The sequence below is a fragment of the Capsicum annuum genome, chromosome 8 (assembly GCF_002878395.1).
Source record: "Capsicum annuum cultivar UCD-10X-F1 chromosome 8, UCD10Xv1.1, whole genome shotgun sequence".
Classification (NCBI taxonomy): domain Eukaryota; kingdom Viridiplantae; phylum Streptophyta; class Magnoliopsida; order Solanales; family Solanaceae; genus Capsicum; species Capsicum annuum.
The window spans coordinates 39,160,630-39,221,044 of NC_061118.1; the positions used below are offsets into that span (position 1 = coordinate 39,160,630).

Consider the following 60,415-nt stretch of genomic DNA (forward strand, 5'->3'; position numbering starts at 1 on the left):
AACTTACTCATCTTGGACCTACTGTCCGCTACCATGTGATAAACATATCTAGCTGAATGAGTGAACTTGAGAGAATAATCCCTCACACTCATGCTGCCTTGCCTTAAATTAATAAATTCTAACACCTTGGCCTCCCTCAATTCTAATGGAAAGAATCTGTCCAGGAAAATCGTGGCAAACTCTTCCCATTCTATAGGCCCTGCATCAACACCTCTATCAACTTTTCACTACTTAAACTAAGTATGGGCTACATCTTGCAATTTATATGCAGCCAACTCGGCACTCTGACTATACGTCACCCCTATAGTATCCGTTACCTTCTGAACCATATCTAAGAATTCCTGTGGATCCTCTTCAGACTTAAATCCCGTGAAAGAAGAAGGATTCATCCGGGTGAAGTCCCGAATTCTAGTTGCAGCAGTATTGGCCACTGGGTTAGCCGAAACAGCAGCTGGTTACTCATTTTGTGCTGCTACAGAGGTTGCTAGAGTAGTGAATGCAACCCTGAATTCTGCGTGTGAGACATGCTCGTCCAGAGGATCTGCCTGGACGGGCTGAGGGGCTGGTAGAGTTCCTGTTCTTCTTCTATTCTTCTTGGGAGACATGTTTTGTAAACGGAAGGAGGAAATGGATTAGATTGAGAGTTTAACTTGAGCTCACATCCAATCGGATGACATGAATACTGAAAGAAGGGAAATTTTTCCTAAACGTCTTGTAGCCTCTCGTCCATAAGTGTGGCGCACTACACACCCATGCACAAGACTCTACTCGACGCGACTTTCAGACTTCCTAGGACACTTTAAAATCTTAGGATCTGATACCAAGTTTGTAATGGCCCGAGACTACTCCCTAGTAGTTACACGGTGCTTACGGTCCCGAGGGACCACAAGCTAACCCATGAGCTGGTACCTGCCGTGAGCACTGAATAATATAATCATGAATACGAAAAAATAACTGAAATGCCATAAGGATTTAATAATGAAACGACTACTGACTTATGAATCTGATAAAAATACTGAAATCTGAATAGCTAACTGTAGTGTCTGAAAAGCCTCTAAACTGGATACTGTGAGTTGATGGTACAAGTCCCTAACTAACTCTAGTAAACTACTGAGATAAAGACATGAAGTAATATAATCTGTCCTCGGATGATGAGGACTCACCATTGCTACTGTACTACTGACAATCTAAGAATCTAGGTGCGATCCGGGAACTGAGCGTCAACACCTATGATATGAGACATCATAGCGCAAAAGAAAAGGTATGCGATCGGTATTTTGAATGTACCGGTATGTTAAATGAGGTAGGTTGATATGCATGGTCTCATGAATAGGAATAATAATACTCCCTTCGTTTAAAAAAGAATGACCTACTTTGACTTGGCATAAAGTTTAAGAAAATAAAGAAGACTTTTGAATCTCGTGACCTTAAATTAAAGTTGTGTCAAATGTACAAAAATGTCCTTTAATCTTGTGGTCCTAAATATGCCATGTGGAAAGTAGAAATTAAAGTATTGCCAAAAAAGGAAAGAGGTCATTTTTTTTAAACGGACTAAAAAGAAAAGCAGGTCATTCTTTTTGAAATGGAGGGAGTAATAATTAACTGGACATACATGTAAAGCATGGAGTACTGAATAAAGAGCATGAAATTTGTAGATACTGAAAATGCATGAAAATCTGTAGACACTGTGGATGCATGACCAATCATATAACATGAACTGAGTAAAATCTGTAAATTGAAATACTAAAATAACTAAAATCTATATGCTTTGGTCAAACAATACTAAGACTGAATAACTGAGTTGGCACTGTAACTGAAACTTTATCTGAGACTGTGGGAGATATCATCTAACAGACATTCCCCAATTTCAGCTAATCGGTGTCCAACTTGTAACCCCAGTTGGAAGGGTGTTAATACCATGCCACGGGTACTAACGATGACTGTGTGGATCCACTAAACTGATATAATGTCCAAAGGACTAAGGATGTCAAGCTTGAACTGACGAGTGACCCCTGCGAGATAGTCAAGCCTAATCTGACGGGTGACTACGCCGGCTACGTAGTTCTGGAGTATAGGGACTGCTACTAACGACTCTGCCTATCTGACGGGGAAGCCGCCATCCCTACACTCGCTCGGTGCTAAATCCTACTCCAAACTGAAAGACACTGAGATACTAGACTATTATGAGTTTAATGTCTGATATCTGACTATTCTGATAGTGCTCATAATATAATCTGAAGACTATTCTGTAATGTACAGAGACTAGACTAAATAAACAACTATGATTTTCAGGCATTCAATACCCCCAGGACTCAAGACAACAATACTGAAAAGACACTAAAACTTGAAGACCAAAACATGAAGGCTCTTGTAGGCATTTTATCAAACACTTGTAGTTCATGGTTTAAAACAATCATGGGAATGCCATGAAATTTGTAGGAATAGCATGAATTCAGCATAATAGCATTAATCACAGTTGAATTTAATAAATAATAATATTAAAACATGGAGGATTAAATAATAACAATAATTTCATGGTAATATGGTACAGAATCATAGTTTATTGAGATTCATGGGTGAAATCACAATTTAAAACATAATAACTCGAAAAGATCACAATTTTATAATTTAAAAGGGGTTGCTTGGACTCCATGGATGAAAAGGATCCATGGATGAACATTTAACATACCTGGGATGATGAATTTGGAAGGATTGATGGAGAGTTCTTGAGATTTGACCTTTATTCTTGAAGCCCAATTAGGTTATTAGGGACTTAATTTCGTGTTTGGGGCTGAATGGGACAAGGAAAAAGTACTTAAAAACCCTTGTAATAAAAACTCGCAACTGACTGAAAATCACGATTTTTTGGGCTGGCACGACGCGGCTCTATCGTGCTGTGTCACTGGAATCGGACAACTGGGAAACTAGCCCGTGGTGCGATGCGAGGAATTCGCGGTCCTTCACTGATTGGGACTTGAAAATTCACCGCGACGAGGTGGTATCGCGCTTTGACACTGGAAAAGGATAAATGTCAAGTTGACCTATGGCGCAACACGCCAAGATCGTGGACCCTCACTGGAATTAGCTAAATGGGAAACTGGCCTGCTCCACGATGCGGTGCTATCGCGCCGTGTCATTAGAATCGGACAACTGGGAAACTGGCTCGTGGCGCGACGCAGGGAATTCGCGGTCCTTCACTGATTGGGACCTCAAAGTTCATCGCGACGCAATGATGTCGTGCTTCGACACTGGAAAAGGACAAATGTCAAGTTGACCTATGGCGCGATGCACCGGATTGCGGACCCTTACTGAAATTTGCCAAATGGGAGACTGGCCTGCTCCGCGATGCGCTAAAGGTTAAAATGATGGGGTTTTGCTACTGAAACTTAAAATCACCATAACTTCTTACTCGGTTATCGGATTTAGGTAAATTTTATATCGTTGGAAAGTTAATTAATTTCCTACGCAATGGCAGGCTCTAAACTAAAAAATAATGAGTGTTTAAAAAAAATTATATATGAATACTCATGTATAGGGGCTTAGATTATACTAGGGAAATACGGGGTGTTACAATCTCGTGTTTGATTAGAGGTATTAGTTAGTTCCAGATTATTTATCCCACCATTTACATCATAGTAATATAAGTTATCCTGTACATATGGTGAGATAAAATAACCAATCCCATAATAAGGGGTTGTTTGGTTGGAATAAATTATCCCAGAATAATTAATTCTATAATTAACTATTCCGAAATTAATTATTCCACCATAAATATTGAATAATTTATACTATCACTATGATATAAATGACACAATAACAACAATAACATACCCAGTATATTCCCACCTATGATATAAATGACACAACAACAACAACATGCTCAGTGTATTCCCACATAGTAGGGTCTGGGGAGGATAAAGTGTACTTACTATGTCAGGTGAAGTAGAGAGACTGTTTCCTATGAACCCCCAGCTTAGTACCAATAGCATTATAACAAACACAAAACATAGATATATATAAACTAGTACAATATGCAAAAGAAACTAACACCGTTAGCCACAAAATAATACTACAGCCAAAAGATAATACTAAAACTATCTATCTGAAACCATAAAAATCACTTAGCACTACGAACAAGAAACTTCCAACACAAATAAAGAAGCTCCGTTGCTACTACCGACGCACTCTCACCCCCTAACCCTCTACCCTAATCTGTGTCCTCCGCAATAAATAATTTTAAAAATAACTAATACCTCAAACTAAATATTTAGTTAACAGTTACTAACCACATTGATGCCCTAATGTCTCAATTAAGTTGATTCTCCCCCTTCTATTCTGTTTTTCAAGGAGGGAAAAAAAACAAAAGCAAAAAACTCATCTCTTTCGTATCTCTTTGAGCCCTTGAATATGGTTGCTGCTGAAAGTGCCATTGAAGCTATTGTTGTTTTTCTTGATTGATGGAAATCGATTTTCTCACTGCACATATGCGTAATCCACCGATTTTTCGTGGTATTTTTTCGACTCTTTATCCATTGCCTAGAAACCGTTTGATAATATGCCGCAACGAACCTCAACACTGTAATGTTGCACGAGTACAAGCATGTAATGCGTCACTTCACTTTAACTCTTTATCATGTAATGCTGCACATGTAGTTGGACAAAACTGCCCTGAAAAAACCCCACAAATTCAAGATTCTGTTGGGTTTTCTGCTTTACAAGCAGTTGAAGAAAGCTCAAAATTTCAAGATTCTGTTGGAAAAAAACAAACTTTTCAAGATTCTGTTGGGTTTGCTGCTGCTCAAGTAGTTGAACAAAACCCAACTTTTCAGGATTCTGTTGGGTGTACAGTTGAAAAAAAAACTTTTTTTGAAGATTCTGTTGGGTTTGCTGATGTACAAGCAGGTGCTGTTGGGTGTAAAGTTGAAAGCAAACCAATTTTTCAAGATTCTGTTGGATTTGCAGCAGTACAAGCAGTTGGAAAAAGCCCAACTTATCAAGATTCTGTTGGGTCTAGGAGGTTGAGTAGTAAAGAGTTGAAATATGGTGCTAAGAAGAGTTTGGTTGATTTGGGTGAATTTCAAGATTCTGTTGGGTTTGCTGATTGCTCATCAGTTGAAAAAAGCCCAAACTTTCAAGATTCTGTTGGGTCTAGGAGGTTGTTTACTAAAGAGTTGAAATATGGTCGTAAGTGGTTAGTTGAAAAGGATGATGGTGGGTTTTTGATGAAGGGCAAGAAAAGGGAGATTAAATGGTATTCTGAAATGCTGAAAGATTATGCTGGTAAGTTATGTTTGAAGGAAGGTAAAGCTTTACATGGTGAGATGATTAGGTGTGGGGTAGAACCAGATTCTCATTTATGGGTTTCGTTGATTAATTTCTATTCGAAATGTGGGGATTTAGTTTTTGCGAGGAATGCGTTTGATTTGATTCCGACGAGAGATGTTGTGTCATGGACAGCATTGATAGCAGGTTTTATAGCTCAAGGGTATGGTAATAAAGGGGTTTGTTTATTTCGTGATATGAGGGGAGAAGGCATTAGGCCTAACGAGTTTACTTTGGCTACGGTTTTAAAGGGTTGTTCAATGTGTTTAGATTTGGAGTTTGGAAAACAACTACATGTTGAGGTTGTTAAAGGTGCAGCCTTTTCAGATGTTTATGTTGGTTCTGCTCTTGTTGATTTGTATGCTAAATGCTGTGAATTAGAATCTGCTGTTAAAGTTTTCTTTTCCATGCCGGAGCAGAATTCAGTATCGTGGAATGTTTTACTTAATGCGTATGTGCAGGCTGGTCAAGGAGAGGAGGCTTTGAGATTGTTTTCCAAGATGTCAGATTCAGAGCTGAGGTTTAGTAATTACACCTTATCTACTATTTTAAAGGGCTGTGCTAGTTCAGTTAATCTAAGAGCTGGTCAAGTTATCCACTCAATGTTGGTCAAAATTGGCTCCGAAGTTGATGATTTTACAAGCTGTGGTCTTGTAGATATGTATAATAAATGTGGTCTGCAAGATGATGCCTTGAAAGTGTTTTTAAGGACTAAAAATCCTGACACTGTGGCATGGACTGCAATGATCACTGGACTTGATCAGCATGGACAGAAGAGAGAAGCTATTCAGCTTTTTTGCTTGATGAGGCAGTCAGGTTTGAGGCCTAACCAATTTACATTAGCTAGTGTTGTTAGTGCAGCAGCTGATTCAGTAGATTTAAGTTGTTGCAAAAGTATCCATGCTTGTGTTTACAAATTTGGTTTTGACTCTGAAGAGTCTGTAAGTAATGCATTGATTGCAATGTACATGAAATTTGGGTCAGTTTTAGATGGGCATCGTATATTTTCTTCTATGAATAATAGGGATATAATTTCGTGGAACTCCCTTTTGTCTGGATTCCATAATAATGAAACTTCTTATGAAGGGCCTAAAATCTTCAGGCAATTGCTTGTAGAAGGTTTGAGGCCAAATATGTACACTCTGATCAGCAATCTGAGATCTTGTGCAAGCCTCTTAGATGCTAGTCTGGGGAAACAAGTGCATGCCCATGCAGTTAAAGCTAACCTTGGTGGCAATATATATGTCGGAACTTCTCTGGTTGATATGTATGCCAAGTGTGGGCAGTTGGATGATGCAGAAATGATCTTTTACAGACTGAGTGAAAAAGACGTCTTCACTTGGACAGTGGTCATTTCAGGTTATGTGCAGTCTGATCAAGGAGAAAAGGCTTTCCGATGCTTCAATCAGATGCAAAGGGAAGCAATTAAACCCAATGAGTTCACTCTTTCTAGCTGTCTAAGAGGTTGTTCTCGTGTAGCAAGCCTAGACAATGGGCAGCAGTTGCATTCCATGGCAATGAAGTCTGGGCAGTTCAGTGATATGTATGTAGCTAGTGCATTAATTGACATGTATGCCAAATGTGGATGTATCAAAGATGCTGAGTCTCTATTTCAGAACATGGCATCCAGTGATACAGTGCTGTGGAACACAATTATATATGCCTACTCCCAACATGGCCTAGATGAAAAAGCGTTGGAAACATTTGGAACAATGTTAAGTGAAGGCATTCTGCCTGATGGGATTACCTTTATTGCTGTCCTTTCTGCATGCAGCCATCTGGGCCTGGTCAAAGAAGGAAGGAGGCATTTTGACTCAATAAAAAATGGCTTTGGTATCACTCCTTCAATTGAACACTATGCTTGCATGGTTGATATCCTTGGCCGTGCAGGCAAATTTAATGAAATGGAACACTTCATTGAGGGTATGGAGCTTGCTCCTGATGCCTTGATATGGGAGACTGTTCTTGGAGTCTGCAAGACTCATGGAAATGTGGGATTGGCTGAGAAAGCTGCAACCGTACTTTTCAAAATTGATCCAAAAGCAGAGTCAAGTTATATATTGTTGTCCAATATATATGCAGCAAAAGGCAGGTGGGCTGATGTTTCGAAGGTTAGAGCACTAATGTCCAGGCATGGTGTCAAAAAGGAACCTGGTTGTAGCTGGCTTGAGATTGATAATCAAGTTCATGTCTTCTTATCTCAGGATGCTTCACATCCTAGGTTAAAGGATATCCATAAAAAGTTGGAGGAGCTGGCTTCGAGAATTACTGCTGCAGGATATATTCCAAACACAAACCATGTGCTTCATAATGTCTCAGACAAAGAAAAGATAGACAACCTTTCACATCATAGTGAAAGGCTAGCTCTAGCGTTTGCTCTCGTTAGCAGCAGTAAGAATAAAACTGTCAGGATCTTTAAAAATCTTAGCATCTGTGGAGATTGCCATGAGTTTATGAAGTTGGCGTCAATTGTAACAAACCGAGAAATAGTTATTCGTGATATTAAGCGCTTCCACCACTTCTCTCATGGAACGTGCTCATGTAAGGACTACTGGTGATTATTGACTGGCTGCCTCATCAGGCAAGACTATTCATGTTCCACAGCTGCAACCGATCAGTAGTGCTCAACTGAAGTTCTAAATGCAAGTCATGATATGTCAATATGATTGTATTACTCAGGTGGCAAGTAATGAGGTATTTACCAAGCTTTAGTAGCTCTTGCGCTATTATGCAGATTATAAATATAAGAGAGATCTTAGATCTATATTCATCTTTTCCGCTATGGGTTGTTGCGTTACTGTTACTTAGTCATCTTTTCTTTGTTATTATTACCTTCTTTGTTCAATTTTGTCTGAAAGCTAGGTTAGCTTTGACTTGATTTTTGGAGTTAATCACTAAGCTATGACGAAGTAAGCATTTAATTGTGAGAATTTCGATATTTGATAGTTCTTCTATAATATGTGGTTTCAGATACTCCTTTTTTGAGCCGAGAATCTATCATGTACAGCCTCCTTACCTCGCAAAGGCCCCTTACGTCTCCGTACATCATACCCTCTCAGTTTCGTAATGCAGGCTGGCCATTCCAATTCGTCGTAGGAAATTGAATTTTTCTTGTGTTTGTTGGCAGTATCAAACTGTTTTAGTTAAGTTGTTTCCATTTTTTTTTTCTTTCTTTTAACTTTTTAAGTGACCAAAGTTCCTTGATGCAGAAAAAACTTTGAAAAATTTTGTCTAGCATATCTTTACATTTGCTCGCTTGAGTTTCTGCTAAGGTTAATGTTTTCCTTGAAAGATCTTTCTGATTCAAACACAACTCTTTATATTACCTACAGGACTAATAACCGGATTGCTAAGTCACCTGAAGGGACTAATGTATCAAAAGGTCAACTTACTGCAGAAGGTGAAGAAAATGCGCAAGTAAATCAGAGGTGCGCTCATTTTTCCCTTTCTCCTGTTCCATGTTTGAGCTACTCTCCACTCACTTTGGTAGCTGCTGCGATATCGGATCATTTTCTGTCATCCACATTGTTTATTATACAAAATGCTCTAAATCTTTTTCCATCAGAAGGCTGAAAAAGAAGGCTAACTGATATTTCTATATCATGAAATTTGGAAAAGAACAACCCCTGTAGTGAACTCCCAACTAAATATTACACAATATTTGCCCAATCATGACTTTGAAATACTTCAAATTGACAATTCATAGATTAATGTTTTCCATTATCTTCAAACGATGAAAAGAGAGCTCCTTTCCCTTTTCTTACAGACTTACACACTTTCACCTCTTCTTAATCTGAAAGGAGCTCTCTTTTCATTGTTTTAATCTGAAATAGCTGAAAAGGACTTTGAATCATGGGAAAAAATCCACCCAATTCCCTTTTTTCCTGTATGGTTACTTGATGCCGTGGATGGGTATCCTATATCACCTTGTGTAATTTTTACAGAAATTAGGTCGAGTTTGATCACAAAAAAAGAAGATAAAAATAGAATGAGCTGTGATAAATAAACGAAGAATAGGTAGACCGTAGAAGTAAGGCCCAGGTGGTGAAGGGCCAACATAACCCAGTTCAGCGTATTAAAAATAGCAAAAGAGAAGCTGGCCGGACACCATGGTTATAAAAAAAAAAAAATGCAAAAGAGAAGCAGTTTATTAAAGGTTCCAAACTCAATGCTGGCAGCTAAACACAAATGTTAGGAATAAACAAATTGAGTTGTAGTAAACATGTATGCTTAAATAGTTTCAAACTATTCTAAGATAAGATTCAAATTATAGTTGCACCAATTATGGAATAGAAAGGCGCATTTATAAAGAATATGGAATAGGAAGCTAATTCTTCATGTTACATTTGGTTAAACTAGAAAAAGAAGAAAAAACTAACATTGAAAATAGAGTTTTATTGACTTAACAGAAACCTCCTAAGTCCTAAAAAAAGAAGTTTTCACTTGATAACCCGACTTCCTTTGCTCCACTGACCAAAGATAAAAAATCCATAAATATTGGTTAATACTTACAACAAGTGCAAAAGATGTTGCTCATTCTGTTCTGTCTGATAAATCTGCTTTGGTAATTGACTCTATGTTCCATTTCAAAAATTGACTCTATGTCTCCAAGGCAGAAATGCATAATTGAGTCTAGAAAATATATGATGTGGTTTGTGGTTTGTGCATCAAACCCCAGCTGTTTGTTAGAATATGCTTGGCTAGTTCATCAGATTTTCAGCTTCTTCTAATTTGCAAATAGAATATGAAACTTTCAGATTATTCTAATTGAGAATAAATTATAGCAATTTTGGACTGATGATGACCTAGTGAAACCAAATAAGTTGTTTCATGCATCACAAAATTCTTTCTCGTGAGAGATTCGGTTACATAAACTCTTTAGCAGATGACAGTATGACACATTGGTTGAATCATTGCACATATTCTTCCACTGACTGCGTTATAAAACTTCTTGAAATGTGCAGCCCATTCTTTGTCCTTTTCTTTTGCATGTTTCTCAAAATAAATCCATCATGGTATCTGTGTGACGTAACAGTTTCACATGTTTCTACAGCAGCATAGCCTCAACTCAGCGATTGGCTGAAAGTTCACTTCTTGATGCACGTGCTTCTGAAGTGAGTATCATTTCACTTATGTGGTAACTGTGTTATTCATTTACATGAATTATCATTTATGATTCTTGGGCTCACTTGTATTCTACATGCTCTCAGTCTACTGTTTTCTTTTTTATAGCAAATTAGATTGATGGTGAGCCCTATTGGTAATATGAATACCTTGTTCGGAAATCACCAACCAAAGTATTAAGTTTCCTCTTTAAGTTAAAAATCTAAATCATGAATGATGTTCTATGATTCTCATATTTCATGTTGTAATATGCAGGCTCACGAGCTGAATCTTTTCCGCGACTATGCTGCTTCAACGGCTGAAAGAGATGGTAAAAATTGTCTTTTAGTTAGTGAAGATCTTATTTTACTTTTCACATGCATGATTTTTTGGTGAAAATGAAAGTGTATTTTATTAATTGGAGGTACTTTTCCCTGTTGGGATGTAACTGTGGTATTTAAAATCATAAACTTGCTAAGTATGAAATAACTGTTTCTTTAGCTAAGTATTCTTCAGTAAAATCATAACAACTTCGAGGTGATTCAAACAATACGACATTGAATTTAAGGTGGAAAAGTTCATCTTATGTGCTGACTTTTGAGGTGTACTACTCCGTTTTATTTCATGTGAAGTTATTTGACTAGCCGGAGTTTGTGAAAGAAAGAAAAACATACTCTGGAAGTTGTGGTCTTATCCATGCCATGGTGTTTCTATGGCCATTAAATCATGTTAGCGAGGGTAAAATAAGAGGTTTAAAGTTGAATTGTTTTTAAAGATAGAAAAGGGTCATACTTCCGGAAACATACTAAAAAGAGAAGAGTGTCACGTGAAAGGAAACAAGGGTGGCTGAACAATCTATCTTTTTGGGGTCGTTTGTTTTTTTACATAGCTTTACCTTGTATTTATGCAAGACACGAGACTCGTGACACGCTTGTTATACGGAAACAACTGTAACCACCCCTTCCACAAGATTATGTTTTCTTGACTTGATAAAACAACATATACATACACACTGTCAAGTTCTACATTTGTTGAGGGAATGGGTTGTAATCTCCGTGTATAATGTTGGATAATCCTTCCTTCATGAGTTAACTTTTGGGGGGTTGAGTTAGTTTCAAATTCCATTTCTTAACATAATATCTATGTCACACCCTTCAATCTTTCTTGATGTTTCTCAATGTCGGGCCTCCGTGTTGTATTATCCACGCTCTAGTTGTCGGTCCTGGACGTGTGAGCGAGTGTTAAGTCTCACATTGGTTGAATGGATTGTGGTCACCTCATATATATGGTCTTGGACAATTCTCTCTCTCATGTACTATGCTGCAAATTTCAGGTGGCATCTTTCCAACTTCTTCCTCCCACAGAAGCTGTGTCCCTCCTTAGAAGGATCCGTGGAGGTTCTGCTGTTGTGGTGATTGCATTTCAAGGTGTGGCTAGGATTAGTATTTTGATATCAAAGAGTCAGAAGATCCAAATGTGGTTAGCAAATGAGAAACAACATAGTAATTACAGAACTTTTTTCTTAGAAGGAATATAAAGGATTGGGAAGTAGAATGAGTATGTCTTTTGCTGCTAAGCAACATAGCTTTAGCCTGCAACAATTCTGATTCTATTAGATGGAAGGGGCATCACAAAGGCCTATTCACAGTCGGAGGCGGAGGCTCTTACAGGAAGCTGGAATCAAGTAACAACAGATTTCTTTGGCCTCGAAAAAAAAAGTTGCTTAGTGAGGCACCTTTGAAGGTCTCACGCTTCTCTTGGATTGTTTCTACGGAGACTTCTCTCGCTCATTCCAACCTTCAAAAGAGGAAAGTTCTGGTGCCCCTTGTGCAAAGAGCACTTTGAAGATGTTGGCCGCCTCTTCTTGCATTCTAAAGTTTACGACTCAGCTGTGGAGCATGTTTTTGTCAATCTTACGTGTGTCCTGGTCCCTGCCAAAATCCACTATGCAAGAATCGCGGAAGACTTGGAATACCATCCTTCAAGCCATTTGGTGAACTGTTTGGCTTGGAAAAAAAACATGACAGAATCTTTAAAGGCCATAGGAGAAATTTACATAGCCTAGAACAAAGATGTCTTATTTTGCTAGATTTTTGGTGCAACCTGGTTATTGTACATGATGTTGATGCTGGCATTTTTACCTTCTTAGGCGTTGTTCTTTCGGATCCTTTCTGTTGTTTCCACCGCGACAGACATTGTTTAACTGGATTACAACAAATTTTCTGGACAGCTTTTATTGATGAAGAAGTATCAAGTTCATGCCCAACAGTGGCATGATTTGGATTGCCTAACTGCTGCTCTGTTGAACAATGTCTGACAAATTTTCACTACGATCTTGTGTACTATTCTCTATCCTGAGCCGGGGGTCTATCAGAAACAACCTCTCTACTTCTTCGGAGGTAGCGGTATGGACTGTGTACGTTTTACCTTCCCCAGACCTCACTTTGTGGGAATACACTGGGTTGGTCGTTGTTGTTGGGAATCCTGCCAAATTTTGACCTTCCTACTATCACTCGCCCGTCGCTTGAAGGGGTGCCTTGGAGCAACAATGAAGTTGTCTCCTCGTGACTTAATAGCTCACTGGTTCAAGTTGTGGAATCAGCTAGTCATGCTTGTGTCGGGACAGACTGTCTACATTACTTGAGTACATCCTCACTGGTTTGAGCTGCAGACAGTCTGTCTCGATTCAAGCATGCAATCTACATTACATGATTACATCCTTTGGGGTGAAGTTGTCTACGTGATCTATCATTGGTTCGAATTGTGGAATCAATCAGTGATATTCGCGTTGAAACAGACTGTCTATAGTACATGATTACATACCCTCACTGATTTAAACTATGAAATCAACCATTGATGCTTGCATCGAGACAGACTGTCTACATTGCATGATTCATCCCTTTTGGAATGCAACCCTTTCTCGGGCTCTACACTACTTTTCAGTTCAAGTAGTTGAAGATTGAGTCACACGTGGATCTAGGATTTTAGCTTTATGTATTCGACTTCTAAATATTCTCAAAAGGAAAATAACTATGAGAATGATTCGTATTTGTGAAGGGGAGCCTTGGAGTAACTGGTAAAGTTGCTGCCATGTGATCAGGAGGAGGTCACGGGTTCAAGCCTTGGAAACAACCTCGTGCAGAAATGCAAGGTAAGGTTGCGTACGATACACCCTTGTGGTGGGGCCCTTCCCCGGACACCGCACATAGCGGTAGCTTTAGTGCACCGGACTGCCCTTTTATAAATTCGTATATGTCGCCCGTTAATAGTTGAGGTTAACTATGTGAAAAGTCAAATTTGCCCTTAATATTTTCTAATAAAGTGGCTAAGAGGGCTAAATATAATATTCTCAAATGCCAATGTTCACTTGTTGACTTATTTTTTTTATTTTTAAATTATTTAGCTAGTTGAAGATCATTTTTGACTAATGACAAGGGTATTTTTGAGAAAAAAAATGAATAAAAAATATTATAAATACACACTTTAACTTATCATATTTACACAAATTCCCATCCTTACAAAATAATTACAAAAATCCCAACTTCATTAGATATACCGGGGAGCTAATTATGTATCTCGACAAACTCAAGATTGAAAAAAATGTGTTGAGAACTAATTATATATCTTTACCAGGAAAAAATGTATCTTTGTTGAATTTATTATGTATCTCGACAGACTCAAAATTGAAAGAAAAATATCGAAGGTTAATTACGTATATTTACAAAGAAAAAAATATATCTTCGTAGGATGTATCAAAAGCTAATTATGTATCTCAACATACTCAAAAATGGGAATTTTATGCAAAATGTTAGAATATTTTGTAATGAAATTCCAAACAGTCGGGATTTATATTGTTTGCTTATAAAATTAACCTATTTCGAATAGTTGAAAAATTATTTTTTGACCCTTTCCATTTTGAAAAATGTATACTTTGCAACTTGCCATTTAGAGGGCCCTTAACAAAGAAAAAAAGAGCAAAAATCCAACAAAAATACTTTTCTTCCTTTACATAATTGGTGTACTACAATGGTTGATTTTGATGGTTTCTAAATAAAGTGGAAGTACTATTTTTTGATGCATTCATTTTATCCAACTTTAAACTTAAATGAACAAAATAGAAAAAATAATATAAATATACATTTTAATTTATCATATTTACATAAATACCCATTCTTACAAAGTAATTACAAAAATCCTAACTAATTATGTATCTTCGTTGAATGTATCGGAAGCTAATTATATGTATCTCGACAGATCTAGAATCAAAAAAATGTATCGAAAGGTAATTATGTATTTTTATAAAGGAAAAAATATATTTTCTTCGGATGTATTATGTATCTCGACAAACCCCCAAAAAAAAAACGTATCGGAAGCTGATTACGTATCTTTACAAAAGAAAAAAAGTGTATCTTCGTTGGACGTATCAAAAGCTAATTATGTATCTCGACAGACTCGAAAATGAGATTTTATGTAATTATACAAAATATCGAAATTTCTGTAATTAAGCTCGAGAATGTCGAGATTTATGTTGTTTGCCCAACAAAATAACAAGTGCAAAAGAATCTTTTTTGCCTAACAAATCCAATAACAACAATGAAAAAGAATAAAAAAATGTCAAGAATTGTTCCTGAAACACTTTTTACTAACTTAGCTTGATATAAAAGCACCTTTTCAAAATTAATATCCCTTGGTCCCACCATACTTTTTTTCATCCGGTGTTCGATACCTGCATTAGAATTCGACTTATCCGAATTCGCGCCGCGTAGGGTCCCATTCGGGAGGAAGCGCTCCCTACCAAGAATTTTTTCTATACCCAAGGCTCAAATCCGAAACCTCTGGTTAAGGGAGGAACAGCCCATCCGCTGCACCACATTCTTTGGTGGTCCTTGGTCCCATACTTTGTTCAACCACTATAATAATTCATAATAAATGTCAAACAAATTATTAGCATTTGGACATTTTCTTTTTTCCTTAGGTTATTAACAACTTGGTCCCCCCTCCTAGACATAGAACTTTCTCCGTTCGCTCATACTTGTCACATTTTATAACGATGGCATCTGAAAGAGCTTGTGGAAATATACTGGGTAAGTTATTATATTTGAGTGAACTAGCATAGATATCGAGTAACTCTATTCCACCAAGACTGGTGCTTGTACTTGTCACGTTTTATAAAGATAGCATTTGAACTAGCTTGTGAAAATATACTGGGTAAGTTATTGTATTCGAGTGAACTAGCATGGATATCGAGTAACTCTATTCCACCAAGACTGGTGCTCGTACTTGTCACGTTTTATAATGACAACATCTGAACTAGCTTGTGGGAATATACTGGGTATGTTGTATTCGAGTGAACTAGCATGGATATCGAGTAGCTCTATTCCACCAAGACAGGTGCTCGTACTTGTCACGTTTTATAATGATAGCATCTGAACTAGCTTGTGGGAATATACTGGGTATGTTGTTGTATTCGAGTGAACTAGCATGAAGATCGAGTAACTCTATTCCACCAAGACGGGTGCAGAAGAAGGGTCTGTTTCTAGTTACTTGCTCGAGAAAGGTGCCAACGCCATTTCACAAGCGGAATTTAGTGCACCTCGACTAATTACACGGGATATTTTCCACCTCCCATCAGCAACAGCAACAGATACCAGATAACAGTGGCAGTGCTTAAAAAATTAAAAAGCTGAAAAGAATAAAAAATCACCTCAACGAGGTTCGAACCCGAGGCACCCCTTCCCGTGGAGAACCTTAAAGATCAGCCAAAATGCCAGTGCACCCAACCAACCTTTTGTTCCAGTGGGTGCTTTTATATGTTTTATAACCCTATTTCGCGTCGAGTTTGATGGGTGCCGAAGCACCCCATAATTCAATGCAGGACTCCCACCCGGTAACTCTGTCCATCAAAGCTAAAACAGATGAGAAGAATTCACCTAAGATGATCCACAGACAGCAAAAGAGAAGCAATCGACGATGATTAAGATGGAACAAAACCAAATCCATTAATCAAACAGCAAGCACAGACGCGAAAGTTTAGAAAACGGAAAGCAGAAGAGGGGATGATCAAGATGTCACCGGTGACGAAAGAGGAGAAGCCTCTTCAGGCATTCAACCCCTTTACATTTTAATTCCCAGTTCGACAACACAGCAGTACAATTTCGCACATAGTTGACAAGACAAAGACTCTATACGTATAGCCCGTTAATGCTAGAAATAGGTGCCTTCGGGTGGCTGAACTAGCTTACGGTTGTGTGGAGAAGCCATTTCCTTTTTCAGTTGAGTCAGAATGTCTTCCATAGTGTACTCTCGCTGCCAATTTGCAAGTAAACCAAACTTCTTCGGTTCCACCTGCACAAATTATACATCGAGCAAATTGTCGACTAGTTATGCCGCTATAAATAAGAAAAAAACATATTACATTACGCCAGTGAAGACGTTCACATTATTGCAGAATATGTAAGCGCTTTAGACAGTTCTAACTTTCAGCCAATCATTCAAATCCCATCTAATGGAGAAATACAATGTAACTTTTTTTTGAAAGTATTCAAAGATTTTATAAATGCTTGAACTTGGCCAGTGCGAAAAAACGTTCTATTGCATGGAGAAAGAGAATGTAATCTAACATCTAAAGCTGCAAACCCGAAAAATCGTTGGAGCATAACGTCACAGCATCATGCATTTAGGAGAAAGGTCAACTCGAAAGAAAGTCGAGAATTTCAGGAGCAAATATACCATTGAAACTACTATGGAATGTTCACAATAAGAACCACATCTTTTTATTCTAGAGAATAAAGCATTTTAGTATCTCTTGTAGGATACGAATCCTTTGAGGGTATATGGTGGTGCTCCACTTTTGTTTTTACGAGTACCATTCAAGATAAAAGTTCGAATTATTTTAATCGTTTTTTAGCATGCGCAGCAATTCTGAAGATGCAAATTGTTGAACAATAATTCCTTGATAACAAAAGCTATGATTCTAGCATTATAATACTGCGTTGCTTACCACTCCTGTTTCATGGTTGACGCACGTCATGTTAACTCGAGAGTGGAAACGGACACTTGGTGGCTTCTCCGGGTAATCCTTGTCACAGAATAGCTTCAACTGATAAATGCGACCTTCGTGCACAGACTGGAAAAGAAATTAGTCTTTAACTGTGAAAGACATAGGAACCATCAAAATGCATAAAGTAGTAGCCGGTAGGACTAGTGGAAAAGTAAATCGATAGTCCCGGGAAATTCATCAACCCACAGGTTACCAGTCTAACAAACGAAGTGAGTATATAAAAGTTTAAATAGAAGACTTTATATTCAAGCGGCATTCTTGCTCAAGCAACATATTAAGGAATGATCGAATAAGTAGAAACAATTTTTAGGATTAGCGTTTCAAGTATTTGTTATATCCAAAACAAAGATATGATAGGATGTAAAAGAAGAGAAAAGAACGTGTACATTGTGAGGACCGATAATGGTGCCAGTCCAAGAACGCATATAAATGTCATCTCCATCATCCATACCATAGCTCACTGTCCCATCTCCGATACCTTTCTCCCCACGTTCAAGTTCCTCCAGTAATCTGAAATTGCGAGGGACTGCAAGGAACTCGAAATTTTAACTGGTGAAATCTTCAAATAGAAAAAACAGTCTAGAATTGTGTAAAGGCTTCAAACTCCGAACAATATTGTACAATCTAAACGGAAACAAGAACAATGACAACGTTAGGCATTTTACACCAAAGTAAAAAGGTTATAGTAAAAGATTCCCACATGAAATAATATTAAACTAAATTCGCTAGCACATCAACCAATCAGTATGTTAACTTTAGGTCTACTGTTTGTGTCTTTTAACCTTGTGCGCGTTTTACATGCCAGTAGAAATGTAGAAAACTCCTGCTCTTTGAGAGCCGATGGATCAAAATGGAGTGAGATGGATAATGAGAATTCGTATAGCCAATTGCAAGCTTGGGATTGAGGAATAGCGGATTTTTTTTTTTTGTAAAGAATGGTCGTCGGTCGGTGCCCACCACGAAGCAGCAAAAGGGTAAAGTGGCTTTGTGCAACTATTGAGGGTCCACATATGAAGCACAAAACATCATCATCTTCATCAAGCTGAGGTTAAATTGAGTATAGTTCTAGCTAACCGTTCCACGGTAAAAAGGAAAGGCAGAACATAAATATTTGTGCCATATTTCAGAAAGAGCAATTAGTCCACAACTTGGCGAGTTGCAGCACATTGACCAGAAACTCTAACAAGTAACAACCAGAACCAAGATATGGCAACAAATAGAGTTTACAATACAAGCAAATTACACGCTATAACCGTGGAGCAAACAACAATTGTTGGAAAAATAACAACATTAACTTCCACCAAACTTCAAGGCATAGACATTCATATAGTTGGATATATGAACGAAAACAATGAAATATTCGTCTCATATAGTTGGATATATGAATGAAAACAATGAAATATTCGTCACTATTTTTCATTTAATTAGGATACAAGTAAATCACATGATATAATATCGGAGCAAACAACAATTGTTGGACAACTAACAGCAATAATAACTAACTTCCACCAAACTGCAAGGCACAAACACTCAGGTACTTGGATATATGAACGAACCCGATTAAATACTCATCATTATTTTTCATTAAATTTAAGACATTAGATCTCGAAGATCATGAATATAACTTGGGTTTCCTTTTCCCGATAGAACAAAAACTCTCCGAGACACAACTTTCCAAACCATAACATCACATATCAAGAATCTAAAGCCCCAAAAAAGGGATTAGAAAACTCATCTTGATGATACGATTATTGTCAAATTCGCAAAATAATTGACTGAAGGAAATTTGAAAACAACAACAACAACAACAACAAAAAACCCAGTATATTCCCACATAGTAGGGTCTGGGGATTATAGAATGTACACAGTCCATACCACTACATCCGAAAAAGTAGAGAGGCTGTTTCCGATAGACCCCCGGCTCAAGAAAAGGACCGAGACCGTGTTCAAATATCGCAAACATACAATATGATAAAATAACAACGATACAACAACCTCAAATAAGTACATGAACCAACAAAAGGCACCCCCTCCCCCCAACCCTAGCCCTACCAACCAAGCTACACGAAACTCTCCTAACTCCAGCCTATGACTTAACGACACCCTTAGCCCTCTACCCTAATACTCTTCCTCCAAACCTTCCTATCAAATGTCATGTCCTCAGTGAGCCGTAATTGCTCCATGTCACGTCTAATTACTTCTGTCCAGTATTTCTTCGGTCTACCCCTACCCCGCTTGAAACCATCCAAGGCCAACCTCTCACACCTACGAACTGGAGCATCCGTGCCCCTTCTCATCACATGCCTAAACCATCTCAACCTCCCTTCCCGAATTTTATCCTCCACCGACGCCACTTCCACCTTGTCCCGAATAGCCTCACTCCTAACCCTGTTAGCCCTCGTGATACCGCACATCCAACGCAACATCCTCATTTCTGCCACCTTCAACTTCTGAACGTGAGAGTTCTTAACCGGCCAGCACTCCGCGCCATACAACATAGCCGGCCGGACTGCAACAAAACAACCAAAACAAAAAGAACCCACCACAAGGACTTCATCCAAATCAATTCACCAGGCAGCTCCTCGACAAATAGATAACAATGAGAAAATTCCTGGATAATAACTATACAAAAAGTCCTGATCAGCCAGAACTGTAACATTAACACCCACAAGCCAAACAGCACATCAAATACAAAACTCATCCTGATGATACAATTATTGTCGAATTTGCAAAATAATTGACGGCAGAAAATTTGAAAACAAGCAAAAACAAAAAAGAACCCACAACCAGAACACCTTTACTAGCTAATCCAAATCCATTGATCAAGTAGTTCCTCAATATATATAACAATGAGAAAAATCCAAGATAATAACTATACGGGAAGACCTAATCAGCAAGAAACTGAAACATTAAATTCCCATAAGCCAAACAACACATCCACATATAACACCTACTCCGCATTCAAGAATCTAAACCTCCCCACCCACCCACTCATCCCCAAAAAGAATATATGCATATATATATATATAACTACAAAAACAACAACATGCCCAGTGTAATCTCACAAGCGGTGCCTAGGGAGGATAGAGCATGCACCGACCTTACCTCTTCCTTGGCAGGTAGAGCGGTTGTTTCCGCGGCTCATACATACAACAACAACCACATACAGAGTGTATTCCAAAGTGGGGTATGGGGAAGGGAGGGTAGTGTGTACAATCCATACATCTCCTCAGAGGTGGGGTAGAGAGACTATTTCCAATAGACCCCCGCTCAAGATAAAAACAGTCTAGAAAAAGATGTAATAGAAGAACAAGAAACAATAGGTAATAAAAAAGCAAAAGATAGTAACAGAAACAAAGAAACAAGACTACCACAAAATACTACTATAAACGATCTACCCAAAACCACAAGCATCACCACAACTACTAGTACAAACAACAAGACAAAGCTCTCCTATCTACTAGCATGGACGCACCCCCTCCTACTAACCTTCTACCTTAATTCGCATATCCTCATTAAGTTGTTAATGCACTATCTCCTGTCTAATCATCTCCCTCCAATATTTTTTCAGTCTACCTCTACCTCTCCTAAATCCATCCATAACCAACCTCTCACACCTCCGTACTAGGGCATCCGTGCATGTCCAAACCATCTCAACCTCGCTTTCGCTGCACTAAAGCTCTCGCTATGCGCAAGGTCCGGGAAATGGCCCGACCACACTTGCCTTGCATTTCTGCAAGAGGTGGTTGGACCCGTGATCTCCCCACAAGGATCTATTGTACGTAGTCTGACCTTGCATTTCTGCAAGAGGCTATTTCCAAGGCTTGAACCTGTGACCTCCTAGTCACATGACAACAACTTTACCGGTCTCCAAAACCCCCTTCATACTCATCTTGATTATAAAACTAATGTTCAACTCACAAAATAATTAATAACATAAAAAAAAAAAAACACAAAAGAATCCACACAACCAGAACTACTTCCTAGCTAATCCAAACAAGAAAATCATCAAGAAACTGAAAACATAAAAAATTCCCACAACCCAAACACAAACACAACAAACACCAAAAAACATGCATAAAACAACCCCACATCAAGATTCAAAGGAAAAAATCAAGAAAACCACAACAAACATCAAGAAAATCAAGAAAAAGCATAAAAATGGGGTTATGGCTCACCAACAACACTAGATCCTCCTGAACCAAGAGTCATGGCTGAATTGATGCTTTAGATGATCAATAAAGAAAGTAAAAAAAAAAAAGTTAAAAATAGTGAGAGAAAGAGAGAATCTTGGGAAAATCTAATGAAGGAGGGGCAAAGAAAGGGGATTATAGAGCGGAGCAAAAAGTACAGAGGGGATAAATTGGATATATGATTGGTAGTGGGTACGAAAATGCAATTGTGAAAAACATCTCATAATATTATATTATTAATTATTAGGACTCGACGTGAGTTGTAAGTTATAATAATCCTAACATATAATTTCATGTTTTTTTTGAAGGTATTAGTTAGTAAAAAAATTATTTATCCTACCATTTATACCTTAGCGATGAAATAAGTTATCCCATATATATATAACTAATTTCAAAATAGTTATTTCCGAGATAACTTGTTCCCAACCAAATGATCCCTTAGGGGGTCGTTTGGTTGCGAAAGAGTTATTCCGAAATAATTTAGTTCAAAATTAGTTATCTCACCATGTATATGAGATAATTTATTTCATTACTATGGTGTAAATAGCGGGATAAATAATCTCGGTACTAACTAATACCTCATACCAAACATGAGATAAAATAATTTTTTATTTTATTTTGAAACTATTTATCTCTTCTACCTCACATCAAACGATATATTAAAATATTAATAATACTCACACCGTTTTAGTTTTAAGAAGGAAATTTTTGACGTAACTGATAAAATTAACTCTACAAAAGCTCCATCCAAGGGCGCTGTATTTTAGGAGCCCAAACTATTTTGTGATTGAATAAATATTACTGGGACCTCGTGTATAGTAGGAGTTTTAATGCAATGATTCTTTTATGGATTTTGCGCTTAGCGAGAACTTTAATGTGTCAGGCTTTTTTTACTCCCTCCGACCCAATTTATCAATTTGATTCATTTTTGGAGCTAAATAATTAAATTAAATTAATTTAATATTTTAAAATAAATATTTCGATATTCTTATAACTGTCCTTCTACTTCTTCCTTCTCAAAATATTTGTTATGTTTTCTTTTCGAGAGTCAGTCTGATATAATATTTGGAACTACATTAAAATTATATTAATGTAATATTTTTAAATTAAAATTTAAATACATGAAATTATATAAAAGTATTATAAGATGTCATTCTTGCCATATCAATATCATAAAAAGATATATCTTAAAAATTAATCGTAATTTCTATATTTTCTCTCAAAAAAAATATGACAGATAATAATTTGAGACAAAGTGAATAATAAAAAAGATGGAGGAAAAATAAATCAATCTAAAAAGGTAAAAAGAATATAAAAAGCATAAAAAGTGGAGGTAACTTCGTTGAAAAACATGAAAAGGGAGAAAATAAAGAGATTAGATGGAGGAGATAGTTAAAAATGGAATATAGAAAAGTTGTCCCAAAAAGAATAGTCTATAATCTAAAAGGCAACAAAATCAAACAATTATGTGAGAAAAATAAAAGAAAATAAATAAAAAAGAATAGTAATTTTGGCCTATTTAAATTTGATTGATGTATATGAATTGTTGAACTAAGCATAGTTGACATTTAATAATATTTTTGGGTCTTACCAAACCTGAGCTTAATTTAGATAATTCCAATTAAAGAATGCAAAATATTGAAGAGAAATATTTCGATAAATAGTTGTTGATAGTTTCACGGCCGAACGTAAATACATAGTTTAGACAGGAGTCATTTGGTAGGGTGTATAAGAATAATGTAGAGTATGGTGCATTATTAATATGATGTTTGATTTGGTGTATTCAAATAACATGCATGCACAATTTCAAAAATATAAATACGCTCCACAAATATGATAGAAAGGACGTGAAAAAAAGTTTTGAGGAATAATTGTATCGTTAATCATGCTAATGCTAAGCCCCGTGTGCATGTGCTTCTCCTTTGCAACTTTTATACTTAGTAGTTTTTATATTATTATCGTAGTTTAGTAGGTAGTTGAACGCTATCTCGCTTTACTGTAGATAGGCTTGGTGGTAGTTTCGAGCCCCGTGTGCATGTGCTTCTCCTTTGCAACTTTTATACTTAGTAGTTTTTGTGTTATTCTCGTAGTTTAGTAGGTAGTTGAACGCTATCTCGCTTTACTGTAGATAGGCTTGGTGGTAGTTTCGAGCCCCGTGTGCATGCCTTTGCAACTTTTATACTAGTAGTTTTTGTGTTATTCTCGTAGTTTAGTAGGTAGTTGAACGTTATCTCGCTTTGCTGTATATAGGCTTGGTGGTAGTTTCGAGGCCCGTGTGCATGTGCTTCTCCTTTGAACTTTTATAGTAGTATTTTTTTGTATTATTTGAGGGATGGCCTTGGCTCAGCGGTAAGCTTGCTTACCGTGGTGTGCCAGGGTCGGGGGTTCGAAACGCCCCTCCAGCGAAGCTGGGGTGAGGGCACGTAGGTCAGGCCCGGAGTGGTCCCCCCCCTCCCCGATACCTACGGAGTAGGTATGAACCGGGTCGTCCCATTTTTTGTATTATTCTCGTAGTTTAGTAGGTAGTTGAACGTTATCTTGCTTTACTGTAGATAGGCTTGGTGGTAGTTTCGAGCCCCGTATGTGCTTCTCCTTTGAACTTTTATACTTAGTAGTTTTTGTATTATTATCGTAGTTTAGTAGGTAGTTGAACGCTATCTAGCTTTACTGTAGATAGGCTTGGTGGTAGTTTCGAGCCCCGTGTGCATGTGCTTCTCCTTTGCAACTTTTATACTAGTAGTTTTTGTGTTATTCTAGTAGTTTAGTAGGTAGTTGAACGTTATCTCGCTTTACTGTAGATATTGGTGGTAGTTTCGAGCCCCGTGTGCATGTGCTTCTCCTTTGCAACTTTTATACTAGTAGTTTTGTGTTATTCTCGTAGTTTAATAGGTAGTTGAACGTTATCTCGCTTTACTGTAGATAGGCTTGGCGGTAGTTTCGAGCCCCGTACGTGCTTCTCCTTCGAACTTTTATGCTACTGTAGTAATTTTTGTATTGTTCTCGGAGTTTCTTATTCTTCGATTTCTGCTTGTTCTTCAGTTATCGTATTTGTTTTGCAAATTGCTTTGAATTGCTTTCTTGAGCTGAGGGTCTACCTAAGGTAAGGTTTGCGACTTTGCGTACACACTAAACTCGGTAGATCCCACATAAGGATTGCACTTGGTATGCTTTTGTACATACATGTACAACCCTCCCCCCCCCCCCCCCCCCGGTAGATTACCCCTATTTCGTCCTAAAAGATATTGTTGAGCTATGTTGCTCAGACTCTTCAACAATGTCATTGGGTGTGTGTCGGATACTTCAAAAGTAGAGCATTTTTGAAGGATCAGACACGGGTGCGGCCACATTTTTGCAGAGTCCGAGCAACTTAGTTGTTGAGTTCTAGAATGTTACAAGTCCAAGTGGAGTGGATGTTTAGGCTTATGGCTGATGCATGTCAACGTAGCATTGAGGCATAGTAGTAGTTGTTTATACAGCGCGCTCCAACTAGCTTGGAGTCGAGGGAAATTTAGGTGTTCTTCAACTTACTTTTTGGTATGTAGTTCGTATGTCATTTGCTCGATTCAATGTTTTGACATACAACGGCTTTTAGCGCTGCTTTCTGTCCAAGCGAAAAAGTTATGAATCATATGCAATATCTTTATGTATGAACAACTGAGCACTGGTTATTTAGATTTGGACTGTGTAATGTTCGCGTTCAAGGACAGATTTAGATTTGTAGTTTATGATTATGCTAAAAATGCGGAGAAAGGTCTTAAATCGTTCGAGGAAAGTTCATATATGGAGAGCTAATATATCTTGCAAGGTCTAATAGGCAGCGTGGCCGGTGCAGAAGTATGAACGAGGACTTAAAACACTTTGAGGCACGCAGTACGAAGGAAGAACTCTGCTACGGAGGTTTATGTTTTTGACACACGGGGATGGTTCATCATCACCCTCTTCGAGGAAGCCTAAACAGCAAGCAGGAATGGAGCAAATTGAGCAGATAACGCTGAGCCACTCGAATGATCTGATGACTTAAAATGGTTGCTACAGCGGTGGTGAAGCAGGCCACAGCATGCGTAAATGCCCCCACGAGTTCGTATTATTGAAGATGATCAAAGGTAGAGGGGAGTCTATTGACTCCAGAAGTGACCGTAGATTGAGGGATGAGCCTCCTTCATTCAGGAAAACTCGTAGAGGTGGAAGAAACAACGACAGATAAAACAAGCCACGTTGGAAGGAACAGTGGAGTATTGAGATGTTTCATCGTCCAAAGAAGGCCGGGCACCAATATTACCTTCAAACGATTCTAATAATATTGTATCTTGATCACGGTCCTCTTTCAGGTTCAGTGAGGTCTTTGTCTCAGTCTTCCTCGCCATCTAGATGTAAAGTTCCAAGTGTAATTCAATGTCAAGGTCAAGCTCCTACATCATCTATGGGCTGGAGAACGAAGAGAAGAGAGAAAATGAGTTACCTGCGGAAATGTATTTTGGCTGTTCTCGCTCATGGCCTTTGGAAATCATTTACTATAGGGACTTAAGAAGGGCCTGCCCTATTTCGACTGATAACTATTCTAGGAGGTTGGTGCGGAGTAAAGAGTTTGGTATAGTGGACAAATTTGAAAGAAGCAGTAGCAGTTTCTTAATCGCTTAATTTGATCGATGAATGCATCATATTTCACGCTTTTCATCGTGATGCTACACAGAAATTGGTTAGAGAGGCTTACTGACGCTGCAGCAGGTACGTTTTATTACTGTTATAGCTGTTTTAACCATACATAATATAGTAAAAATTGGTCTGCTTCTGTCCCTCTTTCATCATATGTGTTTATTGTGTTCAAGTTCTTGCACTATGTTGTCGTTGTTACTGTTTTCTTTAAGTAGTTGCCATTTTTCCCCATTGTCGTTTTGTCCACTTTCATACCTACTTTGATTTGCTGTACTCGAGCTGAGGGTCCTCCGGAAACAGCCTCTCTACGTACACTCTACTCTCCCGAGACCCCGCTTGTGGGATTTCACTAGGAATGTTGCTGTTGTTGTTGTTCTGTCCCTTCACTAGGAATGCTTCTCTCATCATGCAGACCTTTCGTACCCAATTTCATCACTTATAGTAGTACTTTTGTATTGACGGTAACTTTTGCTGTAGGTTTCTTGTGTTCCGAATGAAGTAATAGATTGCTTTCGATGAATCAAGAAAACAGGTTCTGCAAGCAACAGAATGATAAACAAGTAATTCCTCTATTTGAAATGCAAAACGAGCATGGGATTTTAGGAAATAGTAGAGGCAGACTTATATTAGAGATGCTCAGTTCTGAATTGTAAAGACCTAAGGCGAGGGTGAGGAAAGAGGACGAATGAGAAAGAGAGAAAGACATTGTCCTTTCACGATGAGTCTAAGTAACGGGAGATCAGTCTTTCTAGGCGCTAGACTTGGCCGCGAATTATCTGGAATAGAGACAAATAACTTGAAGGCAACTGCAAGGTTTTCTCTTTACCCAATATTCAGCGACATACTCAACTGTGTCGATGGTAGAACCATTTATTTTACATTTCTTAGAGAAATCTCAGAACTAACGTTCATATGTTTAAGGAATTACACAAAAGTTTGATTTGATCTATCGGATGGTTCCTTTATCTGATAACATTATGTTCGTTAAGTACAATGCATGAAGGAAGACATCTTCTCAAATTGCATCGGTTGTCAAACTGGTAATCGTTTTGCTACTGTCTCCGTCCTCTGATCATGAACCTTGGATCATCGACTTAGGAGCTTCAGAACATATTTTTGGCGATAAATCCTACTTGTCTACTCTTTTTCACCTGTTCAGCTTAGAGTGTTAGTAATATCTACTTTGGAAGCACGCCTATTCTTCTCTTCTTGTCTCAATAATCTACCGATATGTCCTTCTTGGGGTCCTAGTCGCGCTGATTTCACTTTGGACTCCCACTACTTGTCAGCTCGGCAGAGAAGATGCTTGGTCGCTTTCAGTGTTCCTGGACTTGTGGTTAAAGAAAAGGACATATTGTTGGAAAATGAACAGTGATATTTATTCAGTCAAACGTACTGATAAATACACCAGTAATCTCTCTGAGATTATTTACGCGTTTGGCCCATGAAAAAGAAGTCTACACTCGAGGAGCAATATTGATTTTAGAAATGAACCTTGAGCCTAACTCGACCTCAAATGTTAGCTTATGGAGTGATAATTGCCCAAGACCATTAAGCTGAGCGATTAACCCACCCACATTTGATATGGGACTTCTAGCCGCAGGTATAGGACTGGACATCTACAGCGCGATAATATGACATAAGGGGGTTCAACATCGGGTAAACCAAGAATTAAGACGGATTGGCGCTGGTACCATGTTAGTAATGGATCTTGGTCCTAACTCAAACCGATAAAAGCTAGTTCATGAGGTGAATATTGTCCACGACCATATCAGCAAACCAGTAACCCATCCCACAACTGATGCGGGGACTTCTAAGTTCTAACAATTGACAACATAAATACGTAAATAAATTAAAGGTGTGTCCTCTTTAAAAAAATTTAGCTTTTAGATGAGGTGGTCGCGTAATTCAACATGGTATCATAACAGGTAGAAGTCTTGGTTTAAGTAGTCTCAGTTTAAGTCTCATCGTGGCATCAGAATCCATTATCAGGCCTGCGCGTGAGAGTGTTATATTGAATACTTCGTGAAGTAAATAAAAGTGTCATCTCTAACAATTTACGCTTTTAGATGAGGTGGTTGCACACTTCAACATACACAATCGTCTAGTTTACTAAGACGTCCTGACTTGTTTCGTTTCATCGTTGTTTCAAATGCTTTATTGGCTATTAATACTGCATTTGTGATCTATCTTCCTTTGACAAAATTATAAAAGTCATCTGTGATGAAGATAATACCTGTTTACTTACACCAACCTTTCATCGATGACTTCTTTTTTGTTTAAAAAGAATTTGAATGGCTTAATTTTCACTTCGTATCTATCACTTGATTAATTTTAACGGAGAAACATGATCAGTGAGGATTTATATAGCCGACTCCAACTTGTTTGGGACTAAGACGTAGTTATAGTATTTGTCACTTGATTAGCGTACAAGAAATCTAGTCATTTCCCTTTCTTCACTACGCTTTAGTTGCACTTTGCACTTAAATCTCCAACAGATTTTGTTGTGTTTCCACGCTTGGCACCTTTAACAACCTTCATGTCTAGCTAATTACCGATCTGCATGCTCTACTTCTTATATCATATCTGGTGCAGTAAAACTCCTGCTATGTGTGAGGTCGTCCAAGGAAGGGCCGGACCACAAGGAACTATTTTTCCCAGCCTTACCCTGCATTTCTGCAAGAGGCTGTTTCCACGGTTTGTGATGGCCGTAAATGTCCCAAAATGCTAAATTACCATAATGTGGATCTGGATCTACACTTGTTATTAACCGCGTCTGAGATCATTAAGAGTAGCAAGAGTTTCGAAATGTAAGACTCTTGACGGTGATATAAATGCTAGTTGATTTGCGTTGGTAGGAGGTAGCAAGTACCTAGTGAGTTGGTTGAGGTGCGCGCGAGTAGGAACACCGATTTCATAAAAGAAATGTACTAGTTTTTCACTTGTTCTGCAGTAGCTATACGTCAGTCTTATCGAAATCATATATACATTGTATACATCCAAAAGTATGCATGCTATATGTTAGAATGATGCCTGTATGTTTGAATGTCTGAGGCTGTTTTTTGAGTCAAAATAAGTAACAATATATTCGCTAAGCTCCACGCCGCGTTGGCAAAGATACAAGCGTATAATGTTTTTAACCTTTGGGATAAGAGTGTGTTTATGTGCCAACACACCGTTGAGTTCAATTGACGTTTAGTTTTCTATTGCTTAGTTGATTTGCATATGCATACTGTTGGTTGTTGTATGCTGTTCACTGATACCAGCTCGTGATAAGCAGCTTGGTGGGAAGTTGGCCAGCACCGATGAGTTCAATTAACGTTTAGTTTTCTATTGCTTAGTTGATTTGCATATGCATACAGCTACTTGGTGTATGTCAGAATGTGGTTCACTAATAACAGCACGCGAAAAGCAGCTTGATATGGGAAGTTGGCCAACACCGATGAGTTCAATGTACGTTTAGTTTTCTATTACTTAATTGGTTTGCATATGCATGCAGTTGGTTGTTGTATGTTATTCATTGATACCAGCTCGCGATAAGCAGCTTGGTGGGAAGTTGGACAACACACCGATGAGTCCAATATACATTTAGTTTTCTATTGCTTAATTGATTTGCTTTTGCATACGTTGGTTGTTGTATGCTGTTCACTAATACCAGCTCGCGATAAGCAGCTTGGTGGGAAGTTGGCCAACACGGATGAATTCAATTTACGTTTAGTTTTCTATTGCTTAATTGATTTGCTTGTGCATACAGTTGGTTGTTGTATGCTGTTCACTAATTCCAGCTCGCGATAAGCAGCTTGGTGGGAAGTTGGTCAACACCGATGAGTTCAATTTACATTTAGTTTTCTGTTACTTAATTGATCTGCATATGCATACAGTTGGTCGTTGTATGTTGTTCAGTAAAACCAGCTCGCAATAAGCAGCTTGGTGGGAAGTTGACCAACACCGATGAGTTCAATTTACATTTAGATTTCTATTGCTTATATTGATTTACGTATACATACAGTTGCTTGTTGTTGTTGTTCACTACTACCAGCTCGCGATAAGCGGTTTGCTTATGTGCTTCTTGTTGTTCGCTACTCCCAGCTCGCGATAAGCAGCTTGTTGGGAAGTTGGCAAACAGCGATGAGTTCAATTTATGTTTAGTTTTCTATTGCACGTATACATACAGTTGCTTCTTGTTGTCGCGATAAGCAGTTTGCTTATGTTGCTTGTTGTTGTTCGCTACTACCAGCTCGCGATAAGCAGTTTGCTTATGCGCGAACAAGTAAACTAGCTGCAACTTTGCAACTTTTGTTTTCTCTACTTATCTTAGTCTTGGTGCAACACCAAAGTTGTCTCCATGTGACCTATAGGCCAGGAGTTTGAGCCGGGGAGTCTTGGAGCAACACAAAAGTTGTCTCCACGTGACCTATAGGCCAGGAGTTCGAGCCGGGGAGTCTTGGAGCAACACAAAAGTTGTCTCCACGTGACCTATAGGCCAAGATTTCGAGCCGGGGAGTCTTGGTGCAACACAAAAGTTGTTTGCGTGTGACCTATACGTCAGGGGTTCGAGCCGTGGAATTAGTCACTGATGCTTGCGTCGTGATAGTTGCCTGCATTAATGATGTGCCTTTGTAAAAAATTATGTGTAGGTTTTGTTTTCTTATTGACTAACTAAATGCTGTGCGTCATATTATTGATGGTGCAACCAACTTTTTTTTTTCTTTTTTTTGTGCAATTAAAAGTGTCTATGAGTATGGTGAGAGGATGGAGTGGTTTGTAGTTTTGGCTATATTTTTATGTTTGAATTAATTCTATCTAGATTTTATATCTGTTGTCGGTGGGAGGTGACAGGTATCCAATACGTGGAATTAGTCGAGGTGAGCGTCTGAATTAATTCTATCTAGCTTTTATATCTGTTGCCGGTGGGAAGTGATAGGTATCCAATACGTGGAATTAGTCGAGGTGAGCGTTTGGATTAATTCTATCTAGCTTATATCTATTGCTGATGGGAGATGACAAGTATCCAATACGTGAAATGAGTCGATGTGAGGGTTTGAATTAATTCTATCTAGCTTATATATGTTCTTAGTGGGAGATGATAGGTATTCAATACGTGAAATTAGTCGAGGTGAGCGTTTGAATTAATTCTATCTAGCTTTTATATCTGTTGCCGATGGGAGATGACAGATATCCAATACTTGGAATTAGTCGAGGTGAGGGTTTTAATTCTATCTAGCCTATATCTATTGCTGGTGAGGGTGGCAGGTATTCCATATGTGGAATTAGTCAAGGTGAGCGCAAGCTGAATTGGACACCACAGTTATAAAAAAAAACTAAGTACATCTATATTTTTTTTTTTAATGGTATTTGGACCTTGTGAGTACGTTGACTAATTTCGCTTTTTTTTTTTTTGATAACCGAGGTACTTGGATCAATTTGTGCACGTATCAACTAATTTCATGAGGTACCTACTATCTCCCATCACACATCCAATGGGTAACTCAATCAGGGGCGGACCTATAACCAATCTTTTGGTGCTCCGGCACCTGTTAAATTCGACGCAGATTAGGCATAATTATATAAAAAATATATAAAATTTGGTGTACGGTTCAGAAAAGCACCAAGTGAATTAAGAACATAGCTGAGTGCTTTAATTTGCAGGCAGATGCGGAACCTTAAAACTTTGAGCGGCAATATATGTGTTCAAACATTTCAAACACTCACGATCCCTAAATCCTGGGTCCGCCACTAAATTCAATCAGCTGAGGCTGAAACAAATAAGAAGAAATTACTTAATATTTTTGTCCACGTACTGAAATTCGAACCTAAGACCTCATAATTTTCGACTCACTTTAGTGACCATTAACAACATGCTATCTTTTTTAAATGATTATGAGATTTGACTAGTTGAAAATGTTGATGTCCACCTTGGAGTAAATTATAATTTTTAAGCAACATAATACATCACATTTATTTGGCAAGATAAAAAAAAGGCAAATAACATAAAAGTTCGATAGTTTGGAATTTAATTACAGAAAATTCGATATCTTACATAATTAATAAAAAAAAAAAATTTTGGGTCTGTCAAGATATGTAATTAGCTCCTGATACATCCAACGAAGATACGTTTTTCCTTTGTAAAGATACATAATTAGCTTCAGCTACATTTTTTTCGATTTTGAATCGTCAAGATACATAATTAGCTCCCCGATACATTCAACAAAGATACATAATTAGTTGAGATTTTTGTAATTACTTTTTAAGGATGAGAATTTGTGTAAATATGATTAAGTTAAGGTGTGTATTTATGTTATTTTTTCAAATATCTTGAAGACGATTTACCGTGATAAGAAAGCAACACGCGTGATGTGTAAGTTAAGTGTACTATTACGAATTTGAGCTTTGTCGTAAATAAAAAAAATTGTTATTTAAGTTAACGATAAAGAGGTAAACCTACTATTTATCGAATTTCGAACCATGCGTCACTAACTGTTAGTGATTTTTAGTTAAAGAAAATGACTTAAGATTGATGATTTGTCTTTTTCATCTGTCTTAAGACTTCCCTAACCTTAAATTATTTACGTATGTATTTGTCTCTCTTGATTTTGTTGTAATCAATTTGATTTTCAATTCGATGTTCGGTATCTATTTTAGGGTTCGATTAATCTGAATTTATGCCGAAAAATGACATTTTGAGGCTAAAGGTGCTCCCGATCGAAGTCAATTTTATAATTGAGGCGAGCATGCATATCTCTAATTAGGAATTAAGGAATACTTACCGTTCTGCTACAATCAATTGTTTACGAACATATGCACATATATTATATTGGACTAAAACGCTCCTTATCAAAGGTGATTTTATGCTTGGGCTGGAACTCAAAAATTTCTAATTACGAACGGAGGAGTACTTACCACTCTGCCATAATCAGTTGTCTACAAACATATGCACATATTTATGTCGAGAAGTCTCACTTTTGGATTAAAACGCTCCCTATTAAAAGCGTTGAACCCCACTTCAACGAAAAATAATACTATTTATACTTGATTAAAATTATTTTATGCATATATAGTAGATGTTGAACTCTCTTCGGGTAGTTCGTGTATGCACTTTTGAACCTCCTTAATAAAAATCTTGATTCCGCCACTGAATTACAAGGTGTTTCTTTCGCAAGCATTGAATTTTTGACTAATTACCTATCTTTTATACTGACATACGTATCGAATAACTCTTGCTTATCTTTCTCTTTCGATATATATTTTCTTTTTTATGATGATAGTGATCGGACCAACTTGTATACATCTTAATTTTTTCTAGGTACTTGATTTTTTTTTTATTTAATATGGCATATAGCCATAATAAAAAAAAAAATCTTTTATAAACTATTTAAATAAATTATTAAAACTTAATAAGAATTGAGCGAATTAGATTATGACTCATTTATCACCCAATCTTAGCGTTACACGTTTCATTCATGTATTAAAACAATTCATTTTGACTCGTTTAAATTTGAGTAAAGCATCTAGCACCTTCCTGAATTATGAACAAATTTGCTACGACACACTCCAATTTTACAAGGGTCCATTACCCCTGAACTCAATTTTAGCGTATTTTTGCCACCATTTTTAGCTGACGTGACCACCTTTGATGTGGGCCCCATTTTTATGTAATAAAAGTGTCATGTCAGCACAAAAGGGTAACAAAAGTACGCTAAAATTGAGTTCAGGAGGTAATAAGACCCATGTGAAGTTGGAGTGTGTCGTAGCAACTTTGACTATAGTTCGAGAGGGTACTGAATGCTTATCTCTTTAAATTTAATTGAGTAAAATGCACTGTTTCCATCCTGAACTATAAACGAAATTGTTGAGACACGCCCGAACTTAAGGAGGATCCTATTACCCCCTTGGGCTAATTAAAACCTATTTTTTGGCAACTTTAGTGCCTACGTGGCACATCAGTGAATCGACACACTGAAGGTCCACGTAGGCACTAAGGTTGCCAAAAATACAGTTTTAATTAGTCCAGGAGGGTAATAGGACCCTCCTAAAGTTCGAATGTGTCTCAACAATTCCGTGTATAGTTTAGGATGGAAATGCTGTATTTTTTTTATTTAATTCATCCTGCTCATTTGACACCGCTCGATCGATAGTAACCATTGCAATTAAGATTACAAAATTGCAATTTTAGGGAAGGTGAAATAAATGGGGCTTTGCATGTGTATGAGTTAAATAAGGGGTGTGAAAAAGGTGAAGAGAGTTAAATTCAAGAATTGAATAAGGGAACATGGAAGGAGGAGGATATGCCTAATTTGGGAAAGGCAATAAAATAGGTCACTTAGTACAAAAATTGTTCAAAATAGACCAAAAAGGAAACTACCAAAAAAAAAAAAAGCATTCAGTATTTCCGAATTATGAACAAAGTTGCTACGACAAACTCCAACTTTACGGTAGTCCTATTACGCTCCTGAACTCAATTTCAGCGTATTTTTCTCACCCTTTTGTGTCGACGTGACATCTTTATTACAAAAAAAATGGGGTTCACGTCAAAGGTGTCACGTCAGCTAAAAAGGCCGACAAAAATATGTTGAAATTTAGTTCAGGGGGTAATAGGACCCCCGTGAAGTTAGAGTGTGTCGTAGCAAATTTGGTCATAGTTCGAGGGGGGGAAGGGGGGAGGGTACTAAATGCTTTACTCCCAAAAAAATAAATGGAATAAACAACAATAACAGACTCGGTATAGCTCCACAAAGTGGTGTACGAAAAATGATAGAATATACGCAGACTTATATTTACCTCAGAGGTAAGATAGAGAGACTATTTTCGACAGACCCTCGATTCACGACAGAAACAATTTGTAAAAAGATGTAATGGAAGTACAAGAGACACTAGATAGTAACCAAAACAGCAGACAATAGCAGCAGAACAGTATTACAATAAAGAAATACTATACATGAACTACACAAAGTAATATATAGTAGCAGAAATCGAAGGATAAAAAACTACGAGCTTAGTCGTACAAAAATAAAATAAATGAAATGGTTAATATCACTATGTGATCTTCTGATACTCTCTCTGTTCTAGTTTATGTGATGATATTTAATTTGATTTTACACAAAGTTTAAAAAGAATAAGAAGTTGAAACTTCTGATTTTAAATATGTCAAATTTGGGCATCTACAAATCATCTCATCAAGAGTATAAAATAGATGTTTTAAAATTAAATTATTATCAAATATAGAGATGTATCATTTTTTATTTTTTTTTTTAAAAACTACAGTCTAATATTCACAAATTTATTACGATTATTAATTGTTTCATCACTTTATTACCTACATGTTGTGCTATGTTATGTTATGTTGTGTTATGTTATGTTATGTTATGTTATGTTGTGATACTACTTTATATTTGACGATAATATGACTCTATAAACATATTTCTATATTATGGAGGGACAAAAATTACGCATTTTAACTAATTGAAGGTTAAATATAATGAATCACGTACCACATGGATCAAAATAAAAACTTACCATTAAATGAAGGACCAAAAAATATTATTTCCTAAAAACAAAAATTATATATTATAATATATTTTCCAATAAAATATAAAGGAAGGTTTAATTGAATGTGGTAAATAGAAGATGAACACAAACATTTAATTTGTATTTATCATATGACGTAATGGACTCATTATTCTCAACTGTCTCAATTACTATTTGCATTTATTTGATTTTATTAATTGTTCTCTCAATCAAATATATATTATATGAAATATAATTGCTACCCTCTTATTTTTCAATGCTCTAACTACCCAACCTCAATCCATTTTAATTTACCAAAATTACCCTTTTTTTCGAGTAAAGTTATTGTCATGTGACCAGAAGATCACGGATTCAAGCTGCGTGAAAATAATCTCTTACAAAAATATAGGGTCAGATTGTGTAAAAATACCTTTGTGGTTCAACCATTCCCTGAACCCCACGCATATCGCAAACTTTAGTGCACAGAGCTGCCCGTTTACCCTTTTTGATGATGAATCATATTCTCCGTCTCAAAATACTTGTTACCTTATTAAACATATTTTTCTCAAAATACTAGTTATGTTTTAAAAAATACAAGACAAAATTAATTTATTTCTTCTTATTTTACTTTTAATAATAATTGTTCTTGAAAACTCTAAAAACATGAAACATACATAAAGTAATATTCAATGAAAAAAAAATTATATCTTAGGGTAAAAAAAGATATAATAGTCAAATATTTCTCTTTGATTTATTTTTTTAAAGGATGTATCGATAAAAAATCTCGATAAATATTTTGAGACGAGGAGAGCAACAAACATCTTTGACCTAATTAATTAAAACATCACATGCATACACATCGTATTGTATCATCACATTGATTATTTGGATTTATAACAATATTGACGTTGAACTACTTTCTAGATTACCATTAAGTTATCTGATATTCGTTTTGGGATCTGACCTTTGCGTAAGAATAATAGGAAAAAGCGCTTGCTTTAACTAATTTTTTCATTTTTGGAGTTTGAACCCTAAACTTTCGATTAAGGTACCATCCCACCCTAACTTTTGGTGGTATACATAATTCATCTTACTCGAATCGTTGTTTGCGGTTGAAATTTGAACCTTGGACTTCATCGTGTATTGTCTTTTTCATATTTATACTGAAACATTCTTCGACAAAATTAGGGTTGGTCCCCGAGTCTAGGGTGCCATGCAATCTATTTAGGTCTATTTGTCTATAACGAAATGAGATACACAAGGAACTCTGCGCGAACACGCCTAAGTGGTTTATCTGTTCAGTCAATTCTTGATGCGATTTATTTCCGAGGATCTGACACGAGCGCAACCATCGTAATGTCCTTTTGCATAGTTGGTATCTACTTTGTTTCACCAAAGAGAGTAGCAAAACCTATATATTGTCTTCTATGCTAAATAGAGAAAAATAGGTTTAAACTGACATTTTTATTTAAAATTGACTAATCAAGATCAACTGACAATGCCAACGTGTCATGCTCTGATTGGACAAGAACACAAAAAGTCATTTCAAATAAATGGATAAATTTACCTAATATAATATTTTTTTTTTTTTTCTTTTCATAAGAAAATGTGGGCACTTCTAGTTGGCCCATTTACATAGTTTCTTCTGCATAAGATGTAACATTCCTTAAAACTCACTAAACCCCACACCTTTACTACTACTACTACTTTTTCCTACAAAAGGGACCAACAAAAACATAAATTAAAAAAATAAAAATATTATTAAAATTTAACAAAGAAAAATAGTACTATTTAAGCTCCAAATTTCCCATTTTTCTAATTTTCATCATGTATCCAAAAAAATGGAGCTCAAGTAGTACTATTTTATAGTAACTTTCTTGATTTTTTTTTTCATGAACCTAAGTGAACCTCCTCCTATTGTTGGATTCATGAATAACATCAAGCAAACAAGTGCTTTTGCATTTAGGGCAACTTGAATCACCCTCAGCTAACATGACATACATCAAGCACCTAGGACACCCCACAAGTACCATAGGTGGTACTTCTGGGGTGTTTGCATGGTGGCGCTGCTGACGTGATGGGGAATCTTCTGACGAAACACATGAGCTTGTTGGTGATGATGTCAATGACCTGTTTGGTGATTGATCAATGTGGTGCTGGTGCTGATGGTGATGGTTGTGATGGTTCGTAACCCTAGGTGGTGATAAATTCAACCTCAAATCAAGTTTTGGACCACTTCCATTCCTCCTACTCATGTTTTGTAATTTGATTGATCCTGAAATCAAATGACACAAAAAAGAAACATAAGAAATTTTTTAACAAACAAGATCAAGAAAAGTGGCGCAGCCAGGCATTTTAGTAAGTTATGTCAAAATAGGAAAGTACTATATACATATCAAGAACAGTGGCACAGCCAGGAAATTTTACTTATAAGTTGTGTCAAAATATAAGAAAGTCTATAACACGTGTAAAAGATAAAAGGGAGTTAACATATAGTATTTACACATAAAACTAAAATCTTCACCTAGCTAAACAATGTAATTTTCGACTAAGGGGTGCTAATTGACACCCCTTGGCATAATTGGCTCTGCCACTAATCAAGAATCATTACTCTTTTGTTTCAACACAAGAAAAAGAAAAAAGGATTTTTCTACGCCCCTTTCTCATGTAGATGACAAATAAAACACATGATTTAGCAGAGGGTGATATCAGTTGAACACACTTTTTCGCCGATTACTCTATGTATATATAATTTTGAACATTCTCAGCGAAAATCCTGACTTCGCCGATGTTCCTCTGTATGATAATATTTGACAAGATTTGTTAGTAGTACTTTACCTTTAAAGAGTTTCTTGTGAACCAACAACAATAGCTCCACAATGGAAAATGAAAATTTGAAGAATTTGTTGATGATGATTATGAATTTGGACTTGTAAAAGCCATTATATATAGGGGGAAGTTTAGAGGGTAGAAATGGTATTGCATTTAAAAGTTAATTAAATTACAGGGTCGTGGGGTGGGGTGGGGTGGTGGGGGGGGGGGGTGGGGGTGTAAGAGAAAAAAGATAGAAGAGTCTTAAATTGGAATTTAATTGAATTAAAGAAGGAACAGTACAATAGATAGTTGTAAATAGAGGGGCAGAAAATGTATTAATTGTTGGAAAAATCCCAAGAAAATTTGCAGTAAAAGGAAAATTGAAGTAAATATTGCAATTAAAACTAATTAGTGCATGCAGTGTAAAGGGTGGGGTGGGGGTTGGGGGTGGTGGGGGTGGGGGTTGGTTGGGGGCAGAAGCGGAGTCAGAATTTTTATTGAGGGGGTCAGACGTAAATATACCAACGAGCCGAAGGAGGTTCAATATCTACTATATATGCATAAAAAATATTTTAAACCATGTAAAAATAGTATAAAAATAGTATAATTTTTTATCGAACCAAAGGTGGCTGGTGGGGGTGGGGGTGGTTGGGGTCAGTAGCGGAGCCAGAATTTTTATTGAGGGGGTCCAGAAGTAAATATACCAACGAGCCGAAGGGATTCAAATCTACTATATATGCATAAACAATATTTTTAACGATGTAAAAATAAAATAATTTTTTGTTGAACGAGATTCGGATAAATTACCTGGATCAAAGGTGGCTCCGCCACTGGTTGGGGGTAGGGGGTGGGGGTTAGAGGTTTTTAATTCATTGCTTAAGGGAGTCGGTGTGTGAAAGGTGTATATAGCCTTTACTACTGTGTGTTTGTGTGTGTAAAACCTATACATACAACACGCATATATACATCACGTGCACTTTAACTTGACCTCATCTGACATTTTCGTCCGTCAATTTTGGGTGTGTACAAGTCGACATTTATACTCTTGTATAAAGTTGTACAAGTAGACACACACGTCCTCAGTGGCGGAGCCAGAATTTTCACTAAGAGGGTTCATAAGTGAACATACGAACTAACCGAAGAGGTTATATATATATATATAGACACACACACACACTCACATAACGTGCACTTTAACTTGACCTCATCTGACATTTTTGTCCGCCAATTTTCAGTGAGTACAAGTCGACATTTATTATCTTATATAAAGTTGAACAAGTAGACACATACGTCCTGAGTGGTGGAGCCAGAACTTTCACTAAGGGGATTTATAAATAAACATACGAACTAATCGAAGGGGATTCAATATCTACTATATATATATATATATATAATATAATTTTCCATCGAATTTCAAGGGTAGCTCCAACCCTACACGTCTTACATGCCAATTTATTGCCATGTAGATGCCCCGGACTCGTGATTTCACCTATTCAACTTTATACAAGTTTAACTGTCTGCTTAAACGTACTCAAAGTTGGAGGACATAGACGTCGGCTCAGGTCAAGTTACTTATATATTATACATCTATAATATGTATATAATATTTAATTACACATGTATAAACATTTAAGAAAAAACCATTGTAGCCTTTAAAGCTCAAAACTTAATTTTCTAACAAATCCAACTACATCCATATTAATTTCAATAGCTATCTATAATAAATTCATGAGTTATTTATGATGGGCTTTTGTATATATAGTTAAGGAAATGAATGAGTTATTTGCACTTTTGACCAAATTTTGTGATGGTTTTTCATTTATGTCCCTCATGATGAATGTAATTTTTATTTATTTTTGCAGTGTATAAATTTATATTTTCACATTATAATATTTCATAAGTTGTATCACTACGTGACTTTATTTTGTAAAGAATCTATGATTTACTTGACGTAAATTCGACCGCTAGAGGGTAAAATTAAAGATCAGCTCATTTAAAAAAAAAACGTGTAATTTTTAAATATTATAGACATTTGATAAAAAATTAATAATTTATTTGTAAAATTTAACAATATATGAACATATATTTAGATTTGAGTTTAACATTATTCGAAAAAGTAATTCTGAAAGGGCTATATTTGCACAACTTTTAGAAATATTAACAAAATGTAAATTATGGTCTAAAATGGGCCATTTGTGTAAATCATAATATCTGGATATTTAGTTAACATCAATTGTATAAAATTTACTAAAAAATATACACAGATTAATAATTACTTTGTTATAAAAAGAAGAAAAATAAAAAGATAGATTTTTTTTAAAAAAAAATGGACTTTCAATAATAACAGTTTTAAATTTATGAAAATAATTTTTATGTCACCTACTTATTACTAGCATTATTAAACATAAATATATCGGTCCAACTTAATTTTCAAGTTAAGTATTGAATTCTATTTATTGCAGCTTAATATATTTGTTGAACTTATAATATTTGTGTTTACATAATTTGATTATGAATTAATACAAATTAGCTGTCAATTTTAATGAAAATCAATTGACTTATAGCAAATCCATTAATGTAAGATATGTGTTAAATAAATAGATTTTTATTAGGATATCATGGCTAAGTAATTGCATGCCACTTGATTTTTTAATTATTAAAATGAAATAATAGTTTGATTGTGATGCAAATATTAGGTGCGGATTTGTATTTTTATTTTATCGAGTGGTGATAAATTTCATCGATACTTGTTTGACCTGTTTAGTATTAACTCATATTCAACTTGTCTATTTAAAATATGGATAAGTGAATTAACTCATTTTTAACTCATTTTTAACTCATAATAAAATAGATTGAAAATAGTTTACTTCTGTTTCTCATCAATACTTATTTGACTTGTCTGTTATTAACTCATAGTCAACTTGCTTATTTAGAATAATATGAATAAATGAATTAACTCATTTTTAACTCATAATAAAACAGATTGAAAAATACTTTTTTCAACGAGTGGTAACAAGTTTCAGTACTGATACTTGTTTGACTTGTTAGATATTAACTCGTATTCAACTTGCCTCATAAAAATATGGATAAATGAATTAACTCTTTTTTAACTCATAACAAAATAGATTGAAAATGATTTACTTCTGTTTCTCATCGATACTTATTTGACTTGTTTGTTATTAACTCATATTCAACTTGCTTATTTAGAATAATATGAATAAATGAATTAACTCATAATAAAACAGATTTAAAAATACATTTTTCAACGAATGGTAACAAGTTTCAGTACTGATACTTGTTTTACTTGTTTGATATTAACTTGTATTCAACTTGCCTCGTAAAAATATGGATAAATGAATTAACTCTTTTTTAACTCATAACAAAATAGATTGAAAATGATTTACTTTTGTTTCATCGAGTGGTCACCATTATTTCTTGTTCGACTTGTCTGTTATTAACTCGTATTCAACTTGCCTAGTAAGAATATGGATAAATGAGTTAACTTCCTTTTAACTCATAATAAAATAGATTGAAAATAATTTACTTTTATTTGGGTAACAAATCTCACTAATAGTTGTTTGACTTGTTGTTCGTTATTAACTCGGATTCAACTTGCCTATTTAGAATATGAATAATTGAATTAACTTGTTTTTACCTCATAATAAAATAGATTGAAAATTATTTACTTTTATTTGACCAAGTGATGACAAATCTCACTGACACTTATTTGACTTATCCGTTATTAACTCGAATTCAATTTACCTATATAGAATATGGATAATTGAATAACTCATTTTTAACTAATATAATTAAATAGATTAAAAATAATTTACTTTTGTTTCATCGAGTGACAAATTTTGTCAATACTTATTTAACTTGTCCATTATTAACTCGTATTCAACTTGCCTATTTAGATTATGGATAAATGAATTAACTTTTTTTTACCTCATAATAAAATAAATTAAAAATTATTTATTTTTATTTGACCAAATTATGACAAATCTCATTAACACTTATTTGACTTATCCGTTATTAACTCGAATTCAATTTGCTTATTCAAAATATGAATAATTGAATTAACTTGTTTTTAACTCGAATTCAATTTGCTTATTCAAAATATGAATAATTGAATTAACTTGTTTTTAACTCTGAATAACATAAATTGAAAATGGTTAAATAAAAATAATCAAAATTAAACCTTATGATTTTTTTTTCCGGCGGGGGGGCAGGGGGGGGGGAGTGTGTGTGTTGTAGTTATAATTGTATATATTAATTATGTCATTTATGCACATAGTCAAGTATGACTAAATTTTCAGAAGCTCAAGATTCTAAATGAAATTAATTGTCATGACAAAAGCATTAAGTTTTTCCCCACCTAAAATTTTAATTTATCACCTTATGTTAAAATCATCTAGAAATTTAAGTGATGATATTTTACGTAAGAATTTTATCACCTTATGTTAAAATCATCTAGAAATTTAAGTGATGATATTTTACGTAAGAACTTTATCACCTTATGTTAAAATCATCTAGAAATTCAAGTGATGATATTTTACGTAAGAATTATTGAGGTGAGGTGATTAGGTAGAATTTGATGCAATTTTAGCTCACTGAAAATACAACCTTCGATAAGAGGGCGTAGAGGATCGAGAATTAGGGTGGAAAATTAGTTAGTAGGTAATAGGTAGTCGGACGTATTTCATTCCGTTTTCCAGAGTACTAATATTATTCTTATGATGATTTTCTTTATTTTCAGATTTCTATGATTACCTATAACTTCAGTATCTTGTTATCTTGTTGTTGTTTCTAGTTGATTTTACTACTCCAACCCCCCCCCCCCCCAAACCCAAGTCGGTGGATCAGAGATGTCTTCCATCGATCGCCCGTCAGCTTGTATTTTAATGAGGGATAAGGTGGCCAAGCTATCTGTGTCTTTTACCTTTAGTAATAAAAAAAAAAGTAAGATAAAAAATAGCCAACACATGATTCTCGAAATTGAAAAAAAAAATTGGGTCCAAACCCACAAATGAATAGAAACCGAAGTACTTTTCAAAATATCAGGGATTCGAATCCGTCTCCATCTGCAAGGTCATAAGTTCCTTCCTTACTAGTACACCTACTAGACCCATACTCATTACAAATGTGTTCACTAGACATCTGACTCCCCCCTCTTATTCGTGAAAGCTTCGCGGGAACTACTTTCTTGGTTGTTCGTTTACTCTAGAGTCTATGTCAGAAAAAAAAACTCTTTATATTTTCAACTACATGTGTTCTACCTTCTCCAGACTCTATCAATAAAATTACACCAAATTTATTGTTATTGTATATCATCAAATTGTTTTTTTTTTTTATCCATTTTCTAATTTCTAATTACTCAACTCATGTATGTCTTCACAACTTATGGATTTTTATCAATAAATATATAGGAGAATATATACAAGTTGTATTAAAAGCTAGTGGGAGTTGGGAGCTAAATAGTGCAATTAACATCTCTATTGGAAATGTATACAAGTAATGTTAAAGCTTACGCAATTGATAGTCAAACAACAAATTGATAGAGAAATCAAATAACAACTTTAGAAGTAAAGTTGAATAAAAATTCATCAAATAACTTTAGAAATTTAAAAATTATTTGTCATAGAAAGTCAAATAAAAGGAGATTATTGTTGGTCTGTAAGAAAATAGGTATCAAAATTTCTCTTATTTTTTTAAATTTCTATTTAAAAGGCAGGGATAACTGGTAAAGTTGTTGTCATGTGATCGGGAGGTCACGAGTTCTAGTCTTGAAAACAGCCTCTGGCAGAAATGCAAGGTAAAGCTGCGTAAGGTACACCCTTGTGGTGGGGCCCTTCACCGGATATTCATAGTGAGAGTTTTAGTGCACCGGGTTGTCCTTTGTTCTATGGAGTGGAGTGTTGACCAGTTTAGAACTCCCACATCCAAAATTTGAAGGTGGCGGAGATGAAAATGTTACGAGGGATGTGTGGCCTTACCAGGAAAGATAGAGTTAGAAATGAGACTACTCAAGAGAGGGTGAGAGTGGCTTCAGTGGAGGACAAGATGCGGGAAGTGAGGTTACGTTGGTTCGGGCATGTGATGAGGAGGTACTCAAATGCTCCGGTTCAAAGGTGTGAGAGGTTGATTATGGATGATTTTCGGACGAGTAGAGGTAGGCCGAAGAAATATTGAAGGAAAGTGATTAAGAATGATATGGAGCAGTTACAACTTACGGAGGACATGACCCTTGATAGGAAGGCGTGGAGGATGAGGATTAGGGTAGAGGGTTACTGGGTAGGAGTTCGTACGTAACAATAGAGATGAGCGCTTTGTCTGCATCTGGAGTTTCTTGTTCGTGTTGTTTTTGGTGATGGCTATGATTTCGAATAGATAGTTCTATAGTAGTCTCTTGTGGTTGTCTTGTTTTCCTCTCATTTTGTTGTGTGCTTTTATATTTTTTATGTGTTATTATACTGTTATCTGTCTTGTGTCGGGGGTCTATCAAAAACAGCCCGCTCTACTTCATCCAATGTAGTGATCTAGACTGCGTACACATTATCCTTCCAGACCCCCACTACGTGAAAATGCACTGATTATATTATTATTGTTGTTAAAAGGTGGAAATAAGGACATTGAAGTTTTAATACTTGAACATATATATTGTTAATTTGTAATTCACATGAAGTTTTGACGATTGACAAATAAAAGTCTACTTGTTAATTAATGGTCTAAATAATTAATTGAAATATATTATTTATTTGAGTTTGATAATTTGTATTGTTGATTAAATATGGATCATGTGTTGAGCCAATTTTCATAAGATGGTTCTTATTTTATATGTTATTATGCATTTGGAACCCTTGCGCACTTGTTCTCCGAACTATTTGAAATGGATCAAAAATATTTATTATTGATTTTTTAGCTCGAAAATCTAGATGCTCAAAAATACCCTCCCTCGAACAGACTTCCATGCACCAAGCATATCACCTGTGTAAAAAAAGTCACCTGAACACTCCACATCATCGCCCACGTGTAAAATCCCCGTTTTAAATCCCTCAGCCCATCAACCTAATTTATAACCCGATCCGATCCAAGAGGCAAAACTATTAGATGACAAGGAGGAGATCTCTAATTTGTAAAAGCATTTGCAATAGAACAACAACAACAACAATAATAATAATAATTTTTTTAAAAAAGAGAGATGAATAATATTAGAGGACGAAAATAGTTTATGAAAGTTGAAGTAACTTGATCAAATAAAAGTATTTTCCTTGATGATATTTAACTTTTATTGGTTAAAATATAGTTGCTTGGAGAAATAAAAAGTAAAAGATAGTTGTATTATCTAGTCTAAAAATTGAATTTACAAAATGGCTAAAGAAATTTGAATTTTTTTTTTGAATATCAAAAAAGATTTAATATTCATTTGGTTCAACATTAAATCGATTTTGTGAATAACAAATTAATGTGGCTGTGAGGGTTGAAAAAATATATATAATATGATAACAAATATCTATGCATCAACATGAAATTATACGATTTTTTTTTATTTGTCTCACATTATAAAATTTAAGAATCATAAAAATATATATATATATATATATATATATATATATATATATATATTTGTGAAAAAAGTCTGTTTAAAATAAGTCATAGACATCTGCATCATGAAGTCGTTTGTATACAGTGTCCTAGACCATCCATTCTTGTCAAGTTATTTCGAGTTTATCGTATTTTCATCCCTTATGTTAGGAGGCCGTAATATTTTCTTATGCTACAACCATATTCAAGTTGATAATTTAAGATACATTGCTTCCCAAACCCACATATGGCGGACGGGGCGCGGGGGCAAGCTATCAATTTAAGTATTTCATGACGCTTTTCATGTCGGGGTTCGTTAGTCTGTGTGCGCGTCGGGGTACAAGGGAGAGGCACGCTTGCAGGGGTTCGAAGCACCTCGCCCACGCGACCTCCGTAGTGTTTAAACATGTTCACGGGTCGTTCTGCTCTGCAGGTTTCAACAATGATTCTTCCGCAAGTTCACCTACGAAAACCTTGTTACTGAAGGATAATTCATTCTTAATTAATGCAAAGATTAAAAACTCTTATAACTCACTCTAATAAATTTATGTGAACATCCGTAAGTCATAAGAGTTTGTAGGATAGGAGAGTTACTACTTCATAAATGTACATTCATTCAAATAACGATTAAATGTAACTTGATGAAGAAACATTTAGAAGTCTTGAAAGTTAATAGCCTTTATGACTGTAATTAGTTCAAGAGTAATGTTACATTACGTACATTAGCTCTTTGTGTATTCTTTCGCTCTTTTGATGGATGAAACGTGAATGATTACCTATTTAAGGAACATCATTTGAGAACTAAAGTAGAAGAAAAAATAGGAAATAAAATACTCTCCCCCCTTCATCAATTCTGTACCGTAATCTTGGCTTCCTATTCTTTGACAATTTTGGGCAATTGGTTTGGGCAACCTCCAAACTTCCAGTACGAGTGCGCGTGTTTGGAAGTAGCTGTGGAACCTTGGGGAGCGACCGGCTAGAAAGATTTGCACCGGAGTCGGGCCAAAATCGCTTTCAAGGCAGTGGCTTGCCACGACACAGTATTTGTGACAACTCTCTTACTATCATTAATTTCATGTCCATATCAATATTGTAGTATTTTTTCCAACAGTTACGACTTCTCCTTTCTTTAAATGATAAGCCTCAACGGAATTCTCGCGACGTCGCGGGCAGCGAACTGCTCACGCTTCTGCAATGCGAACATTTCACTGGATCATTCAATCGGTAGGAGCGAGAGGCGGCGTGTACAAAGAACAGTGACGTAGTCAACACGAGTTGTATAACACCACCACCCCCACCACCCCTCAAGTCAGATTAAACAATTATCATAGTGTTGATCCAAAAAATAAAAATAATTATAATCTGTTGTCAAAATTGGAGGACAATTTTTCTTATAGAAATATTCTCACATTGGAAACGTGTATATTTATTCAAAACCAATATTTATTTTCAGTAGTCAAATAATAATAATAATAATAATTATGATCCATGTTCATATGTCAAATATTGTTGCTCGAGATGCAATGTTTGTAACCATATTTACAATAAGCTTTTAATATTCTTTACTATTAATAGATTTCACAAGAAAAAAATATGCTACTCTACTTAAAGTAAGGTTTTAATTTATTCATATTTGTATATATTTTTCTTTATTATTCTACTGGAAGGAAAATGTCAAATTAGTCAAATAATTTCTATATTTATCTATATCTATTCTAAAACTTATAATTCTTAGCTAAAATAGGAAATTACGGGTCAAAGTTAATTTTATTATTTCAATTTGGTTTCTATTGATGGACTAGAAGTTTTATAATATATTTAATTCTTCATTTCTACGAAATGAGTATGTCTCTTTGACATTATTGAACAATTAATATTATTGATGAAAAAAATTAAAACAAAGCAATCGGTTGGTTCACGGACAAAATTATTCTGAAATTTATATACGGTCATGAGATTATAATTTTTGGACTAGTTTATACGCTTTTCATTTTGAGTTCATTTTATTCGAAGGAAAATATATTTATTTTATTCGAAATTACGAGTTCATACATAAGTTTATTAATCTTACCTTATTTTTTTCTTAAATAACTAAGGTTAAATGATTAGTTGGTTATGTATATTTAGTATAGGTAAGTATTTACCCTGCATTAAGCATTTTCATAAAGTATTTAATTAACTTAAATTAATGTGCAAAACTTACATAACTTTACAATTCCATAAATTGGTATGACTTTATGATATTTTTATTCTACCTATTTTATTAAATTATATATAAATTCAATACAATAAAAATGACTATGTGTTTGTTCAATTGTTTACATAATTAGACGAGGAAGGGCATAGTAATCGATGAAATGCTTTGAAGAGTGGAAAATTTGCATAGATTCAGAGATTTTCAAATCGGATAACCGTTCGAATTACTCTATAGGCAGATAAGAGACAACCTGAATTATATGCATTTTGTCTATTTTGTTAAATTGTTAACAAATAGTCAAATATTGCCACATTCACATAATTTGACTATGTTGTTTAATTTAGTAAGATATTTTTAAATTCACAATTTCATTTTTAATCAAATCACTTCAAATGGTCTTAAAACTAAAATAAAGACTCCAAACACCAATACAAACAATCCTCAATCACCAATTTAGTCAAAAAAGGTAGTTCAATGCATTAAAATTTTCGCTATGTATGACGTTCAAGGAAGGACGGAATTATGAGGATCTATTCTAAGGGTCTATTATATACAGTCACGTGTTACATTTCTGCAAGGAGCTGTTTGCACGCTTGAACTGATGACCTCTTGAACAATACATGATAACAACTTTATCAGTTACGCGAAGAGTCTTATTCAATCACCAATTTAGTCAAATAATACAAAATCAAAAAGATTCATTTTGTATTCTTGTGCACTTCCTGAAGACCAACAATAAAATTTTTAGGATTTTTTTTTTTGAAAAATAATATAAACATATACTTTAGTATAACATATTTACACAAATCTCCATCCTTATAAAGTAACTATACAATTTTCAACTAACTATGTATCTCCGTTGGATGTATCGGGAGCTAATTATGTATCTCGACAGATTCAAAATCGAAAAAAATATATCGGAAGCTGATTATGTATTTTTACAAAGAAAAAATGTATCTTCATTGGATGTATCAAGAGCTGATTATATATCTTGACACACCCAAAATCAAAATTTTCAGTAATTATGCAAAATAATAAAAAAAAATTATAATTAAGTTTCAAACGGTCGGTATTTATGTTGTTTACATATTATTTTTTTGGATAAGGAGGATAATGTGTTCACGTGACAGTATGTCATTGGCACGTGATCTTAGACATAAATACTAATATTAACTATTAAACCATTAATGAAAAAAATTATTAAAATTATTATTAGTTCAGTTTGTAAGTTTTTATTTAATGTTAAGGCATTGAAGAACCTCATAGGAAAATGCAACCAAGACTTAATAATTACAGATGGGCTTGCTTTAAATTTTTCACATTTAATTAAAATATCACAAGAGATTTTCAGTACAATTTTTTACTATCTTTTCAATTTATAATTAACATTAATACCCATTAATAAATATTCAATTCATTTGAATTGAATTCTTGTTGGGTTAATTGGTTGGCACACAGACGTGCATTCGAGATTTAAAGTTTATGAATTTCAATAATTATATACGGTTTGTATTAAATTCATAACTGAGTTCACAATCACTACTAAAAAATCGAGAATTTCTGGTTGAAAAGATCAGAAATTCATCGAAATATATTATCGACGGGTTAAATTTTAACAGATTTTCAATTGAACACTCGTCAGAAATTCATGTTTTCTTAGCAGTGAATCAAATATTTATAGAAATTTAATATATTTGTTACTTATACGTTTATAATGTTTGAGAAAAAACTTCTCTAATAACGTGAACTCATAAGTTAAACTATAGATCATTAGATACGCCGTTGATTTCAAATGGGATCAAAAGTACACATTTCAATTCAATTGAAGATCAAATATGTATAATCTATTATTACAAGGACTAAATTCGTATATTATTAATCCTAGATATTAAATCGAAAGTACACATTTCAAAAGTACTGTTTTTTTTTTTCTAATTATAAGTACAAAATTTAAGTAAAAATTTCTAGATTTAAGAAAATTCATAAATTACAGTGCAAATCCGTCTCTGATTTCAAATGGGATCAAAAGTACACATATCAATATAATTGAAGATTAAATATGCCTAATCCAGTATTACAGGGACTAAATTCATAATTTACCAATAACCGAAAGATTAACAGTGTTATTAACCCTAAATATTTAACCGAAAGTATACATTTCAAAAGTAATAATTTTTTAAATATAAATACAAAATTTAAAGAAAAACTATTAGGTTTATGAGAATTCAATAATTACATTGCAGATTCGTCTACGATTTTAATAATTTAAATATTGAAGATTAAATATGTCTAATCCGTTATTACAAGAACTAAATTCATAATTTATCAATAACCGAAAGATCAAAAGTGTTATTAACCCTAGATATTTAACCGAAAATACACATTTTAAAAGTACTATTTTAAAATATAAATACAAAATTTAAGTAAAAAAACTTAGGTTTATGAGAATTCATAAATTACACTGCAGATCTGCCTCCAATTTTTACAATTTAATTGAAAATTAAATATGTCTAATCTGTTATTACAAGGACTAAATTCATAATTCATCAATAACCAAAAGATCAAAAGTATTATTAACCCTTGATATTTAACCGAAAGTACACATTTCAAAAGTACTATTTCTTAAATATAAATAAAAAAATTTAAGTTAAAACTTTCAGATTTACAAGAATTCATAAATTACACTGCAGATCTGCCTCTGATTTCAAATGGGATCAAAAGCACACATTTCAATTTAATTGAAGATTAAATATGTCTAATCCCCTATTACACAGACTAAATTCATAATTTATCAATAACCGAAAGATAAAAAATGTTATTAATCCTAGATATTTAACCGAAAGTACACATATCAATTTAATTGAAGATTAAATATGTCTAATCCGTTATTACAAGGACTAAATTCATAATTTACCAATAATCGAAAGATCAAAAGCGTTATTAACCCTAGAAATTTAATCGAAAGTACACATTTCAAAGGTATTATTTTTAAATATAAATACAAAATTTAAGTAAAAACTTCTAGGTTTACGAGAATTCATAAATTACATTGCACATCCTTCTCTGATTTTAACAATTTAATGGAAGATTAAATTTGTCTAATCCGTTATTACAAGGACAAAATTCATAATTTACCAATTACCGAAAGATTAAAAGTGTTATTAACCCAAGATATTTAACTGAAAGTACACATTTCAAAGGTATTATTTTTAAATATAAATACAAAATTTAAGTAAAAACTTCTACATTTACGAGAATTCATAAATTACAGTGTAAATCCGTCTCCGATTTTAACAATTTAAATATTGAAGATTAAATATGTTTAATCCGTTATTACAAGGACAAAATTCATAATTTACAAATAACCGAAAGATTAAAAGTGTTATTAACCCTAGATATTTAACTGGAAGTACACATTTCAAAGGTATTATTTTGAAATATAAATACAAAATTTAAGTAAAAACTTCTACGTTTACGAGAATTCATAAATTACACTGCAGATTCGCCTCCGATTTCAACATCTTAATTGAAGATTAAATATGTCTAATTCGTTATTACAAGGACTAAATTCATAATATATCAATAACCGAAAGATCAAAAGTATTATTAATCCAAGATATATTTAACCTAAAGTACACATTTCAAAAGTACTATTTTTAAATATAAATATAAAAATTTAAGTAAAAACTTTTAGATTTACGAGAATTCATAAATTACAATTTTAAATATGTATATATTAAGAACCCTAATTCTGGAGCTATATCAGTTAATGCATTTGAATGCAATATTTAATGAGTTGGTGGGTTGAATTCAATTAATTTCTTTCATCAAATTAGATAGTTATTTAATTCAGTGGTTGAATTTATTTTCTATTGAAAGTTAAAGCAGATATTGGAATTAATAATATATGTACTAATGTATAAAAATTAATGCAAATCCTAAAACATAGATTATAATATACACTGTATATATGTAATATTGTTTCGATATATGTGAAATATGTGTCACTAGATAATAAAATTTTGTTGCTAATTTTATTTAATGACGTCATATTTTCAAAGAGTATATGTTTGCCACGAGCTATTTAACGATGTTAGATAGATTACTCGATCACTATTTAATATTCATTTGTTGAATTACGTGTACAAATTTTTTTATGTGTTTATTTTTTTATACTTTGATTTATTTTTCCGATGGAAATAAGTCGAACTACGATACTTTTAACTTGATCATAAATTGAATAGACAAGTTTTAGTGTCCTTTCTACTTGATCATAAATTGAATGATTTGGGCTCTTACATGGTCTTGGCACAAAGCTCAACCCCGATTCGAAGGGTGGGCCCAGGGCCTGGACTCGAGCTTGTTTTGGGCGAAAATCGCCCGGCAGCCCCTCGGCAGACTATGGAGTGGATCTGGTTGGTTCGGTGGGATCGTTGGGGCCATTTTACAAGTCAAACGGGCAAAACGGCACGAACAACTCATTTTTTTTTACTTCCGATGGGTGTTGGCTCACGGTTCGGGGGTAAGCCCAGGAGTTTTGGAAAAAATCGCTTGGCAGCCCCTCGACGGACTATGGAGTGGATTTGGGTGGTTCGGTGGGGTCGTTGGGGCCATTTTACAAGTCAAACTGGCAAAACAGCTCAAATAGCTCGTTTTTTGCGACTTTCGATGGGTATTATTAGCTCACAGTTCGGGGGTGAGCCCGGGAGTTTTTGGGCAAAATCACACGGCGGCCCTCCGACAGTCTGTGGAGTGAATCTGGTTGGTTCCGCGGGGCCGTTGGGGACATTTTACAAGTCAAACAATCACATTTGATCTCTTTGGTTGTAAAAATTTACGGTCACCATAATTGTAAACAGTCTCGCCACTTAGTTATTTCATATTACGTTAAATGGTTGTACTATTACTTCATATTCTGAAAATAGCTCAAAATCAAAATATTTCCTAATTAAAAGGACTAAAAATACATATTTTAATTGATTGAATGTTTAATATATCTCATCAAGTATCATAATAACCAAAAATTAATTTTACCAATAACTAAGGAAATTTATATTGTAAATTATATTTATAATTTTCTTTTTGCTATTTCATTAACTTTTTATATAGTTGTACCAAACAAATGAAATTTATTTTCAACCAAAGCAAAGTGAGTTGTCAAATTTATTTCATCAGATAGCAGTAATATATACATTGATATACACTGATATTTTATCAGAAAAATAACAAGTACAATTATTTGAAAAAAAATATTAGTGAGCAATTAAATACAAGTACAATCATTTGAAAAGAACAGTAGTAAGTAATTTGTATACAAGTACAATCATAGCACACAAAATATTTGTCCTATTATTTATTAGAAATAACACTAAATATTCAACAAATTTTGGGGTCCCATTTTTCAGTTTTATATTCCAAATATAGTATGAATTTAATTTTTAATAATAAAGGATTTCTATTTTTAGAATGGCAAGCAGAAAGCTGGTAAATAGTAAATATTTATTTATCCTGGAATTAAGTGAGTATTTACAAGTAAAGTAATTAAAAGTGCATATTCAATTAATTAAAGGTTAAATATACTTAGTAGAATACCACAAAAGCTAAAATCAAAATACTTAATAACTTAAAATATTACTCCTTCCGTTTCAATTTTTTGTACGTTTTTTACTTGACATGAAATTTTAGAAAATAAAAAAGATTTTTGAATCTTCTAGTTTTAAGTATGGGTGTCAAGTGGGCCGGGCCGAGTCGGGCCCTCGTAACTAACCTGACCCGATTTGACCCGGCCCGATAAGCCCTAGGGCTTTAGGGTTTCGGGTCCCGGGCCGGTTATTTTTTAAAATGGGTTCGGCTAACCCGGCCCGATCCAGGCCCGCCGGTTAATCGGCCTGGCCCGGCCCAACCCGGATAAATTTTTAAAAAAAAAAAAAAAATTGGCTTTTGGGCCAAACTAGCGCTTGGCCCAACGACTATATAGCTGTTTTTGGGTCCAAACGGCTAATTTGGGCCCATTTATTAAAAAAAAAAAAAAAAAAACTTGAAAAAATATTTTTTAATCCCCCAAAAAAATCTATAAATACCCTACAACTTCAAATCATTTTTCACACAATTTTTCACTCTCTCAAATCTCATTCTCTCTCAAATCTCAATTCTCAATTCTCAAATATTTAATATATTTAATTTCCTAAAGTGCTCACTTTAATTTTTTAATTTTTCGTTTACAAAGTACGAGCGGAAGTTTCTAAAGTCGCAATCTTCGGATACTTTCAAAATTTGGTATTGTCGTTCCATCTCTTACGTTTAATTTTTATTTATTGTATTAATTGTTTCATATTTAATTTTATTATATTTGTGTATTTTGAATATTTTTAGTTTAATTTAATTTATATTATGGATAAATTAAGAAACCTCGCTACTAAAGGTGTTAAAATTTTTTGTCCCGGAAGCGGTAGTGGTAGTAAAAAGCGAATTACTAGCGGTAGAGGTAGTTCAAGTAGTAGATATACCCGTGTGCCTTCGCATCCGGTACCACTCGGTACACCTTTTGAGGAAGAAATAGGTGTAGGTGCTCACGATATGGATTATGTAGAAGCTGAAAAAAATTACGGTATAGAAGAAGAAAATGAAGTAGATGCGGTTAATTTAAACGAAGATAATGAAAATATTGCTGAGACACCCGCAGTAGGAGATGCTAACGTTAGATCTGAATCAGTTAATCTCCCTTCCCGTCCTCCCAGTGCCCCAAAACCTCGTAAAAGAACTAGTATTGCATGACAATTTTTTGAACGTATATCAGATATTGAGGTGCAATGCAATATTTGTCAACAAATATATAAGTATAGAAGTGGAGGCAAGTAAGGGGGTACGGGTACGTTAATGAGACATGTAGCTAAAGATCACAAAAGAGAGTTAAATATTACAAAAGGTGGTGGGGATGTTGGTGGGTCAACGCAAACTAGAATGGACCCAGCAACCGGTCACGTAGCGAAGAAGTATAATAAATTGAGGGACCGAGAAGAAATAGCTAAAATGGTAGCTGTGGGTTGTTTGCCTTTTAATTTTCCTTCTTCTGATGCCTTTATTCGTTATATACAAGCAATTTATAATCTTATGTTTAACGGTATTCCTAGAACTACTTGTCGGTCTGATATTTTTAGACTTCATTCACAATATTGTTTTTATTTATCAACATTGTTAAAAAATATTCAATGTAGATTGTCCCTAACTTCTGATCTTGGTCGTGCTGTAAATAAAAATGATTATTTAACCGTTACTTGTCATTGGATGGATAGTAATTTCGTGATGCAAAAACGTATTCTTGCTTTTTTATATGATGAAGATCGTAAACATACTGGACAATTTATTGTTGATTCTACTGTTAAAATTGCCGGATATTATGGTATCGAAAATAAAATTTTATGTATTGCTTTTGATAATGATTCTAACAACAACACTGCTATAAAAAAATTAAAATCTCCGCTATCTCCGCTCTTGCCTGAAATTTTTCATATTAAGTGTGCATGCCATATATATAATTTAATTGTAAAAGATGGTCTTGAGTTTTTTGAGTTTTATATTGAAAAAATTCGTCTTTCTGTTGGTTTTATTCAAGGAAATAATCGTAGCTCGAGAATTAGAGAATTTAAAGTTAAATGTCAAGAAAATGGACTTACACCGATTTTGATGCCTGAGGAAATTGATACTAGATGAAATTCTACGTATGAGTTTTTAAAAACTTGTTATAAATATAGAATTCCTATTACACTAGCTTTTAACCAACATTGCGGTTCATTTGCTGATTCTGCTGATTGCATGCTACATAATTCTGATTGGATTGTAATTAATGATTTAGTTAAGTTTTTAGAAAAATTTTATGTAGCTACGATTGAATTTTCCGGTGCTTATTATCCTGCTGTTTGTAATATTTTGGCATATATAGCCGATATTTCTGATTTGCTCAAAGAATATAAAAATAAAGAAGGTTATAAAGAAGCTGTTGGCGCCATGTTTACGAAATTTAAAAAATATTTTTTTTCGATTCCCCCTATTTACTTGGTTGGTGCTATGCTAAATCTGTGCATGAAATATAATAATATGTGTCACTTTAGTACTCTTATTTATACTAACTTAGAAAAAAATATTAACCATGATTCTGAACAAGTACAACCTGATTTGTGGACGGCTACGGCTGATGCAAAGGATTACATAGAAAAATTATATAATCACTATGCTGATTTATTTGATTTAGCCGTACCTACAAATATCACTCCAACTGTCGCTCCTCATCCTCCCGAGGAGCCATCATCTTCTAAAAGGCCGACACATAGTGGTTTTTCTGATTTGTTTTATGATTTAAATTGTTGGAACAGTGTTGATGAGAGAACTTACACATCAACTTATCGGGAAGAGCTGAAATATTATCTTCGGACGGCACCAGAGGATTGCAGACAACAGATCAACACGTTGGATTGGTGGAGGAGTAATGAAACATAATATCCTGTGCTTTCAAGATTAGCTAAAGATATCTTGAATGTTCCAATGTCAACAGTTGCATCAGAGAGCGCCTTTAGTCAGGGACGACAGCAGCTTGGAGACAACCGACACTCATTGGGAAGCAATGCAATAAATGTTCTAGTTTGCCTCAGAGATTGGATTAGAGCGGAAAGAAGAAATCAAGAAATGGAACTGGAGCCGAGCGACGAGCTGAAACTTGAAGAAATTATGACTTCATAGGAGAACTCAGCAGAATCAAGTCCAATGCATGGTTTTGCCTCCGTTGACTTCGACTATCCTATGCAAGTTCCCAGTAATATTAACATGAATGAGTTGGAAAAAATGATGCATAGTTTATAGATTTTTCATTCATGTAAATTATAAATTTTGGATCATTTTGCAATCAATAAAATTCCCCAAATTCATTCACTCCTTAGTCCTTGCTTTTTATTTTTTTTCATTTAACGATTTAAAATTTTAAATTGAATTTCTAGTTTTCTACTTTAAATTAAAAACTTACTTCTAATATATTATTAATTTACTACCAAATATTATTAATTTATTATATTAAGTAGCATATGTTTTGTATATTTGTGCATATATCTTCTATAGAAGTGTATATTTAACGTATACATGTATATGTTTAATAAAATTAGTATATAAGTATATCTATATATATTGTAATGTATATATAATGTAGTATATTTTATAAGTAGTAGTATATACATTGAATGGTGCGTATACATAGAATAGAGTGTATATATGTGAATAGATCTTCTATAGACGTGTATGTTTAACGTATACATGTGTATATATTTTATAAATTAGTATATAACTATACAAATATATATTGCAATGTATATATATATATTGTAGTATATCTCATTTAAAGTATTACATATACATAGAATAGAGTGTATGTATGTGAATAGATCTTCTATAGACGTGTATATTTAACGTATATATGTGTATATATTTTATAAATTAGTATATAACTATACAAATATATATTGTAATGTATATATATTGTAGTATATCTCATTTAAAGTATTACATATACATAGAATAGAGTGTATGTATGTGAATAGATCTTCTATAGACGTGTATATTTAATGTATATATGTGTATATATTTTATAAATTAGTATAGAACTATACAAATATATATTGTAATGTATATATATTGTAGTATATCTCATCTAAAGTATTACATATACATAGAATAGAGTGTATATATGTGAATAGATCTTCTATAGACGTGTATATTTAACGTATACATGTGTATATATATATATATTGTAGTATATTTTATTTAAACTTTAAAGTTTAAAGTAGTACATATATATTTGGATGGTGCGTATATATGTGTAATTGTGTATATGTGTATATATTTTTTAAATTCTAATGTAGTATATACTATATATATAGTGTATGTATATTGTTTAACATATTTATAATGTATATAGGTGGGTATATCTAATGTATATTGAAAAAAAGTTTTTTTTTTATATTTTTGACCGGGTTTGATCGGTTTTTTAAATGGGTTTGACCGGGTTTAGGTGGGTTTGACGGGGTTGGATTAAGTGAGCCGAGTTAGGGTGATTTTTTATTTTTTTTACTGTTGGGCCCGGCCCGGCCCACTTAGACCCCAACCCGGCCCCGATCCAACCCTCAACCCGGGTAAATAATACAGACCAATTCCGGGTTGGCCCAGCTCGGCCCACTTGACAGCCATAGTTTTAAGCATGTCATGCAGAAAGTAAAAAGTTCCTAAAAAACTACATTATTTTTTCAACAGAAAAAGAACATATATACCCCTGAACTATGATAAATGATATGTATATACCCTTCATCATACTTTGGGTACACATATACCCCTACCATTAATGAAATGGTACGTATATGCCCCTTACACTAACGGTAAGGGCGTATGTGTACCCCAAAATATGATAGAGGGTATATAGGTATCATTTATCATAGTTTAGGAGTCTATTTGTTTGTGTTTATACTGATGCAGATTCATTTTTCATGAGTTATGTACTGATAAATAATCAGTAGCTTAATCTTGTTCAAAAAGTTCGACCAACAAAACTGAGAATGGATATATACGTTTGTGTATCTTCTGTAGATCAAATCAGGCAAATTAGATTAAAGAGTTTTTTTTTAAAGGGTTTAAATGGTGATTTGAGTTTTTTTGTTAAAGAAAGAATACATGTGAAATTTTTTTTAAAAAACGAGGGTAAATATCGCCCCAAAATATGACATTGACGGTAAATTTAGCTTCAAAATATGACGAAGGATATATTTAACCAATTTTTCAAAGTAAAGGGATAAATTTGACCCCAAAGTATAAAATCGAGGATAAATTCGACACTAAAGTATGACGAACAGTATATTTAGCCAATTTTTCAAAGTCGAAAGGTAAATTCGACTCTTTTCCCTTATTTTTTCAATATACTTAAAATGAAAATAATACAAACAAATTGAAAACGAACCGAATATAAACAAAAAAGAAAAAAAATGAAGTACAAGTGTATCACAAGATCTGATAACAATTACAAAACTTTCAAAAAATAAAAATGAGGTTCGAATTAAATCCTCAAACACATTATTATTAAAGAAAACTAATCCAAAAATCCAACTTAATTAAATCCACTAAGTATCTCACTAATATACATAGGACAAAGTGGATTAGTTTTACTATAACCTCCATCAATCATTAAATTTAATCCACTAATATACTTAGCTTCATCACTTGCTAAATAAACAGCAGCATTAGCAACATCATTTGCTTCTAATTTTTCTATTTTTAAATTTGATGATTTCATAATTGCTTCATCAACTTTATTTTTATCAATTTCACCAACAAATTTTGTTAACAATGGTGTATCAACAACATGTGGTGTGATACAATTTACTCTTATACCATATTGCCCTAATTCAACACATAAATTGTTCGATAGACCGATAACCGCGTGCTTGGACGCAGCGTAGGTGTGCGGTGACATCCCGGCTACTACGCCCGCCACGCTCGCCGTGAACAGAATGACACCTTTCTTAGCCGGGATCATCACGCGTGCAGCGTGTTTGGCGCCCAGAAAGGCGCCAAACACGTTGATGTCGAATACTTTTTTTAAGTTCTCGTAATCCGTTGTGGTGATACCTGGAGCCATGTTTCCGATTATGCCTGCATGCATTTAGGGTGACAAAATTAACTTATGAAAATAGGGAAAGGACGTAAATAACACTTCAGATGAAACTATTGACATGAAAATGACCATTGAATTTTAATTTTATTTTCTAACCATTTGTTGACAGCTTAATACAATCTTGAGACAAATTTGATGCATATCTTATACAGATATGCATTCTATACAATGAAGATACAGTTTTTATACGCATCTTATACATACATACATATATATATATATACATACATATATATATATACATACATACATACATATATATATATACATACATACATATATATATA

The 60,415-nt window shown here is 34.6% G+C and overlaps 3 protein-coding genes and 2 long non-coding RNA genes across 6 annotated transcripts in view; 2 read left to right on the forward strand and 3 right to left on the reverse strand.

Moving 5' to 3' along the window:
* Positions 1–4,183: 4,183 nt before the first annotated feature.
* LOC107846586 (pentatricopeptide repeat-containing protein At5g04780, mitochondrial) lies at positions 4,184–10,422 on the forward strand. 2 transcript variants are annotated; one of them, XM_016690940.2, is made up of 3 exons: positions 4,184–8,016; positions 8,655–8,750; positions 10,376–10,422. In XM_016690940.2, exon 1 carries the CDS (start codon positions 4,458–4,460, stop codon positions 7,878–7,880), a length of 3,423 nt encoding a protein of 1,140 aa, XP_016546426.1. In that variant the 5' UTR covers positions 4,184–4,457; the 3' UTR covers positions 7,881–8,016; positions 8,655–8,750; positions 10,376–10,422. The 2 variants fall into 2 exon arrangements, with proteins under 2 accessions (XP_016546426.1, XP_047250387.1); XM_047394431.1 differs by lacking the exons at positions 8,655–8,750; positions 10,376–10,422 and adding an exon at positions 8,293–8,630.
* Positions 10,423–10,452: 30 nt separating this feature from the next.
* LOC124886385 lies at positions 10,453–11,843 on the forward strand. Its single transcript, XR_007043487.1, has 3 exons — positions 10,453–10,619; positions 10,702–10,756; positions 11,759–11,843. It is a non-coding gene; the product is annotated as an uncharacterized LOC124886385 (long non-coding RNA).
* A 4,556-nt stretch (positions 11,844–16,399) lies between these two features.
* LOC107846590 (ubiquitin-conjugating enzyme E2 variant 1D) lies at positions 16,400–21,920 on the reverse strand. Its single transcript, XM_016690944.2, has 4 exons — positions 21,664–21,920; positions 17,872–18,011; positions 17,426–17,551; positions 16,400–16,770 (listed from the first exon to the last, which is right to left on the reverse strand). The coding sequence occupies exons 1-4, from the start codon at positions 21,695–21,697 to the stop codon at positions 16,630–16,632; spliced, it is 441 nt and encodes a 146-aa protein (XP_016546430.1). The 5' UTR covers positions 21,698–21,920; the 3' UTR covers positions 16,400–16,629.
* Positions 21,921–37,397: 15,477 nt separating this feature from the next.
* LOC107846598 lies at positions 37,398–38,832 on the reverse strand. The gene is made up of 2 exons (XR_001667187.2): positions 38,674–38,832; positions 37,398–38,110 (listed from the first exon to the last, which is right to left on the reverse strand). It is a non-coding gene; the product is annotated as an uncharacterized LOC107846598 (long non-coding RNA).
* Positions 38,833–59,483: 20,651 nt separating this feature from the next.
* LOC107857245 (short chain aldehyde dehydrogenase 1) overlaps positions 59,484–60,415 on the reverse strand; it is a 4,210-nt gene continuing 3,278 nt past the window's right edge. Inside the window, exon 3 of the mRNA XM_016702175.2 lies at positions 59,484–60,106. Within this exon, the coding sequence (XP_016557661.2) occupies positions 59,562–60,106 (545 nt within the window). The 3' untranslated portion in view covers positions 59,484–59,561. The remainder of the gene's footprint in view (positions 60,107–60,415) is intronic.

Coding starts and splice junctions, on each gene's coding strand:
- LOC107846586 (XM_016690940.2), top strand. CDS start 4,458: ATGGAAATCGATTTTCTCACTGCACATATGCGTAATCCACCGATTTTT.
- LOC107846590 (XM_016690944.2), bottom strand. CDS start 21,697: ATGACTCTTGGTTCAGGAGGATCTAGTGTTGTTG. Junction 18,012..21,663: donor AGGAGGATCTAGTGTTGTTG/GTGAGCCATAAC, acceptor AGTTCCTTGCAG/TCCCTCGCAATTTCAGATTA. Junction 17,552..17,871: donor CCATTATCGGTCCTCACAAT/GTACACGTTCTT, acceptor TTTCTTTTCCAG/TCTGTGCACGAAGGTCGCAT.